At 39.4% G+C, this 72,089-nt stretch overlaps 1 pseudogene; it reads right to left on the minus strand.

Moving 5' to 3' along the window:
* Positions 1–24,587: 24,587 nt before the first annotated feature.
* LOC137758643 (UDP-N-acetylglucosamine--peptide N-acetylglucosaminyltransferase 110 kDa subunit pseudogene) lies at positions 24,588–27,726 on the minus strand (annotated as a pseudogene).
* Between the last annotated feature and the right edge of the window lie 44,363 nt (positions 27,727–72,089).

Raw genomic sequence — 72,089 nt, forward strand, 5'->3', positions numbered from 1 at the left:
GGGCGGGGGAAGAGACAGATAAATGAGTGATTTGACATATCCATGAAAAAGAAGTTAACTGTATTATTCATAATGTTTGAATATATATTGTTCGTACTTGTCCTGTCTCAAACACTACATAGAAAGGATTTTAAAAAATTCTGGTCAGAGGTGAAGAAGGAAAGAATGGAGAAAAAAGGCAGACAAAAATCCAGTTGACCCATCTCTTTTCTCGAGTGTGGTTTTGTTTTCTTCCCATGTTGAGATGAGTCTTTTTAGTACATCTGGAAGTGTTGTTCCGGTTTTTATTACAAATGCCCTAGCTGTTGTAGGTATTGTTAATGATTCAAGCTATATCCAAAAGTGTAGTCTGATATTTGTTCGCTCATTTCTTGGGCTCTTGGTTTGAACAATGTTCTTTCATCATTTAAGGGAAAAAATTAACTTAGATGCTAATAACAAACTCTGGAACTTTGTGACTTCAGTCCATTTGTAGCTCCTGGGCAGTGCCATTTTGATTGAAGTCCAGTTCAATCAGTAATATCAATAGACTGTTTTTGGCTAAGATTATAATGGCCAGTTCTATGCCTGTTCTGGAGGCATAAAATATGATGCTCTTCTAAAATATTTTATGACACTTTTCCCCTACACTTAGTCATGCCACTAGTAGTTTTATTTTTTCTGAAGTTGATCCCAGTCCTTGGCAGTGTTTCCTGGCAACCTTTTATGCACAATATTTGTAGAATTGTTGAGGTGGAAGGTGTCCTGTGTATGCAAACACGGAACTGGTTTTCACCATGTTCTGTTTTACTCCATGGCCTCTACAAAGGTATCATTTGTAGAAGACCTTTTCCTTCAGGATATTTCCTGCAGCTTTGGGCCATATCCAGCTTTAATGAAGCATCCAATTTTGGATACAGTACTGCTTCACAGCTACATATTTGATTCTTTGATGTCAGTATTTATGAAAGTAAATGCTAGAATAAACATCTGTGTTTCCTTATTTCTGAAGCCTTCATTCTGTTGAGCCTATTGATTTGGGGTTTATTCTACAGAAGCGTAGTTATATATTTCCCAGTCAACAACATATTCACCACTGCTGGATTTGGGGACACAATGTGGGGGGAAATACAGCTAGTCGGCTAGATTTAATTAACTAGATTCTTTTGCATGAAGCAAATCCGTGGTATCCAGATGTATTTTCAGTTCAGAGTTCTGTTTATCATTTGCCTACCATGAGTAAATTAGCTTGACTAGCAGTCATATCTTATTGAGGTTAAGCAGTTACTCTTTTCCTAAGCCTTTCTCCTTAATCTTTTCGACTTAACCATGGAGTTAACTGTTGACCCTATTATTATGCTATTATGAGCTAATCTGTAGGTTTTATTACCTACAGATTAGCTTTCTCCTTAATCTTTTCGACTTAACCATGGAGTTAACTGTTGACCCTATTATTATGCTATTATGAGCTAATCTGTAGGTTTTATTACCTAAACAAAATGTTTATAACTTAGACTTAAATGCTTGAATCTTATTTTCATCATAAATTGTATGTTGTTAAAATGTATTTGGATTTAGAATTCTACAAATTTTCAGTATAGATTTAAGAAGAGATATATACTTGTCTAGGAGACTGTTGTGCTTTCTCTGCCATATTAAGTCATTCTTTATTCAAATAAGAGATGAGAAAGCTGATCATTTTCAGATTCTTTTTCAGGATGAGAGGAACTATGGTCATCATACAGATTTCATCATAAAGATCTTGTATTACATGGTAGAATTTGGTTGTCCTTTTGTAATAGTGGTAAGACCCTGATTCCGTAATGTTAATAGTCAATCAGTTCTTTCTTGGTCTTGACAATTATTTTAGGACTTTTTGTTCTTTATTGACCCGTCCCATAGATACTGGGATGATGTGGACAGAGGCTGCTTACTTTTGTTCCTTCAAAAAGCAGATCCTTCTAGATTTAGCTCCTTGCAAGGTGAAGGTACTCTTCAAGGCTTCTTTCCATCTTGTTTTTTTCCAAATGACTCTCTGGAAGCCCCTCAGCCCGTTATTCTACCTTTTCCCGTGGTAAACTCCACCTTTCCCCGTAAGAGGAATTCCCGTTCCTTGATCCATTCCTGGTTCTTGCTGCAGGCTTCTGTAGGATTGACTTTCAAACTTTACTCTGTAATTGCCAGCTCTAGAGGAAGGGGATGGGCAAAAATTCTATTAATGGAGTGACTATGGATGCCCCATTTCAATTAGTTTCTTCACGAGGTTAGGCAGGAGCTAATTTCTCTACTAGGTTACCTAGGGAGAAAGTGTACCTCTCTAAGACTAAGATTAATTTTTCTCAGAGTAAACACTATAAAATATTGGAGGAATATTAAAATGTTTAAAAATATATGTATATATATATATCTGGTTCTATAAGAAATTTAATAACTACATTTGGTTATCAGATATTCTGGAAATTCTTAGTCTTACAGATGTGCTGAGAGAATAACTGTATGAATTTCCAATCCTTCTCTGGTCATTTCTTTCATGGAATGATGGAAGACTTACCTTAGAGATATTGAGCATTCTGCTACTCTCTTCCCCTTTGAAAGTTACTACCTGAATGGCTCACACATTCCAGGAGCCCTTATGTTCGTTCCTTTCCAAGCTGTTGGTTGTTTGAAGCTTATTCTCTGGTAGATTCTTCAGGACAGACTTATGGGAACAATATTCCTTGAGTTCTCATGTATTATGTAGCAAGAATATACAAGACTGTAAGAAGTTTTAATCTATGGGTTTTTATACTTGAAGGTCACTTTAGCTTCATTAAAATGTGTTCGATTTGGGCTGTATCATTTTCTCAGATACACGTATAGTCTTTCAATATGTAGTTTGAAGTTATCTTTTATTCCAGGAGAGTTTTATTATAGTTTTTAGTATTTTTTGCTTTGTTGCTTTGGTCTTTATCAGGGACTCCTACTAAACATATATTGGACAGTCTTGCTTATGTTACATATTAATTATTGTCTCTTAAAATCTTTTTACCTCTTCTTTTTTTTTAATTCTAAAATTTGTCTTATGTTCCATTTTCTACTTTTGTAAGGCATTAACCCACTGTGCTTCTTGTTAACTTAGTCTTCATTCCTGAAATAAGTTTTTCTTTTGTTTCTAAATCTTTCCTGAGTTTGATCACCTCTCTTTTCATATCTTCCTTGCTCTCAAGCACAACATTTTTCAGTATTTCCAGTTCTGAGGTTTGTCATTGCTTCTGTCATTTAAAGGATATTTTTAGCTTGTTTTGAACTATTAGATCACAGTTTTCCCTACTTTAAAAATCAAGGAGTTTGATCAGTAATATTGGTTGGCATACTGTGGTAAAGATATAGCCCATTCTGTAGCCTTTATTATAGTCTTTTTTGTTCGTTTTTTTTTTTTTTTTAATTGGAATATAATAGTGGATCTGTCTCATTTGGTTAAAAATTTCCTAAGCTCTACCACTGCTTTAACTGGAAGTTAAGTGCTTTGAAACAAAATTTTGTTAAACATTTTGTCTTCTGGTTAAGGAATATTTGCTTTCCTTTCACTTACTGTATTAATATCCATTTTTGGTCATCTTATTTTGGTTGTTGTATAGTTGCTAATACTTTGTGATTATTTCTTTAACATTTGAGACCATTAGTTAGGTAAGATTTTAGATGTTTGGAAGCTCTATTAATCGAATTCATTGGAAGTTGATAAAGTTTATAGAATGTTCTTGTACTAATTATGACTTTGCCAGGGTTCCTGAAAGAAATACCATTTTCCACCAGAAAAAAAATGAACTTAAAAATCTTTAGCATCTCAGCTGCCATATATGTTAATTTCTTTATAGATATATTCCAGATGTCAGAGCTCCATCTTAATTTGTTGTGTATTCCTCCAGTGCTTGTCACCAGCCTTCGTGGCCGTCTTGGTGAAGTTTTCTTTTACAACCCTGATGCAAGAAGATACTCTCTTGGGTTTTCTTTGAAAACAGGCTGAAGGCCTTCCTCAAATGTCGCATCTCAATTTATGTATCATTTGACACAAATTTGAGTGAGCTATAACCTAGAGAAGAATCATTCCTAAATGGCTGCTTGACTACATTTTTTTGTTTGTTTTTCTTGACAGACCTCAGGTTCCAGGCTGTGTCAGGCCTCATTTGGTGAGAAGCATGTTTGTTTCTCTTGTCAGCTTCTTGACTGGTTCCTTTGCAGATTTCTGCAGGGCAGCCATATGGTCATTTCGGCATGTTTTCTAGATTGCTTCTATGGCAGGATTCCAGGTCTTGATTCGTGTTTCAGAATCTGCTCACACTGAGAGGGCTTTAGTTTTTGCCCTTTAGTTTTATTTCAGATAGCATATTCAGATCTGGTGTCCTCCCTGTCTCATCTGAAGTTCATTTGATTTTGATGATTTTATTTTATGTGACCCATGAGTTTGGCTAACTTTTTATCTTCTTATATTTTAAGCAAGAAAGGCCCATAAAGGCCGTTGGTGAGGTGCCTAGACTGTGCTGACTTTGGAAAACTGAATGTAACAATAATTCTATTAGATGATCAGTATTAATGTGCATTCGATTGGCTAGAGATGTATACCAGTCTCCTCCTTTCTACTTTTTTTATTCTTAGTTACATAGTTCTTTAAATTTGTTTTTTTTCCTGGTTGGGCGTGGGGAGGGATTTATTTTGAAAATTTCTCTCTGTAACCGTGAGGCAAGGAGAAAATTACTCATAACGCTGGTAGTGATGTTTAAGAAAAAATTGTTCATGACACTTATAAAGATTAGTACAGCAGACTTTATTCAGGGAGACTATCACGATAGTTGTAGGGCCCACTGCAGTGTGGTTTTGCAGTGGGGGAGAGAGATTGGGCTCAAACTTGGAATACAACTAGGAGAACTGGGGATGTATAGCCAAGTAGAAGGGTGGGGTAAAAATTACTAAGAGGAAAGAAACATCAAAATAAGAGGGATTCTGGCTAAACAGACCTAAACAGGATTGTTGATGAAGGCAGGCCAGGTGGTCAGATATTACATGGGGGATGGTAGAGATGAGGAACCTAATCAGATATCCAGCGTGATCAATATTGAGGGTGGGGGATTCTGGTTAAACTGACATAGTAGGATTCTTGCTAAAATTGGACAATGCAGAGATGAACACAGAAGCCCAAAAGTTAGGGCCTAATTGGAAAGAGTTCAGAGGAGCCTGACTAAAGTTTGGTCAAGGAGAGACTCTTCAACAGTGATAATAAATGTAAAACTATAACTTTCAAGGAAGTGACTCTCAATACAGAAATACTGAAGCAAATCTCTATGAACAAAACAGACCTTTAGGAGCTTCCCTGGTGGCACAGTGGTTAAGAATCCGCCTGCCAATGCAGGGGACACGGGTTCGAGCCCTGGCCCGGGAAGATCCCACATGCTGCGGAGCAACTAAGCCCGCGCGCCACAACTACTGAGCCTGCGCTCTAGAGCCCGCGAGCCACAACTACTGAGCCCGCGTGCCACAACTACTGAAGCCCGTGCGCCTGGAGCCCGTGCTCCTCAACAAGAGAAGACACTGCAGTAGGAAGCCCGTGCACTGCAATGAAGAGTAGCCCCCACTCACCGCGACCAGAGAAAGCCCGCACACGGCAACAAAGACCCAACGCAGCCAAAATAAAAATAAAAAATCAATAGATGTATAAAAATACAAAACAAAACAGACCTTTAGTTAAGTTCATGCTTAACCTCAGTGAACCAATAGCAAGATATTCTCTACCCGTATTTACTTTTGGTTATTTTTGATCACTAAATTAGGAACTGTATCATTTCAGGTTTTTTTGAAGTTGAAGAAAAGCAACCTAACGTCTTCTATTCAGTCTCTGCTCCATGCATTTGTTATTTTGATTTCAGTGATAAGGATTGAAATTATAAGATGAAGGAGCAAATTCAGACATCATGAAACACTTATTTTTTCTTAAAAGATAAAGGTTTTAAATAAACAGTCTATAAAATACTGTAATATTTGGAGACTCAGGCTTAAATTCTTTAATCAAATTAATTATTAAAATCTAAATTTTACTCTGCTTATATATTTTATTTAATTTTTCTTTCACACTTTGATTTTATTAAAAGGAACCTACTTAACGTATTTTTTCAGAATTTCTTGTATTTTTTAGGCAGGAAATTTTATTGTAGTTAACTTGTGTGTGCAAAATGCCCTGTTTGGGTGGGAGGGAATCTTTCCAAAGAAGCTGTATTGAACTTTTTGTCTGTTATCTCATCTTTCTAAGAAAGCATTCTGCCTAGAGTGCTTTGTATTTAGGTTTGAAGGTTCTTATTGTCATGGCTGGCACTCAGTTTAGAAAGTGACCTTTTTGAAGGAGATGACTAGAAGTTTAAACTTACTAGATTCTAGAAGGTTAGCTGCTAAGTGCAGATTTCGAAGAATTGTTTGACTTTTTTGCAGCAGGATATTTTCTTGGATTTATATTCAAACTTTCAGTGCCTCTGAATGGAGTAGATTATAATCAACAAAATGATTTTATTTTCGAGCACCTGCAACTCTAAAGGATCTAGTCCCAATCCTGTAGACGTACGTTCTGAAGCTTTTAGTACCATTAGATTCACTTGAGATACGTATTTAAAATTCACATTGTTTGGTCCCACTAGCAGAGAGTCTCACATTGTTGATGAGAAATTGGGCCCAGTATTGAGCGTATTTAACACGTCTAACACTTTGAGAAACATTGCTTTAGGACCTCAGTGGTTCCCAAGGCTGATGATGCATCTGAATCAATTTGGTCTGGTTTAAGAAATATGTTGAGGGCTTCCCTGGTGGCGCAGTGATTGGGAATCCACCTGCCAGTGCAGGGGACGCGGGTTCGAGCCCTGATCCAGGAGGATCCCACATGACGTGGAGCAACTAAGCCCGCACGCCACAACTGCTGAGCCTGTGCTCTAGAGCCCGCGAGCCACAACTCCTGAAGCCCGTGCGCCTAGAGCCCCGTGCTCCCGAACAAGAGAAGCTACCGCAATGAGAAGCCGGCGCACTGCAACAAAGAGTATCCCCCGCTCTCTGCAGCTAGAGAAAGCCCGCGTGCAACAACGAAGACCCAACGCAGCCAAACATAAATAAATTAATTTTTTTAAAAAAGAGAGAAAAGAAAAATTAAAAAAAATATGTTGATACCTGGTTCCACCCTATAGCTACTAAATTAGGATCTCTGGGAGTGTGGCCCAGTAACGTGCATTTTTAACAAGCTGCCTGGTGATGCTTATGCAGAGAGCCACATCTCAGGATCCCATCTTTGAGATCCATTGCTTAGTTCTACCTATGCCTGAGGGCCTTGAGCCTTTTTGTTCTAGGATCTCCCAAGATCTAATTTCTGGGTGATACACTGTATTCGAAAGCTTTTGCTGTTACTTCTCAGACATGCCCAGATGTTGACACTGTGCTGACTAAAAAGTATTGCCTTTTTTTTTTTTTTAACCATTCTTTAACATTTTTCTAATCAATACTAGGTGGTTTAAGGCATACACACACACGTACACATTATGGGATTTAATGGCTGCTTCTTTTTGAACATAATTGTTAAAACATCAAAAGATTTTACACACTTTAGGAACTTAAAATCAGGACAAAATATCATTATCCATGTGTGTTTTGATACTACTGACTAACATTGTTAATGTGATATTTTTATGTAAAACTAGTTATTTAATGCGAGTTCTATGTAGAAAGGTCTGGAAAAATTGGTATTTGTTACTTAGTTGTCTTAAGCATTTTGCTGAATTGTATGGCTTGAGGATTCTTTAGAGTTGTAATACATGTATGGCTTGAGGATTCTTCAGAGTGGTAATCAACTTTGAATAAAGTAAGAAGCAGTTTCTTCTTGGTGGTGGTGTTACAATGGCTAAGTTTCATGCAGTTATAGTCTTTACACAGTAGTTGAAGGAATAATAGCTCTTTTTCAAAAGGTTTAAATGCTTTCTTAGGTTTAGATGTGCTTTGCTTGTATAATCAGTGTTTAATGGAAAGCTTTGGCGAATAATCTTTCTTGAGAGCTAAACACAGAGAATCAACAATTTTTATTTTTTAGTTACTTATGCACACTGAACCTATGAAAAAGGTTGGAGTGTGTTAAAGTCCAAGAAAAGAATGTGAGCGCTTTTTATTACGTGTGTTAGTTTACATTCTGTATGGCTACATTATGTCACTCAAAGATATTGCATCCTCTTTACCACCTGGTAAGGTTGGTTTAGAAGGCATAGTGGCTTGTTTCATATTTCTCTGTAGCTAAAGTTCTTAAAGTTTCTAATAATAACTTTTTTTTAATTTGCAGAAATTCCACTTAACTTTGTTAATTTTCTCCTTCAAGTGAGCTTCTTAATCCATCGGATTTCCAAACTCACTAACCAGTCAATCTTCAGTCACTGCTACTAAAGTAAAAATTGTTGGGAACAATTAGTTTAACATCATATTTCAGTGCTCTGGCAGGTAGATATTAAGCAGTTTTGCCTATTTAGAGTAATGCCTTGTATGCTATTCAGATGCAGAGTTATCTAATACAGCTCCTTGTTTTTAAACCTATTATACTATTATCACTTTAAAGTTAAATTTCCAATTGGCTGTTAGAAAGCAATAATTATATTGTATAGTCCTCAGTAGGAACCCCAGAGGAACCCCAGGCCTACCACTGCTCCCTCATCAGGGAGGGGAATTGGAGGGGGAAAGTACAACCTGTAGATGGATATAATGAGCAAGGCTTTTTACAGAATGCTACATGAGGAGTCAGTTTCTGGTCCTAACAATGATGATAGTACTGGAAATAGATGTGATTTTTTTCTAACCATCATATTTTATTGCTGAATTTAGTTATTCTCTATTTTATCCTCAAATATTTAAGTAGGCGATGTTAGCAACAGGATTATAAGTGGCATGGTAAGAGTCTTATTACTTGAAAGTTTCCCTTGATGTAGTTGGAGTACATCATTCTAGCTATCTGCTGCCTCATTTATTTTTTGCATTGTTTGCTTCCTGTCCTTCATTGGTGTGCATGTGCCATAATATACCACTTTATATTATAGTTTAATTATACGTATTGTATCTCCCTCAACCAGAATGTAAATTCCTTGAGGACAGTCTGAAACTGATTTTGTAATTCCTCTTGGTACACGGAACAGTGCTTTTCATATATAGTAGTAGACATTCAGCAAGTTTTATTTAGTGGTAGTGGTTACCTGGTTTCACTACATGTGAAATTACTATTTTCCTGATGCCTGTTTAGCTTAAGTAATGATGATAAGTATTTATTTAATTGATTTTCTTTCATACTTTAGAATATTTATTTTAGCAATTTTATTGCTGCTATTAACTTTTTATTAAATTTTATTATTTAAGCTCTTGTAAATTCAAGGATTGTTTGAGTATACTAATGTATGTTTCTAATTGATAAGGTATCCTCTTGTTTGATCTACTTGAATTGAGGTAATTTTGTAATAATTAGTAGAGAAATACTGTGATCAGTTAAAAACTAAATACATATTCTAATCACAACTGTAATCATGAAATAAGAAACAATTTATTGTGTTGAATATATAAATAGTATAGACCTCCCTTATCCACAGGGGATATGCTTCAAGACCTCCGGTTGAATGCCTAAACCTGCAGATAGTATTTTACCCTGTGTATCCTATGTTTTTCTTATACATACATACTTATGATAAAGTTTATTTTATAAATTAGGCACATTAAGAGATTAACAACAATTGATAACAAAATAAAAGTTATAAGTATATGCTGTAATCAAAGTTATGTGAACATGGTCTCTTTCAAAATATCTTATGCAAATATAATGCCTTTTCCATTTTAACTTAGTACCTATAACACACCGTGGCCCTAACTTTTGCAGTTTGAGGTGCAACAGCAAAGCAAGCCAAATTTCTTTTTCCTTCTTCACAGTTTCACAGATAAAAGATTTGTTCTTACCATAGATCTTAGCAACCAGAGCATTTAATTTTTTCTCTTCCTTTATTAAGTTGAGAACTTTGACATTTTCACTTCAAGGGAACGCTTTACAGCTTCACGTTAGCATATCCAGATTGCCAGCATCACTATTCTGGTGCTTTGGGCCATTATTAAGTAAAATAGTTGTTATTTACACACAAACACTATGATACCAAGACAGTCAATTCAATAACTGAGACAGCTAGTTAAGTGACTTAACAGGTGGGATATGCTGGAGAAAGGGATGATTCACGTCCCGGGCTGGATGAAGCAGGATGGTTCTCATCACACTACTCAGAATGGTGCACAATTTTAAACTTATTATTTTTTAACATCTTTATTGGAGTATAAATGCTTTACAATGTGTGTTAGTTTATGCTGTACCACAAACTGAATCAGCTATATGTATACATATATCCCCATATCTCCTCCCTCTTGAGCCACCCTCCCTATCCCATCCCTCTAGGTGATCACAAAGCACTGAGCTGATCTCCCTGTGCTATGTAGCTGCTTCCCGGTAGCCATCCATTTTACATTTGGTAGGGTATATACGTCAATGCTGCTCTGTCACTTCATCCCAGCTTCCCCTTCCCCCCCATGCCCTCACGTCTGTTCTCTACGTCTGCGTCTTTATTCCTGCCCTGCCACTAGGTTCATCAGTACTGCTTTGATAAATTCCATACATATACGTTAGCATGCGGTATTTGTTTTTCTCTTTCTGACTTACTTCACTCTGTATGACAGATTCTGGGTCCATCCACCTCACTACAAATAACTCAATTTCGTTCCTTTTTATGGCTAATATTCCGTTGTATATATGTGCCATATCTTCTTTATCCAGTCATCTGTTGATGGACATTTAGGTTGCTTCCATGTCCGGGCTATTGTAAATAGTGCTGCAGTGAACGTTGTGGTACGTGTATCTTTTTGAATTATGGTTTTCTCAGGGCATGTGCCCAATAGTGGGATTGCTGGGTCATATGGTATTTCTATTTTTAGTTTTTTAGGGAACCTCCATACTGTTCTCCTTAGTGGCTGTATCAATTTACATTCCCACCAACAGTGCAGGAGGGTTCCCTTTTCTCCACACCCTCTCCAGCATTTATTGTTTGTAGATTTTTAGGTGATACCTCACTGTGGTTTTGATTTGCATTTCTCTAATGACTAGTGATGTTGAGCATCTTTTCATGCATTTGTTGGCCATCTGTATGTCTTCTTCGGAAAAATGTCTGTTTAGGTCTTCTGCCCATTTTTGGACTGGCTTGTTTGTTTTTATGATACCGAGCTGCATGAGCTGCTTGTATGTTTTGGAGATTAATTCTTTGTCAGTTGCTTCATTTGCAAATATTTTCTCCCATTCTGAGGCTTGTCTTTTCGTCTTGTTTATGGTTTCCTTTGCTGTGCAAAAGCTTTTCAGTTTCATTAGGTCCCATTTGTTTATTTTTGTTTTTGTTTCCCTTACTCTAGGAGGTGGGTCAAACAGGATCTTGCTATGATTTATATCACAGAGTGTTCTGCCTATGTTTTTCTCTAAGAGTTTTATACTGTCTGGCTTTACATTTAGGTCTTTAATCCATTTTGAGTTTACTTTTGTGTATGGTGTTAGGGTGTGTTCTAATTTCATTCTAATACGTGTAGCTGTCCATTTTTCCCAGCACCACTTATTGAAGAGGCTGTCTTTTCTCCATGTTATATTCTTGCCTCCTTTGTCAAAGATAAGGTGACTATAGGTGCGTGGGTTTATCTCTGGGCTTTTTATCTTGTTCCACTGATCTATATTTCTGTTTTTGTGCCAGTACCATACTGTCTTGATTACTGTAGCTTTGTAGTATAGTCTGAAGTCAGGAAGCCTGATTGCTCCAGCTTCATTTTTCTTTCTCAAGATTGCTTTGGCTATTTGGGGTCTTTTGCATTTCCATACAAATTGTAAAATTTCTTGATCTAGTTCTGTGAAAAATGCCATTGGTAATTTGATAGGGATTACACTGAACCTGTAGATTGCTTTGGGTAGTATAGTCATTTTCACAATATTGATTCTTCCAATTCTGTAGAATGGTATATCTCTCCATCTGTTTATGTTATCTTTGATTTCTTTCATCAGTGTTTTATAGTTTTCTGAGTATAGGTCTTTTGCCTCCTTGGGTAGGTTTATTCCTAGGTATTTTATTCTTTTTGTTGCACAGGTCAGTGGGATTGTTTCCTTAATTTCTCTTTCTGATTTTTCGTTGTTAGTGTATAGGAATGCAAGAGATTTCTGTGCATTGATTTTGTATCCTGCAGCCTTACCAAATTCATTGATTAGTTCTAGTAGTTTCCTGGTGGCATCTTTAGGGTTTTCTATGTATAGTATCATGTCATCTGCAAACAGTGACAGTGTTACTTCTTCTTTTCCCATTTGTATTCCTTTTATTTCTTTTTCTTCTCTGATTGCCGTGGCTAGGACTTCCAAAACTATGTTGAGTAAGAGTGGCGAGAGTGAACATCCTTGTCTTTTTCCTGATCTTAGAGGAAATGCTTTCAGTTTATCACCACTGAGAATGATATTTGCTGTGGGTTTGTCATATATGGCCTTTATGATGTTGACGTAGGTTCCCTTTATGCCCACTTTCTGGAGAGTTTTTATCATAAATGGGTGTTGAATTTTGTCAAAAGATTCTTCTGCATCTATTGAGATGATCATATGGTTTTTATTCTTCCATTTGTTAATATGGTGTATCACATTGATTTGCGTTTATTGAAGAATCCTTGCATCCCTGGGATAAATCCCACTTTATCATAGTGTATGATCCTTTTAATGTGTTGTTGGGTTCTGTTGGCTAGATTGTTGGTGACCTTGATAAGAGCAATTTCAGTGGGCGGTGAGCACAGAGGTCAGACTGTCTAGCACTGGAGGTGAATGAGAGGTGGGGAGGTAGAGATGGTGTGTACAAGACAACTTCTTGCAGTGATGTGGGACTTGGATTTTTTTTTTTTTTTAAAGGGAAGAGGCTTAAGCAAGTTTAATTGCTAATAGGAGCAGCAGTAAGGTATTTTAATAGATTCCAGGGGTCAGCAAACTCTGGCTACTGCCTGTTTTTATAAATAAAATTGTATTGGAACCCAGCCACTCCCATTCATTTATGTATTATCTATGACTGTGTTTATGCTGTAACAGCTTACTTACTTTAGTAGTTGTGAAAGACACCCTGTGACACAAAACCAAAAATATCTACTCTCTGACCCCCTTACAGAAAAAGTTTGTTAGCCCCTGGGTTAAACTAAAGTATTACATGCCCTTTTAATTTCCACAGAAATGCAAATAAATACATACCATATCTAAATGCATACATAATGACATACACCAACAATTTCCAAAGTCAAAAGTGCTACGGAAATTCTCCTTCATTAGTTTACCAATTTATCCATTAAAACAACAAGACAAAAAGACGTAGCTACTGCTCTTCTGCGCATACTACATACCTGTTGTTGACAATATAAAGTAAACACATTTTATTCACTACAGCCCACCTAGTACCTGGCGCTGAGCCTGACATGTGATAGGTGCACAATAAACACTGGATGAAGCAAAGAAGAGAAGGAACCAGGTGCTGTACTAGGGAATTGCCTGGGTCAAGAGGTAGGGGAGCTTTTGAGATTTGGGTAAGTAGCAGAGGGTTCCCTGTGTAAATGAACTTAGAACCATCCCAGTGAGGTTTGTGGGGGCTGGAATAGATCTCATTCCTCTAGAATTAATCTGGAAAGTGAGGGGGAAATGGCTTGGGGGGATCTGGCTAAAGCTGAAGAGTATCCTTGATGTGAAAACAAAATCACAGAGTGGCAGTTTGTAGTTTGGCAGCAGGAAAGGGCAGTCTGCACAGTTCTTTATTTGTTGTGATGAAACAGAAAGTAGAGATGAGCTGAATTTATGTACAGTTCAAGCCAAATTATTGCTCAGGAGCATGTGTTGCTGTGTTAAAAAGTAGGTTAGGGGCTTCCCTGGTGGCGCAGTGGTTGAGAGTCTGCCTGCCAATGCAGGGGACGCGGGTTCGAGCCCTGGTCTGGGAAGATCCCACATGCCGCAGAGCGGCTGGGCCCGTGAGCCACAATTACTGAGCCTGCGCGTCTGGAGCCTGTGCTCCGCAACAAGAGAGGCCGCGACAGTGAGAGGCCCGCGCACCGCGATGAAGAGTGGACCCCGCTTGCCACAACTAGAGAAAGCCCTCGCACAGAAACGAAGACCCAACACAGCCATAAATAAATAAATAAATAAATAAAAATTAAAAAAAAAAAAAATAAAAAAAAAAATAAAAGAACATCCATATCATTAACTGAGATGTAAAGTATGGGTGTCTTTAAAGGAGAATGAAAACTTATAGATAAAGGGGAAGCGATCTGAGTGCAGAATTCTTCTAGAGTTTTTCCCACAATCTTTTGCAGCTATATCGCTCACACTTTAGGAAGCTTTTGACTTGTTCACTAGAAACAACTCTATTGTCTTCATATTTCATCAATTTATGTAATATTTAATGATATCACATCATTAAAATAACAAAATGCAAGTGTCCTAAACAGACGTAGGAAACAACTGCTTCACAGGGAGGATACAATTCATATCAGAAGGTAACCTACTAACCTTGTTCTGTGGTGGGAACGCTGGGGTACAAAGGGAATAGGCGGTGATTCTGGTGACTCCAGGAAAGGGAGGCAAGTGAAGAGTGTTTCTCAGGACTTCCCTGGTGGCGCAGTTGTTAAGAATCCGCCTACCAATGCAGGGGACACGGGTTTGAGCCCTAGTCTGGGAAGATCCCACACGCCGCAGAGCAACTGAGCCCATGTGCCACAACTACTGAGCCCACGTGCCACAACTACTGAAGCCCGCATGGCTAACGCCTGGGCTCCACAACAAGAGAAGCCACCACAATGAGAAGCCCACACACCACAACAAAGAGTAGCCCCCGCTCTCCACAGCTAGAGAAAGCTCACGCGTAGCAACGAAGACCCCACGCAGCCAAAAATAAATAATAAATAAATAAATTTATTTCAAAAAAAAAAAAACTGTTTCTCTGTGAGCGTGGTACAAGCATGTTACAGGGCCCCAGCTGGTGCTCCTTGAGTCACTGACAAGCTGCCAGCATGGCTGGGTCCCCTGAATATTGACTTGGGGCAGCTGTCCCAAGTCATCACACTCTAGGGACTGTGCAGTATTGTGCCCTGGAAAGCATGCATTAAACACTTGCTTTAGCTTCTTCTGGAATGTAGTATGTGGAATAATAGATGACTCCTCTTAACAATGCAACTACCAGAGAATTACAACTGATGAGAGACCAGCCTTATATATCCCATAGCAGATTTAGCTTTGCAAGGCACATTTAACGTTCTCAAACTGCTGAATCTAGAGAGAGACAGTAAAATCTCTGTAAGCATATTCTGGCAGCAAGTCACCGGGTAACTAGCAAAGAACACCCAAAATAGCAGGCAAAGATGACTGAACAATATAAAAGTCGAGAATCTAAGCAGTGGTTACTATATTACCATGAACTGAGACTGGGGAGCCCACGTCTTGCAGCAAAGGCCCAGCCAGCTTTCTAATTTATTTTATGCTAAAATTGGGTTGATAAAAAATGACCCTATTCTCTGCTGTCAATACTTTGGAAAAATTTTCCCATAGTTTGGAAAGGAGGGAAATAAGATTTCCCTGTGAGAGTTAACTGTAAAACCAAGAATGTCATTGATTACATATAGATATGCAGTCTCTCAAGAGATCGAGTATTTCCAATATGAAACCTTTTCATATTGTTCTCTATCAAGGCCTTAATTAATGGTAGAACTTGAAGGGGCCTAAAAGGTTCAAATGTTAGGACTCAGAAAGGTTACATGATATGTTCAAGGTCCTAAGGTCAATTATGAGTTAATCCGGCCTATGACCTAGGTCTCCCAGGTCCTAGTCTCATGTTTTTCTCATTATAACACCCACCTTCTAGTTGGAATTGTCTGATTAGCTGGGGTCACTGTATCCTTAGAGATAGGGTTACTATAGCTGAGGACCAAATTACCCTACAAATCAATGAGGTAAAACAACTGTTTATAATGCTTATTGGGTCTGTGGGTCACAATTCAGACAGGGGCTGTGGAGATGACTTGGGGCTAAGATCCCCTGAAGACTCACTCACTCGCTCACTCACATGTCTGCTGACTGATGGTGGCTCTCGCTGGGACCTCAGCACCTACAAGCAGCCTCTCTATGTAGCCTGAGCTTCCTCACAACATGGTGACTGGCTTCCAAGAGGGCATCACAAGACAGTCAGGCAGAGGCTCTATTGCCATTTATGGCCCAGCTGGGAAGGCATGCAACATGACATCCACCCCATCCTCTTTTTGTTGGGGCAGTCATAAAGTTCTACCCCAGTTCAAGGGGAAGGGAATAGACTTCACCTCTTGACGGGAAGTGGCAAGGTCCTGGAACAGCGTGTGGGGTCAGAAATATTGCTGTGGCCACTTATGGAAATTACAATCTGCTACAACTAGAATTAAATGCCTTCTTTACAAGACAAAATTAGAGGGAGAAAAGAGGCAGCAGAAGAACAACTAACAAATCACACCTGAAGTCTGAGTATGCCTGCTCCCATTTCTCTCCCTCTGGGGAACTTTGCAATCTGTGCTTACTGCAAATTGAATGGGAATAAAGCATGTTAACTCAACATGATTGGAGATTTTATTTCATTTAAATGTCTAGTTTGGTGTGTTGGAAAGTATGTTTCCAGCTTTTAGGCTAGGGATAAGATGTATCCTTCACAATGAGGAAAAGGGGAAAAACTATTTTAATTGAAGAACTTATTTTTTAATATAGATCATCTACTAGACTATAAAGAAAACATCAACAAATCTCCTAAAGCACAAAGTGCACAGACATTCTCTGACCACAGAGCAATAAAACTATAAATTAGAAACATTTAAACAAAACTTTCCCACCCACATGGAAATTCAAAAATACCCTTCTCTATATCTCTTGGGCACAAAAGGGGAAATATGATTGCAATCACAGAATATTTAGAAAATAAAAATAATGAAAACACTACAAATCAAAACTCCTGGGATACGGCTAAAGCTATATTTTAAGAGGCACATAAATAAGTAAGGAATGAATAATGACAATGCCAGCAGCAGCAGCAATGGCTAACACTTTCTATTCTAGGAGCTTTATATGTATGGACTCATTTAATCCTCACAGCAACCTACAGGTAGATGCTATTATTTTCATTCTCATTTTACAGAGGAACAAATTGCGACACCGAAGGGATGAGTGATTTGAGCGAGATCATGCAACTAGCCCCTGTCATTCCAGGCACTGGGGTTACACAGTGACCTAGAAGGCAAAGTGTACGCTCTCTTACAGCTGTGAGCTCCTCATTACTGCTGGGCAGGTGTGGGAGTGCCAGCTTCTCACGAGGCCTTCACGGATGCCTTCCTGGATGGGAGGGGCAGAAGTGCCTCGTTACCGCCGGGTGGTGGCAAAAGCCCTGAAGCTCCCCTAGGCCTTCTCTGGCAGTACCCCATCTGGGATGGGGAGAGAGGCCTTGTTACTGCCATTGGGGGTGGAAGTCCAGGCTCCCCGTGTGGTCTCCACTGGTACTGTGGAGAGGGGAGGGAGGAGAGTGTGTATCATTCATGCCTGTTGGGGATGAAAATCCCAGCTCCCTATGTATCCTTCTCTGCCGCCACCTTGGCAGGTGTGTTGGGGTGCCTTGGTACAGCCTAGCGGAAGGCTGAAGTCTAGTCTCCCCTCTAGGACTTGGCTGGCATGGGTGGGAGTGGGGCCACAGTTTTTGTTTGTTTTTTTTTTTTTCTGTGGTTTTTGGCTGGAGTAGAGCTGCTTAGATAATTCTAAAAGTTTTCTATTTCACTAGGCTGACCTATTCCTGGTTCTCTGGCTAAGCAGACCAGGCTTTGGTTGAAGGTTGTTTTTTGTTTTTTTTTTTTTTGTCTGTGCCTGTTGGCGTTTGCAGGTTGCTAGCTTCTTCAGCTCCAAGTCTGGGATATATGAGGTAAACAAACAAACAAGGTAGGAACTAACCATGTGTCATTCCTCAGGTCTCAAAGTCCCTAGCTGATCTGCCTTCCTCTCTCTACCTTTCAGCCTTCTTATGTTTCTTTTATATGTAATGTCCAAGGGTTTTAGTTTCACTTAGCTGGAGGAATATGGGAAAGTACATCAACTTCATCTTCCCAGAAGAAGTTGTCTCTTATGTTAAGAAAAAAAAAATCTGACAGGATGTGTTCATTCTCAGAGCAGGAGGAGAGTCAGAATGGCAGAGAACCACTGATAGTGAGGGGTGGAGGGGAGAGAAAGGGGGTGGGATCCTGTGCACAAGTGGAAAGGATGGCCCTAGATGTGAACATGGAGAGTTCATCTGAAGTCACAAGAGGAAAAGATGAGCATCTATTAAACATGCATGGAGTTTGGTGGTGAGTGGATGAGGATGTCTCCATGGACTAAGGGAAGCCATCAACTGAGAAAGGGGGCTGGGGTCAGGGAAGGCTGGGGATTTGCAGAGAGAAGCTGCTTTGAAAGGTGGTGGAGAGAACTGACTAGAGAAATACAGAAGGATTTCTCTACAGCCTGAAGCCACATACATTTAGAAGGAAACCAGTTAGCCTAGTTGCTTCTTTTCCTCCAGAACTAGGTACAGAGTAGGCAGATAAATGCGGGTTTACTCAGTCAATAATTGTGCCAGATCAGATGAGAGAAGGACGAAGAAAAAAAAAAAAGAAAAAAAAGACATGGAGGGTGTGTATAAAGGAGTGATTATGATGATGAAACACAAAGTCAGTACCATAGCATGGCACAACTACAGAAGGCACTATTTTTATTGTATTTTGCAACACAGAGACCCAGCGTAGACTCTAATGTGGATGAGGAAGAACCTGAGTAAATGGCCAGTGAATATTTGGGGGTGATTGAATTGGGAGTCCTAATAGGGCTGGAGAATTGTTAAGGTGGGACTGGTAAATTAGAGGCACGCAAAGATAGGAGATGATGGCCATAGAGAGAAGATATTTGAAATTGAGATTTAGGAGGTGAAATAGATATTGGAAATGAAAGATCTAGGATATGAGAAGGTGTAGCTGAAGTGAGGTGGGGGGTGCTTAGCAAACTACATGCCCTTCACAAACTTCCCATTGAGAATAACTAAAAACAATGAATAAAATATAGAAATATATATATTTTTAAATGCATCAGTGACCTGCTAATAAAGTAAGGCCAAAAGGAATTCTAAGCAAGGCCCAAGTGAGATGACCCAGGCACTGCTAATGGCCTTTGCACTGAGGACTTTTGACAAATCAGGGGATCTTGAGATCCAGTGTTCACAGCCTTGTGAAATATGGATGATAGTTGACAAAGCCTAGGTCCAGCCCAAAGAGGGCAGCATAAAAGACAATCCTACATAAAGCTCGAAAGGGTATACTAGAAATAAAATTGCCCCCATTGCAGACAACAAGGACATTTGCTTATGTTAAAATTTGGCGCTGGTAAAGGAGAAGAAAAATCTTTCCTGAAAGTTTCTAAGTACAAGCTAGCCCTCACGTGTGAGTTTTGTTGCCAGAGTAGCACTACCTGGGTGGTCTGGAAAACCTTCAAGCTGAGAATTTAGTTTAAAGTGGCCCTCCTTCAGTAGTACCCATGAGCATCTGGCAGAAACACATGCAGATCCTTTTTAAATGAACTCCCTTCTATCTAGGCTTCAAAGAATTCCCATAGAAATATGAATTCACAATTAGAAAAGAAAAGCATCATGAGCGAGACCCAACAAAATAACAAGCAACTCACATCACCCACAAAAAGTCAATCAGGTGTTGGAAATATCAGATAGTATAAAATTTATATACAATTTATAATGATTAGAGGGCAGAAACTAGGGAGTCATCTGCAGGAGATAAGATTTTTACATACACATAAAAATACATATTAAAGATAGGGACGTTGCTGGTGTAGTCTTTTTATAGGTTTTATAAACCACTTGAGCCTATATCCGTCATTTTAGTGTCTGACATGTTTGGAACTATCAGTGCTTTGTTGGTTTATGGCTTAAATTCCTTTTCTTGTCCGTTTCCTTCTTCCCTTCCCCCCGCTTTAAAAATTTTCCTATACAGAAAAATAGAATTAAGATTTTTTTTTAGTAAAATTGATACTTATAAGGTCAATATTTTAAAAATGCATTTCTATATACCAGCAACAAAAAATTAGAACGTGTAATAAAAAGACAGATGCCATTTACAGTAGTATCAAAAATATGAATTACCTAGGAAGAGATTTAACAAAATATGAGTAAGACCTGTATACAGAAAATCATAAAATGACTGAGAGAAATCAAAGGAAATTTAAATAAATGGAAAGTGATACTATGTTTATGGGTAGGAAGATTCAATATTATAAAGTTGTCATTGCTTTTCCAATTGATCCGTAGATTTCTTTTATTACATTTAAAATCCCAACAAAGTATTTATTTTGACTGGTGGGCATTGAGGAATGGATAGTGGAACTTGGCACGTTGATTCTCAAGTGTATCAGAACGGACACTGAAAATCAGTTGAGAAAGTATGAGCTTTAAATAACTGATGCTGAGACAACTGGTTATTCGTATAGAAAAAAGGGGATCTGAACCCCTACCTCACACCACATGCCAAAAATCAATTCTAGGTGTCTAAAAGACTCAAAATTAGGTAGAGTTTTTAAACTTTTTGAAAGTAATAAAAGAAAATGCCCTTTTCAATTAACGGATGAGAAGAATCTCTGAAGCGAGACAGAAAAGCATAGAGAGTAAAGTAAATTACTATTAAAGTGAACTACATTAAAATGAAGAACTTCCGTTCATCAAGATATACCATAACAGAAGTGAAAAGGTGAGTCACACACTGGGAGAGGGTATTTGCTATACCCATATGACAAAGGGTTAGTATCCAGACCAAAAACTGTAAGCCATTCAGAAAACTACAACCTAATTTATTCTAAAGGGGAAAAAGATTTGACTGGGCATATCACTGAAGAGAGAACACAAATGGTAAAATAACATATGAAAATATGTTCAACTTCATTTGTAATCAGGGAAGTGCAAATTAAAACCACAGTGGCATATTATTTCAATCTCATCAGCTTGACAGAAATTTTTCAATGTGGAATACCAAGAATTAGAGATGTGGAACCACTGAATTCTTATACAGTGTTTGTGGGAGAGTCAATTTATTTCAACCATTTTGGAAGATAATTTGCATTATCTATTAGGTTGAAGGTATGCATGCCTTTTGACTCAGCAATTCTACTCTCTGATGTTTGGCCTAGAGAAACTCTTGTACACATGTAGTGGGCGGTAGGTACAAGATGTTCATAGTAGCATATCTGTAAGAGCAAAAACTAGAAACAACCAAGATATTCACCAACAGTAGAATGGAGTAAAATTCTGATATATTCATATAATTGAATACTATACAGAAATAAACATGAATAAACTGTAGTTATTTGCAACAACATGGATGCATCTCAGGAACATGTTATTAAGTGGAAAAAGTATGTCCCAGAAAGACCCATATGGTAAATTCCAATCATATGAAGTTCAAAAGCATGCAAAAATCATATATACATACATATATATGTATATACACACACACACACACACACACACACACACATATATATATATATATAGAATGATTAGGAAGGATGGGATTGGAGAGGGACACATAGGGGCTTAAATGTTCTATGTCTTAAATGGGACAGTAGGTGCACAAGTGATCATGTCATTGTTACTTTTTTTATCCTTAAACATTTATTTTATAAATATTATTTTGTATATATCCGATACTTAATAAAATGTCAAGGCTCTTTGGAATTGAGGAGGTAAAAAGAGCTTTATCACAGAATGATTTCATGCTGGAAAGTTAGAAACAACAACAAAGGTCCCCAGTAAAGGTCTGGTTAAATAAATTAAGGTACATCTGTATAACAGAATAGCATCCAGCAAGGAAGTGCATACACTGACATGAGATGTTCCTTGTATAGCAGATGAAAGAAGTTACAGAACAGTATGATACCTCATTTACATAAGAAATATAAAAATACACATACATAAGAATAGAAAAAGCGTTGAGTGAGTACACCAAAAAGTTAACTGTACTGGAATCTGGGTGTTGACTATTAGAATTATACTTAGGGTTTTTTTTCTTGATTTCTTCTCATTTTTTTCTACCAGAAACATATATTACTATTATACCAAAAAAAGTCAGAGAAAGAGTAGCAAAGAATATCTAAGAAACATCAGAAAGAAGAATGTAAATATAAAATGTTTGGAAACGACCTTCACAAAATATATTAACATATTATTTGAAGAAAATGGTTACACTTTTATTAGAGTTAAAAATGAGATTTGAAGATAAATGGATTTATCTATCTATCTATCAAGTTTCTGGCTAAAAGGCAATATAATAAAGATTTAACTTCTTCCCAATTTAATTTACAGGATTAAAATAATCCCAAACAAAATCACAAAGAAGTTTTTTGTTTTTTGTTTTTCAGGGCAAATCATTCATTTATTGTTTAAAGATTGCAAGACAACATCTGAATTTCTGTAGCACAATGTAAATGTTTTACTTTTTTGATAAAGCAGAGTATAATAGAAAAAACAATTAGTTTCCAGTAATATCTATATCTCTATTCAGAATTAAGCCTTCCACAGACATGTTACCTGGAAACAAAAGCCTGTTACAATAAGCAAAGCTTCAACCAGAGCGGCTACTTTTCGGGCAGGGAAAGGTTCATCCCTCTAGGGGGATGCTGTGCTATGTAAAATGGCTGCAAGGTCACAGCCTTGAGGGCGCTGGAAGTCTATTCTCCTATTCCACATGAAGTAGTTTGGTGAACTTCAAACGTCCGTTCATCTGCAACCAAGCTGGCAACCTTTAACTGATTCTTTCAAGCAGGTAAAAAATAAATTAAAAGAAATCCCTACACTGATGTTCCTTGATTTACACTGTTAAGTCGTTCATTAACATGTAATTCTGGCTAAGAATTACATTTGAGACTCCTTGCTCAGATTTTGGTTAACAGTACAAATCTTTCCGAAATTCAAGTGCTTCTTAATCAATCATTTGTCAGCTAGGATACATTCAGGCATCAGCTGCAACTACAGAATAGATGCACTGCCTCAGCACTTTGGAAAGACAGAATCTAGAACACTACTAGCAGACAAAATATCTGTTACTAGACAGCATATGTGCAGTACAGCAAGACAAAAACATATATTCATATGTTGGCTTGTTTAAGCCTCAAGCCCTCAGTCCTTTGTTGAAATACAATAATTTCATTCCTATGGTTTTCAATACCAAAAACTCAACCCCCAGGAGGGCTAAAGTCTAATTTATACTCCAAACCAAGTAGCAGTGCAGTTCGCTACTACTGAGGCTGAATCCATAGACTTCAAGACCACGTCCAGAAGACAAGTTATTATGTGTAACACCCTAGAAGGTCTGAAGCATAATAATCATATACATAGCTGGTCCTCCAGAGCTTTTTACCTATAACATGTTTTTTGATGAAAGTTATTTAATGCACTGGAGATAACTGGGACTTACTGATCAAATATTTGAATACTTGTACTTACCTGGGATTTCATTGCTGCTGAAAGAAAAAGGAAGAACAGGACTCACTTTAAAAAAAAGAACAAACTTTAGAAGTGAAAGTAAAAATCTGATCACACACTATCACTTTTGGAAGCAGCACAGAGGGGCAGTCAACGGTAAAACACTGGTGCAATAGGTCAAAACTCTAGGCCAAAAATCCATTATTATTATCATCAGTGACAGTACCACAACTGTGCCCTTCATAATTAATAATCACTCCTAAGAATCTTCATTTGGCACCAGATGATGTGTTTAAGAGAAACACTCTGGGAGGTTTTGAATCAGACTTGGTTTTTTGTTAGCCAAGTTACAGGAAAATGTTTAAAGTGGGGGGAAGGGAAGAAGGAAACGGACCAGAAAAAGAATTTAAGCCATAAACCAACAAAGCACTGATAGTTCCAAACATGTCAGACACTAAAATGACTGATATAGGCTCAAGTGGTTTATAAAACCTATAAAAAGACTACACCAGCAAAGTCCCCATTTGTCTGTAGAGTTCAGAAACTAAAACAAGGAATATTTTAGCTTAAAACCTTATCTCAAAAGAATCATATACACGTCACATGAATAAAACCTGAAACCAAACATTTTTAATAGCTCCAATACCCCAAATATAAAGAAAAACTTAATTCAGAAGACTGGGCAATCTCTATCTCCCCTCCACACTAACCACCCATCCCATGGAAGACCAAGGGAGATCAGACCTTCCAGACTTAGGCAACACCTGGCTGCCGCAAAATTCTACGGAGACTCCTTGTGGAACAGCAGTCTCCCATCTCTTGTGTCTCTCCCTGTCATGATCATGCAGGAAGCAAGTCTGGCTGTGCTATCTGTTATCACTGTCTGTCACCCATCTGCAACATGATATTGCTACAAAGGTAAGTACAAAGTAACGTATCTAGTTCCCTTTCCCCCAGAAGGTTGAGGCTCAGGTACAGGGGTAATTCTCCTGCGCACACAGTCATTATTTAGGCCGACTCAGTGACGTCAACAGGCTTCATCATGTGATCAGGTTTGTTGCCAGCTGCATAATGCTCCCACATCTGTAGATAGAGGCGCTCTAGTTCCAGTGTGTATTGTTTGGTGTTGAACAGAGGGCTAGATATTCTCTGCTTCCAGACTTTGCCACGAATTCTCTTCAGGTATTCTAGATCAGTTCCCAGTTTCACAGCTATGTCTTCATACTCTTGTCTATTTTTAGCAATAAGCTCAAGACAGCCTAAACAGGTGAGCTGGGAAGCTGCAACTCGGGAAGCAAGAGTCTCTCCTGGCATAGTCACCATGGGTGTCCCCGACCAAAGGACATCCATCCCTGTGGTGTGTCCATTACAGAGTGGAGTGTCCAAGCAGACATCAGCCAGCTGGCCTCTCCGAACATGTTCCTCTTTAGGAGCAACAGGTGAAAAAATGATACGGTTCTGGGGAAGGCCCATATTTTGCGCGTACTGTTGAATATTAGGTTCTCCTGCTGGGAAACGCAACAGCCACAGTACGCTATTGGGAACACGCTTCAGAATATTTGCCCACATCTGCAAAGTAGATGGGTCAATTTTATATAGCTGATTAAAGTTACAGTACACAATGGCATCTTCCGGTAACCCGTACTGAGAACGTGTGGTTACAATAATGGTACGGGGAACCTCCTCTCCAGTGGCAGCCTTATTGTTGATCTGGGTAGTTGCCAGTCCATTGCTAATACTGAATCCATTAATTGTTATCTGAATTTGTCCTCTGTTAATCATTTCAATAACTGCTTCTGCAGTCGTATTCATAGGAATGACAGGCATATTAAGATCTATATTGCTGCTGTCTGCTTTGTCTCCTCCATCAGGACATTTCATCTTGACAATTTTCACGTCTGGTAGACTATCAAGAAATGCTTTGAGGTCGATGCCATTCAGCACAATTCGATTGTCATAAATGTGCCCATTGGACTTAAAATCGATGACTGCTTTTTTCTTCAGGTGAGGGAACATATTAGCATGATCACCAATAAAGAAAGTATGGGGCATATAAGCCAGTTTCTCAGAATACTGCTCAGCAACTTCAGCAGGTGAAGTTTCCCGATCAGTGATGATATAATCCATGAAAAGCGCGCCACTAGTCCCAGGGTACCCCAGCCACATTGCCTGAATAGGAGCTGGCCTGAGAGCAAAGAGTTCATTTCGAGCACCCCTGGTATAACCATTCATATTTACGAGGATGTGTATACCATCTTGATGGATGCGATCAGCTGCTTTTCCATCGCATGGAATCTGAGAAAGATCAACGAAATGATCGGCTTCTGCCATCACCTTCGCTCGGAAGTTTGTGCCATCATCTGGGCTCAGGGCATAACAGAATACCTCAAATTTATCACGATTGTGCATGCCTGGAATAGACTGCATAAGATGAGAAGTAGGATGGTTCCCAAAGTCAGAACTCACGTATCCTACACGCAGTCGACCATCACTGAGCTTCAAGTCCTTTGGATGTTCATACGGTGGTTTGTGAAGGACATTGATGTTATCCAGGCAGAGGTGCCCATGCCTCTCGGCAATAGCCTTCCTGACGCCGTGAGGAAGAGGATATAACATGCTGTGATGAGGCTGCACAGAAGGCAACCTGTTCTTCTCTAACTGGTCAGCCACAACGCTGACCAACCTCTTCATGCGCTCATCATAGTCTGTCCAGTCACAGACAATCTGCAGGCAATGAGCCAGATTACAATAAGCGTCAGGAAAGTCAGGTTGAAGCTTCAGAGCAGTGCGATAAGAAGCAATTGCTTCTGGAATATTCCCTGAATCCTTGTGAATGGAAGCCAGATTGCTGTGGGCATCCGCAAATGCAGGGTTAATCTGAATGGCACGTGTATAACACTGCAAGGCTCCCTGAACATCCTGCATCCCCGTTAAGAGTGTTTCCCATATTACAGTAGGCCTCAGCAAAGGTAGGACTGATTCGAATAGCCTCCTTATAATGCATCAGAGCTTCCTGCACTCTTCCCTGCTGCTGCAATACACTTGCTAAATTTGAATGGGCAGCAGCAAACTCGGGGAAGACTTCTAATGCTTTACAATACAAGCGAACTGCCTCTTCAATGTTTCCCTGTTCTCGCTTGATATTGGCTAGGTTATTCAGAGAGTCTGCATGGGTGGGACACAGCCACAGAGCTGTATTATAACAATCTTCTGCTTCGGCAACACTGCCCTTCTCTTTGAGAGCGTTGGCTAGGTTGCAGTAAGCGTCCGGGAAGTGTGGTTGCAATTCAATAGCTCGCCTGTAGGTGTCTATTGCCAGATCTATCAGGCCTTGCTCATAGTATACACAAGCCAGGCTGCCATGTACCACTGCATGATTTGGACTCAAGCTTAGGGCACGAAGGTAAGCTGCCACAGCTCGTTCAAAAATCCGTGCCTCTTTGAAGACATTTCCTAAATTGATATAAGCATCCAGAAAATTGGGGTCATGGGTGACAGCCTTTTCAAAGTGATGAATTGCAAGCCAAATCTCCCCTTGTGCATTGAAAACACAGCCAAGGTTACTCCAAGCTACTGCAAAGTTCGGTTGCGTCTCAATTGCTTTCAAATAACATGCCTTGGCTTCTTCCAAGCGACCCAGGGCTTTGAGCAGGTTCCCCAGGTCACTGCAAACACAGTACAGATCAGGATTGTACTGAAGAGCGGAGGCGTAAGCTTGTACTGCCCCTTCCATGTCGCCTGCTGCTACCAAAGCGGCTGCCAGGTTAATATAACCATCGATGAAATCTGGTTTGAGACGCAACGCATGCCGGTAATGCTCGATTGCTTCCTGCAACTGCCCGCTTTCCTTGTACACATTCCCCAAATTCGAATAGGCTTCTGCCAGAAGAGGGTTCTTTTTAATTGCCAGAGTACTAAAGTGGGCAGATCCGTCCAGCCTTCGACACCGGAAGTGTATAGATGAAAGTAATAAAAGTACACCAGTATTGTCTGGCTCTTGTCTCCAGAGCTGCATGCAGTGTCTCTCAGCTGCCTCAAAATCTCCCGCCTGATAGGCTCGATGTGTCAACTCTGCTAACCCTTGGAAGGAAAGCATACGTTTCGTTGGGTCTGTGCTGTCGGCCACGTTGCCCACGGAAGACGCCATCTGGAGCTTCTGGAGGGAGTGCGAAAAGAGGGTAATTGAGTCCCGCTGCTGCCACTACTGGCAAGAATGTTTCTAGAGGTAGCAAATACAAGGGCAGTAGCCGTACCACTGCTTTGGCAGGCTTAAGCGGCGGCAGCAGTTACATACACTGAACCTTAGGAACTCTGGTTGGCCATCTATCTCTCACGGTCTTGAAAAAATCACAATGAAGTTTAAGTTTTTTTTAATTGATAAGATGGTTCTAAAGTTTATCTGGAGATGCAAGAGGGAAGAGATGTGGGGACATATGTATATGTATAACTGATTCACTTTGTTATAAAGCAGAAACTAACACACCATAGTAAAGCAATTATACTCTAATAAAGATGTTAAAAAAAATATAGAGTTTATCTGGAAGAATAAATGGGGCTATTGATAATAGAATTCTGAAAATTAAAATTAAGAGGTTAGACTTGTTCTAATGGATCAATTTTAAAATGAATGCTAAAGCGACAACCATTGAACCACTATGATACAGTCAAATAGAAAGCTCTTAAACATCTAGTAGAAAGTGCTCAAACATCTCTTTATATTTTTAGAAACAGTGAATGTTGGAGGAAATAATGGTAATAGAGAAAGTAGAACATAAATAATGTTGGAATAATGGTTAAGGAAGGGTAGTTAATTTTTACCTTAAAATACGTTCTAAAACAAATTTGACTGTATTTACCTAAGATAAATTATAGATAAGTTAATGTAAAAAAATTTAAATCATTATTCAGAGGGAGCACAGAAAATATGTAACAGATTCACGAGGGTATAAGTCACTAAATCCAATGACTTTGCAGGACCAACTGATAATCTTGACTACCAACGCTCTTTTTCTTCCCTTTGCCTCCTTTGACTTCTATGACACACACTGCCCTGATTTTTCACCTCACTTTGGTTGCTACTTCTCCAATTCCTTTGCAAGATTATCCTCCTCTGAAAGCCATTACATGTTTGAGTTCCTCAGGGCCCATTCCTTCTCTACACTGTCTCCCAAGATATTCACATTTATAGCCACGGCTCCAATGACCACCTCTACTCAGGTGACTCAAATTTAACTCTCCCCCAGGCATTTCTTACCTATCAGTATAAGTCAGAATCCCTGAAAGAGAAAGGTGGCACACTCAAATGTACCGTAATTAAGGAGACTGTAGTCAAGAGATCATTTGCAAAGGGTTTGGGGAAAACAACAGAGGACAGTAGTCCAGCATCTCAGGGAGCTTTTACTGCCTAGGCTTAAAGGAGGAGGTTAGGGACTTCCCTGGTGGCTCAGTGGTTAAGAATCCACCTGCCAGTGCAGGGGTTCAAGCCCTGGTCCGGAAAGATCCCACATGCCACGGAGCAACTGAGCCTGTGCGCCACAACTACTCAGCCTGCACTCTAGAGCCCACGAGCCACAACTACTGAGCCCGCGGGCCGCAACTACTGAAGACCGGGCACCTAGAGCCCGTGCTCTGCAACAAGAGAAGCCACCGAAATGAGAAGCCCACTCACTGCAACGAAGAGTAGCCCCCACTTGCCGCGACTAGAGAAAGCCCGGGCGCAGCAAAGATCCAATGCAGCCAAAAATTAATTAATTAGTTTTTTGAAAAAGGAGGAGGTGGAAATGATTACTGGATTCGAGAGAGAAAAAAAGAGGAAGAGGTGGGAGGAAGAAGAGCAGGAGGCGCAGGAGGCAGAGGAGGAGGGTTTGAAGGAGGCAGGGTGGAAAGAGGAGGAGGTGGGGAAGAGGAAGAGATGATGCAGGATGTATGTCGTATCGAGTAAATACTCAGCCTTCACGCTTCTTCCCTCATGTACCTCCTATGGGCTGAACGCAACTAGAAGGCAGCGCACACGGGAGCAGGTGCTGGGGATACATGGAATCTTGACATCCCACACACGTTAATGTCTCCGGGCAGGGATCAGCGTAGAGATGGGTGGAGAGTGGCTCTAGATGGGGAGGCAGAAGATATCTACCTAACAGACACCTCCTGCTTGGCTTCTTCTCTAGGACATCCCAGGGATATTTAAAACTCAGCAGGCCCAAGATTAAACTCATGAACTGCCCACTCCACAACCTCTCAAGAACAAGACTAATGAAAAACAAACTGGTCCTCTTTCAGTGTTTTCTGTGTCATCAAATGGTATCAAGGTCAGGCGTGTCTCCCCATAACTGTGCAGGAAGGGATTGGAGTGGGGCAACAGTAGGTGCAAATAGATCATTGAGGATGCTATTCCCCTAGTCCAGACAGAAATGATGATAGAATGGGCTGAGGAAGTGTTGGTAATGACGAACAGAAGTGGATGGATTGAAGTGGATAGACTGAAGAGATATTTCGAAAGCAAAATTGTTAGGACTTGTTATGAGATTGGATGTTTGGAGGTAAAAGTAATGTGGTTGTCAAAGATGACACCTTCAGTGATTTCCCATAGATCTTAGGAAGGAGACACAACTCCTTACCATGGACTTACTGGCCCTGCGTGGTCAGCATCCCCCACTTCCCACCCTTCAACCTTCCGCCTTCACTTACACCAGGCCCCTCTGAGGATGTGGACCATGTCCTACATTCTTTCAGTCCTTCCTGTTGCCTATGCTTGCCCATGAGCAGGACCTTTGCACCGGCTCTTTCCACTGCCTGTAATGCTCTTAGCCCACTACCTAAGTCCTCTTTATCATTCTTAGCTCAGTCACCACTTCCCCAGGAAAGCTTCCCCTGACTTCCCTAACTAGACCTAACCCTTCTATGAAAGCGCTCCTAGACTGGGTCCTTCCCTCTGTAGCCTCTATCCTTTAGTAGCTTACACACACTTGTGTGGCTTTTCAGTAAACGTCTAACATATTCTCAATCCCCCACCAGGATAGGAACTCCACGAGGACAGGGGCTGTGTCTTTCTTGTCTCAAAATAAATAGTCTTATTGCCTCTCGTAGTGCTTGGCACCTTGTAGTACACACACACACATACACACACGCACACACACACTCTCTTTAATGAATGAATGAATAAAAGTAAAAGCAATGGAATATATCATGTAGAAACACACTGATGGATTTAATAGACTTAAATTATAACCTTCTCTATATTAAACAAGAGTAAGGAGTAAATGATAAGTGATAAACTTAGAGATATATTCATAATATAAAGACAAGAAGACTATATCTCAGTAGAGTTCTTGCCACATCAACAATACAAATAATACCCAGCAGGAATTGACAAAAACAAAACAAACAAAAAAACCCCCCTAGAGCAGAAAGTGTTATGACAACTTTTCACTATAAAAATTGAAACTCCAAATAAAACTGGCCTAAACAAGAAGGAAACCCACTGTATCACGTAACCAGAAGGATAGGATGGCTTCCCTCAGGATCATGAGACGGTACCCAGCGATCACCGGGGACAGCATGCTTTCTTGTGCACATTCATCAGAGGAGAAATGCAGTCTCTTTGCTAGCAATACAATACAAATCCTGGGCTTCCCTAGTGGTGCAGTGGTTAAGAATCTGCCCGCCATTGCAGGGGACACGGGTTCAAGCCCTGCTCTGGGAAGATCCCACATGCTGCGGAGCAACTAGGCCTGTGCACCACAACTACTGAGCCTGTGTTCTAGAGCCCGCGAGCCACAACTCCTGAAGCCCATGCGCCTAGAGCCCTGTGCTCCGCAACAAGAGAAGCCACCCCAATGAGAAGCCCGTGCACCACAACGAAGAGTGGCCCCCGCTCACCACAGCTAGAGAAAGCCCGTGTGCAGCAACGAAGACCCAACGCAGCCAAAAATAAAATAAATAAAAATAAATAAATTTATCAAAAGAAAAAAAATACAAGTTCTTCTCTTTAGCTTCACTGAGTCACTTTAGGACCAAGCTGGATCAATTCTGCTGTCAGAGGATGCCATGTTCTCATTTTGAACCACTCACTAGCAAGAGAGATTGGATCACCATGTTTGGTTTGTGTTAATCAAGACCCGTTCCTGGCACTAGGCTCAATTCCAGAAACCACACTGTTGTTGAGGAATCAAATACAAGGTCCACTAATATTGGCCACAATCATGGGGGGAAATGGTCAGCCTTAGGAGTGAGGCAGATGCAAGAAAACAAACATGGCAGTGAGGTATCATTGTTCAACTTGCAATTTTAAAGTTTGTTTGCATTTTAAAAAATTATTCATGGAAAATGGATTATAAATTGATTTAATCTTTCTGGCGGGCAATTTGGCAAAATACGAAAAAACCTTGGAAACATTTATGACAAATTTTGGAAAGTATACATGTGTGTAGAAATAAGGAGGAAACACAAAAATGTTCTTGTGGCTGTTACTGGCTGGCAATTTTACGGGTGACTTTTTCTTTTAAATGTTTCCCAAATATTCTTTAGCCTAATTTTGTTTATTTAAACACAAAGGACACGAAGGAACCTCTTATTTCAGAACGTGGACCACTTTCAGTCAGGAATATCCTCTGGAAGCTTAAGCAGTGGGCAAAGGAGTTGCAGGGTTTCATTGCTCCCTTAAGGTAATGAAGAGAAAATAGCAAACGATGTGAATCAAAGATTCTGAGTTATGGAATTCTCTGCTTCTAAAGTTCTAGTTTGGCCCAATTGGTCTGTAATCCAGGGGGAAAAAAGAAAGAAGGCATAAAACACTGCAGAAAGATATGTAGTTACAACAGAGCATTTAGCATAAAGCTTGTTCTTCTAAAATTCAACCTCTAACTCAACTCCATAGGCTCTTGGCTATAGGCCTTAGTGAGGAAACAGTTGAAGCTACACGACCAGACTTAGCTTGATCTACTGTCACTTTTGTTGAGGAGAATAGGTTGGACAGTTTTAAAAACTTGAGCATAGGAAAATATCTGAGCTCACGTTTAAGTTAAGAGTCTGAACGTCTGGGATAAAGGAACGTGTGTTAGCGAACTGGGGTTTCCAACAGATCTTTAACCGTGAGGATCAGTGACGCTGTTCTTTCTCCAGGTTTAATTTGATAATTTCCCCCATTCTTCTCAGACGCCTCTTTTGGTTCTCTTTCTGCCTTTATAGTCAGTCACCCTTCTGAGTAACCTTGGGCAAGTCATTTAACCTCTGCTGTAGCCTTTCTGAAAGAGCCTTCCATCGTGGATTTCCCTCTGTCTAAACATCTCTAAAGCTTCCTTGGAGTGACAGATCAGGAAAATCTATGAATTTAGGATAGCCCTTAGGCTAATGAGGGAGTACTGCATTTTTACACAGTCCTCCTTTTAAGGGCTTAAAACCAGATCTTTCACCTAGCTAAGAAGGGAATGTGCCAGCATCAGATTCTACCCCATCAGTCTCCCAGCAGTTACAGCAAGCCAACAGCTCAGCCTGTGCCTAAATTGGCCATGAACAGACAAGTGAGGACAGTAGAGAGGCAGGAAATGGGGTTAGGTTGATTTTTATCTATTAGCAGCAGCTTAAACTGGTACGCTGGGCAGCTCTGTCTCCCATTGGCTACAGCTGCTGAGAGCAGCAGGGTGAGGGCTGACCTCTATCTGTCGGGTGTAAGTCAAACCCTGAATACGTTTGTAGCAAACTTCAGTGCTCCAGAACGCCAAGTTTAACTTACGCCCAACCACATACAATATTTTTATCAGGAACCGTGATATTCTCCACCTGCGAGGAACTTACATCTGTGGCTTTCCCCCCTCCTAGATTTTTTTTGCTTTCTTTCTCACTGCCTCTCCCTCCTGTCACCCTGTGACCAATTTTGTCCCCCTGCATCTGTGCTATCTTCTGGCTGGGAGGGGCTGTGATGGTCACAGCTGTGCTCCTTCCAGCAATCATGGTCACACCGGCCCTTCTCTGCCTGCCCCAGTTTCCATCTGACCACGTTGTGCCCACCCCTGGCACTTGCAGTTGTTACCCAGGTTGGCACCGCCTCATGATCACGTGTGCCCTTCTGGGCCAGCGCGAGTTTCAGAATGTGTCTGTTGCTAATACAACTGCAGCTGTAGACAGACAGGAATATGTTCAAAACGTGAGTTCTAAACTTCCTACACAGTAACTGTTTCTTAATAGTTTTTGAAGACCAGATAGTCTTTTTTTTTTTTTTTTAAGATAGTGTTTAAGTATTTGGACGTTTATTTTCCTAGATGAGAGAATAAACTACTTGAACTTTCACGTAGGCAGCTAACCATCCAAATGTGGCAAAGCTCCTTTCCTTTGTCTTGGGTCTCAATCAGTACATGGATGTTGTTTTGTCTCAATCAGTATGTGTATGTATTTATTTACACTGACATCACAATGTGAAACTTAACCTACTCAGTTCTGCCGTCACACTAAAGCATCGGCACACTTAGGCCTCTGTTTACAATGCAGAAACTGCTGTCCATGACCTATTATCATCTCTTCACTGGGGCCCTGTAGTAGCAGAAAAGAAGCCCAGATGATGCAAAATTATTCTAGCAACTCAGATCCCCATGCACACAAGCCACATTGCAGTAATGTGAGATGGAAAAGACCTATTAAGGCATCCCACTGATTCTCTGAGGGCATGTGGTGGTTTTTTCCCTCTCCAATACGCTGATCTACGTTTCAGTGCCTTTCCCAATTGCAAATGGCACAAGTGACGGGGCCTCCATCCCTCCTGGGGGACAGGGCAGCACAGTCTATAATAGATCTCTCCATTAGGGCATGAGTCTTGCTCAGCTGCCTGAATTATCTTTGTTTTGACTCTCATTTCCGTCACTCCTCCTGCCGTCCCCTTGGACCACACAAAATAATTTCTCCCCGTCCCCGCTATTTACACCCTTCAAGTCCTTGCGGCTGATGAGCCAGTCCCTGCTAGCTAGAGCCAGTGGTCATGCTGGGAGACCTGTCTCTTTCCTCTTCCCTCTGAAGGCAGTCCCTTCAGGCTGATAAATCATATTTGTTGCTCTTCGATGAACGCTCATCAGTTTCTCACTCATTTGCCTCATTTCTTTGTCACTCAGGCTGCTCAGGAAAATCCCCTGTGTTTGTCTCCGTTGTTGCAAAAGAAGATGATGGTGGTAGAACCTCTGCTTACAGCAAACAGAGCACATCTCCTCAGCCACCAGGCACCCTCCTGCCCCCAGGACACTGGCGTCACCTAGTCCGTTGTCTTTAACTCTCTTCCTTGGGGTGTGGAGCTACTGTGTTAACAGGCCCTGAGGTGTGTTTGTAGAGACAGGAAGAGTTGATCTGTATTTCACCTGACCAGCTTTCCTTGTTGTATATTTAGTTAATGCCCATTAGCTGCTTAAATCGTAGTTTGCTGCCCATCTCAATTCCCCGTTGGAAAAGCTTCCTTGAACTCCCTCAAGAGAATGCTAACCTCCTTTCCATTAATACTCCCACGTTTCCTGATATTAAAGTGGACGACATCAGTCACCATAGCAGACATCTTTGCCAAACGGGGAATTCTGTTGCTGTGGGAGGGGCAGGCTGGCCCCTTTACCTTGAATGAGCTGAATGTCACCGCAAACCAGGAAATTTGGGGAGTGGCTTTTGCAGCGCCAGCATCAACGGTGTTCAACCTGTCCCTTCTCTAACTCCCCAGGTAATGGCTCCCCTGAGTGCTAAAGCACCCCATTTCATAAGGTCTTTCCTAATGTGCTCATATTTATGCAATAACAATCACCAACATAGTGCTTTACAAACTCTTTTCATCTAATTACATCATCCTACTTAACAGTCACAGCCATCCTGTGAGAAAGGAACTCTCTTCTTTATTTTACCAGGGAGGAAACTGAGGCTTAGGGATGTTCCACTGCCCAATGGCACAAATATTCAGTTAATTATCCTTTCCATTCCCTTTTGGTTCTCCTCCTGAAATCATTGGAAACAATGCTCCACGAACACTATGTGAAGAGGCGCTCACTGTATACAGGTTCCTAAAGTCACTGGGATGCTGGCCATTGCATAATATTCTTCTGTACTCTTAGTTGGCAAAAATAGAGTGAATAGACATCATCCACAGTTCCGTATGAGTCCTATGGTTTATCAGTAGGATAACTCAGTTGTTATTCGATGACAGAAAGAGTATATTGAAATTTATAAGACATAGCCTGCTCTCTCTTTCTAAACAGTAATGTAATGTTATTAGGCATGAGCTAAAAGTGAGCTTATCTCCTCCAATACCAGATCAGACCCTGAGGGTATCTGTTTTTCCTGCAAAGCTGATAAAATTATATACACCTAAGATAAAAGAAGAAAGAACTATATATGTCAATACATGTTAATAACATGATTTGAAGAAACAAAGGACCTGAATAATCCTGACTTTTTTGAGTAATTTAAAAAGCAGAAATATAATTTGCTACCAAATACATGGTCACGGAAGCACAACGTCCTAATACTGTGCTAACAGCTAAGCAAAAGATGATGTTTATTGCATCACTTATTTTCAAGGAGTGCTTAGCAATATTTTTAATTTGGCACAGATGTGATTACAGTAGGAGAAAGACCTGTACTGAACGGTTTTTATGCTTTAAGGGATTGAGGCAACATCCAAATAAAAGTCTCATCAGAGCCAGCATTTTGAACAAAATCCAGATCAAGAAATGTATGCTGTTAAGTGAACTGCTCCTTGCTGTGTCCTGGCCAGAGAAAGCAAATTGCGCGTGTACACATAAACTATCAACGCACAGAAACACGCAGAAGTCTCCGTCTCTATCAAGACGGAAGGCAGAATTCTTTTTTCTCCATCTCTATTAAGACAGAAGGCAGAACTATTCCTTCTGCATCAGCTTGTGAGCCCTCACTGTCTCATGTGTAACTAACTTGAAACTGTACTTAGTGGCTGGACTGGATGGTGCCTGTAACTTTCTGGCAAGAAATTATTAAGCAAACGCAACCTTGAAGATGCACCCTTGAAGATTCCAGCTGTATTTCATCGTACCCAGGGTTTAACTGTAAAAAAGAAAACTCTTATTGCTTATTTTTAATTACTGCAAATTCAAACACATGTTTACCATGGTGAAGTTTAAAAATACAATGAGAAAAAAGAAACCAGTAGTTTTTATTTATTTAGAACACCTAGTGCAAAGGTGCACGTAGCCTGTCACAAGCAGTAAGGAGTTTTACTGTAAGCATCTGCCAGGGACAAAAATTCAGGCAAGGCTCTTTTTGTTGCTGCTATAAAGAATCCACCTACAAGAGAGTTTAATCAGCTGAAGATGAACATCAGTGCAGATCTGTTTAGTGTTGTCTCTCAGCCGTGACCTCATTTCTGATACTGACAGCCTGGACTGCCTCTTAGATTTGGTTGGGGCTTGGATGCATCCCCTGGCAAACCTGGATGAAACTAGAAGAGGGAGGTTTTGGTAGCTCTGTAGGCCCGTTAGCTATCTCATTCTCTCTTCACATGGGGCTACATATTCATCAGAGGTAGCCAATGATTCCAAGTTTTAATGGAACCTAAAGTATAGTCCATTACCATATATGAACCAAGAAGTAAGTGTCATAGTTCTACTTCAGATTAGCTAACGGTGGAATCTTGTTCCACAAACAGCCAAGACACGGGTTACTGAGAACAAAGGTATTTCCCATGCCACCAAATTGCGCTTTCAGTGTTGTCTTCTTCTAGGTAGGTCAACATAGTAAAGAGGTCATTACCAACATTAACATATATAGAATTTCCAGGGATTTTGTTACACTTACATTCAACAAATAGAGCTAATCTGCACGGGACCTAACCATCCCATAGCTAGCACAGTCGGGTAACAATGCTCTTCTCGCCCAGCAATCCACACTTCCTTCTAAGGGGGGGGGGGTCCCAATTTACTGAGGGGTATGTTTTCCTAAAGCTTCTTTTCATACCCTTGGAGCCCACTCCCAAACTCACTAAGAATAAAATACTGTTAAGAACTCAACAAATGGACATTGGAAAGCCGATACTGGCTTTAGTTGATTTTAGCCCACCTTTGATTTGTTCGGAGACTGAATTCCTTACACATAAAGAACAGTATTTATTTCATGAGAACAAAGGTTTAAGAGGCAACCAAGATATATTTAGTAAAGAGAAGGTGATTGAACCTCCAAATAGGTCATGGTGACTTATCAGCAACTGAAAATAGTATTTTAAGATCATACTAGTTCTCTGTGTGCGTCATTTAGATTTGTTTTGGTTGTCTGATTTAAGTTGGCGTTGGCAGTTTGGAACAAACACAGAAAGACTTTAACACATGGCTAGGTAGGTTGTTTTAGATCCAAATCATTAGGACTGTGGCTTGGTATAAATTTAGAATGACTGTAATCTAAAGTGTTGGGGTCGTTACATACTTATATTTAGGAGTGGCCAGAGATAACATTTCTATTATGAAACCATGCTGTAATCGAATCGACAACTTGGAAATTTACCAGCATTTTTAAACACTTCACATATTTTAATCCGTCAATTTTTGTTCTTGATACTCTGAAAAAGTCATCAGAAAGAAGCCATTTATCATTCATTTTCCCCATGAAGGAAGGCAATTTCCTAATGAATGAGGAAATCTTTCATTTTAGGTGGAAAAAATAATACAATAGGTCAATTATACTAAATTTAAAAGATAAAGTTTTTACTACATTTACATTTAATATATGTTATTCTGGAAAGCAAATACATGTGAACACAATGGGGATAATAGTAGTATCTACCTTGTGGATTATAGGAGGATTGAAGGAATTAACACATAAAACATTCTTACAACAGTGGCTGACACATGAAATGCTCAGTAAATGTTAGCTGTTATTCTACTATGTGATAAAGTGAGGAACTGTCACTAGTATTCATGGGTGCAATTCTTGCATTTTACAGAAAAAGTGGTTTCATCCATTTTTTACAGAACCTAGTATGCTTTCTGTTCTGAGGGCACAATGAAGCTGAGAGGGATGGCTCCTCTAAGTGAAACTGACCCCTGCATTTAGTGCCTGAAATCAGAGGAAGCTTGTCAGTGTGGGCAGACACCAAGAGTAGACCAATCTGATCTCCCACTTCTTTTTTCTCTCATGGAAACGAATGGAGGGTATCTGATGTGGACCCTTCAATCAATTGTTCCTGCTTAATGTTTCAAACCTTGGTTTACTGTGGGGTAAACTTCGGTTCCTGACAGTCATCCAAAATCTTAGTTTCTCTTCAGTTCCACTGCAGAATAAAAACTAAATTTACCCCAGTGGATTGTTACATCAAGTCTGGTATTATTTCTCCCAAGAGGCCATCTGCTTCTGGGAAAAGACAACAGGGCGTGCCCTCCATTACACCTCCATTTAACTGACGGTGCAATGATGGACAATTCCTTGTTGACCCCTGCAATTCAGAGTTATTGTCTTGGAACATAAGATTTGATGATCTCTTTTCACTCCATAGGATAACTGTAAAAGTATCCGCCCAGTGTTCAATCCAACCCCCAGACATTGCTTCTGATGGCCTTAAATTCTTTTGATTAGTCTACACACCACAGAAACTCAGATTACTAAAATTAGTGGGGAAGGGATGGATTCTTCTCAAACATCCTACCACCAGAATAGGTGTACTTGCAAAGTCAAGTTTGCCTGACGTATCCTCTGTCTCAAGTGGTACAAACGGCCCTGCAGGGTGGAGCCCCCACAACCTGCTTCCCTGGGCGTGCGCGTCTGTGGGTGTCGGGGTACGCGCAGGACACACACGGACCCACTCTTCCAGGGCAGCCCAATCACGGCCCCCCTCTCACCTCAAAGCCTGTCAACTCTCACGCCCCTCCTTGAACGCACAGCCCCTTTCTCCTCCTTCGCTCCTTCGTATCCCGCCTCCAAAGTAGGACGCCCACGTTCGTTGGCAGGTGCTCCTCTCACTCCTACCCGGAAACCAATCATTCGCGTGCTGGTGGAGAATGACGGAGACAATGGGAATTCTTGTTGCGTCAGCTGCCCGCCCCGAGCGCCGGGAGGCGGTGCAGGGGGCGGGGTACGGGTTGGGGGGTTAGGTTCCTTATGGAGTGAGGAGCGGGCAGAGGAGCCGGCGGCGCGGCTCCGCGTTCAGCCAGGCACCTCGAGGCCCTTTCCCCCTACCAGGTCCCCAGAAGCAGGGATCCCGGCCCTCCCTGCAGCTGCCGGGCTCTCGTGCGCGTGCAGCCCCGCGCGTCTGCGTGATGCCGGCGGCTGCCCCTTTCCCCTGTCAGCGCGAGGCCCGGGGCGGCGGCGGCGGCGGCGGCGGCTCCGGGCTCCTCGCGGCCCCGGCCGTAACCGCCACACCCAGCCCGGTCGGATGGTTGGGGCCGTTGGACGTTTGTTTTCGCAGCCTTCCCCTCCCCCCCTCGCTGAGGCGGCGGGGGTGCGCGTTGCGAAGGGGGAGCCGAGAGACTCCTCCCCCTCCACGATCCCCCCGCCCCTCCACCTTACACACTCGCACGCACTAGCGCGCCGGCTCCCACACGCTCGCGCGCATCCCGCTCCGCGCCTCGGTGTTGGCCGGCATCGTCCAGGGCCCGCGGAGCCACCATGTGCACTGCCTCCTCCTCATCCCCCGCCGCAGAGGATGCGGCGCAGCGCCGCGGGTTCCCCGCCCGCCACCCCCGCCGCCGGGAGCGGGAACGGTGCGGGCGGCGGCGGAGGCGTGAGCTGCGCCCCGGTTGCGGGAGCCGGCCGGCTGCTGCAGCCCATCCGCGCCACGGTGCCCTACCAGCTCCTGCGGGGCAGCCGACACAGTCCCACGCGCCCGCCCGCCGCCGCCGCCTCGCTGGGCAGCCTCCCGGGGCCCGGCGCGGCTCGCGGCCCCGGCCAGCCCGGCCCGACGCCGCCGCCGACCGCGGCCCCGACCGAGCAGGCGCCGCGGGCCAAGGGCCGCCCGAGACGGTCCCCAGACAGCCACCGGAGGAGCCACTCACCTGAGCGCCGGAGCCCCGGCTCGCCCGTGGGCAGAGGTAGCGAGCCCAACCCTTGCGTCCTCCCGGGCTGCCGTCTCCCCGACGGCGCCCTCCGTGGAAACTTCAGCCTCTCCGGGCTTCTCTTTGCTAGTGCATTCTGGAAGGTGTGAAAGTGGCTTTGGGAACCTCAGCCCCCTGCGGTCGCTGCGGGGCTTGGATGAGCGAACTGCGGAGCAACTTTTATTTGACCCTCCTGGCGCCCCTCAGCTTTTATCTTCCATCACTCGCCTGGATCGAAAGGTTTTTCAGTTTAAGAGCTGATTAGCTCACTCATGTGTTTGCTGTTTGTAGTGGGGGAAGGAGGAGCTGGGCGAAACACTTAAAAACAATACGCACACAAACTCTCCGGCAGCAGGTAAGGTGGTGGTTGTAATCTGTACAGCCTCTTTGTGCTTTCCTACAAAGTTCCTATAACGTGTCTGTGCCTACCGGGATAATTTTTGTTTTCTTTTTTGGGGGTGGGGAGGTGGAGGCAGCAGTTATGATGTAAGGATATCCTGTTGGGTGTGTAGAGGGGACAGTTTTGGATGTGCAATTGAAGTGTATAGTGTTTGGTTGGGCTTTTTTTTTGGAGGGGGGGGCTCCCTCTTTTCTCTACTTTATATAGTCATATGCCTCAGGGCGGTACTGCACTGGAAACAGTTTATGCCCAACTCAAGACTTTCATGGTAAATTTCTAAGGACCTATTTGTGGAGTGTGCTCCCTTTTTCCCTTCTATTTTTAAGTACACTTAACAGTTCAGTTGAGCTGTTAAAGGATCTCAAGTTTCGTTTTTCTTAGCTGTCAAAGGTAATGGTGAGCTGGTGGATGCTGTCGGCTTCCCTTGATGTTTTGCGTTTTGGTGTGGTTTGGTTTATGTTTAGGGACACGGTGAATGATCTAGTTTAGTCCTGGGGGAGAGAAGGAAGTTTAGCCAAAACAGGGATGTAAAGCTCCTAAGGGAGGGAGGAGTAGCTCATGTTATTAGATAGCACGCTAGGGCTACAGATGCTGCTGCCGCGTTGTGGAGAGAACGGATCATACCGAGGGGGAAACTCTCTGCTTGGAAGGGAATCACTGTGGAGCCTGTGCAATGTTTATGTGGTATGTGTAATTTTATTACTGGAGTTTTCTTGATGAAGGTCTTAGACTTGGAGAACGTGACTGTGTTAAGATAGATTGCAGTTTTGGTGTTTTGTTTTAATATTTCTGACCTGTAATTAGCATGTTGCTAAGGCCCTTGTTTTCAGACCACTTGATGGTGAGGCAGGGTAGGATGTAGTGCAGTGGTATGTGTCCAGGAGCACCGAGAAATGCATCCTGTAATCATAATGCACCGGAAGGAATTTGCTCCCCCACTCCTCCCCCAGTTCAAGCCCGCTGCAGAAACTGACATCCTCCAGCAAATCCTGAATGAATGAATGAAAACAACGTGATCGCCCTAATAATGACCACAACTGAACACACATACACATTGGCTGTATTTTATAGAAAAGGCCACCATTTTCTAACAGATTAATGCCATGTGCAACTCCTTTGCACGTTTTCTAGAACTGTATGAAATGAGAGGTAACAGAATGAAAAGAAGGCAGCAGTTACATAAATTTTTGAGTGATTTAGTTTCAACAGTACATAGATTGAGTTTTGGGATTTTCTTTTAGGGACTAATGTAAGAGCCATAATATAAGCACTGCAGAAAGACTGTGTTCAGAGGGTTTGCGGGCATAGTGAGTAGTTTCAGCAACTGCTGCAACAATATATTGGTCATCTAGTACCTCCTCCCCTTTTGTTGATAAACACATCTGACAACAGATTGTAGTACAACTTGTTTTTCTGCATCCTTCAGAAGTCTTAATTGCTTAAGAATTACAAGGTCCATCATCAAGTAGTTTTAATGAAATTTGTGACCAGGCTTAAACTGTCCTCCTTGTTGTAGTATGTCACATCTGAGTTGAATGCAATTTTAACGCGATCATGATGAAAACACTTCTCTGAATCTGGTTGTTCAGGAGACAGATTTGCATCAGAGAACTTGTATTGGGAACAGAAGAGGCCTTTCTGCTGTTTTTAACACCAGGTGGTTTTGTCAGTTTCTTACATTGAAATGATTTTGAATGTAGGCTCTTCTGCCCCCGGTTCCCTGATGATATTACCTTTCTGTTACTTCTCCACATCCCACCTTGCTCCTCTCTACCTAAGTTAAAACGATACAACTAATCTATTCTTTTTACTTATCTATTTAAAATTCATGCTATGAACAGTTGAACAATTTTTCAAACAATTATCTACTCAGTTTCTTTTGAATTCTGCAAGGTTCTGACTTCAGTGGATTGTAGCCTCCACAGGTCAAGGCTCCTGCCGCTGCTGCTGCTGCAGACACTGACATCACTATACTGCATGAATGAAAAACAACAACGTGCTCCATTTCTGGCTCTCCACCTCCTTGCTTTTCTGCACACTCCGTGTGTGTGTGTGTGTGTGTGTGTGTGTGTGTTTAAGATGGTATTACGCTGCATTTGAAACTACACTTAAAACTGTTAAATTAGGTAGGTGGTGGCTCAGGGATATGTGTTTAGTCTAGAAGCATATTGCTTACAAAAAGCTTCAAGTGCTATGAGCATTTGGACTAGAGGTGACATAACAGCATTCAGTATTTTTTTTATCTGGACTGGTGGTTATGGAAGAAAATACAGAAGATGTAAACAATTTTCTTTGTAATTGCTTTACCAAGAAGAAGTTATGAGACAGTGTAATTTCTGAACATGTTAGATCATTATTACCTCCCTCTGAAACATTCTTAATGTGCACATTTATAGGGTTAAGTCTAGAATAATAAAGAAATGATACTCAGATTGTTTCACAAGGCTGAGGAAAAGCTGAATTATGTAAATAGGCACAATTTTAATATGATATTTATAAAATCTAGCAAGAAGATGGTAATTTTCTTTATTTTTGTAGCACAGTTTTAGATAATTTCAATGGGTATCATAATAGAAGATACATAAATCTCCAAACACCTTGCTCTGTATAGAGAACATGGAGTTTTAAAAATTGAAATTATCTTGTTTATGCATATGATCATATTTTTGTTTGCATTTTTAAAATTTTCTTTTCTATTTTTAAAACTTCAGAGTTTGTTATTTATATTCATTTCTTCTGCCTTTGGCAAAATGTCCCCCTCCCCCTTGTTCAGCTCTGAAGGGTCTTGAAGTGGTGAATGACAAGCTACTGAATGCATCCTCAGGCTCCCTGTGATGTGTTTTTAATAGATGTAAAATCATGAAGTATTATGCAAATAGTTATTGTTTTGTAATGGTAATACATAAGTGTACCTTTGAGATAAATAGAACAACCCAAATGAGAATATAGCAGGATGTTGTGTTAAAATGAATGATCTTTAAGCTAAAATCATGAGTAACAATGAAAATATAATAAAGTTGCTTCTTTCTGAAAACTTCATAAAGCAAAACCTATGAATTCAAAAACAGAACAAATACAGTTTTATTGGGCAAGACAGTAAATAGCAATTGCAGGTCCTTTTGTGGTTTTTTGTAAGGATTGAGGGTGGAGATGAATTATAAATTCTGAAAGATATAAAAACCGTTGTGTTAGAGCACTCGATGTAGAATACCGCTTATTTTTAAGTGTACCAAACCTAATAACAAAAACATGGAAGAGCTTGTAATTTATATAGTTCCTGCTATGGAAAATAGCATGTGTTGATTCCTGATTTAACATGCCTAATATCATTAACTCTAGAGTGAAATTTGATAAGAATTTTTCATGAGTACCTTGAGAGCCTTATTGTTTTATACATTAAGAAGTCATGATTACATTTTAAAAGAAAATACAAAGCCAGCTAGCATATAATGCTGAATGACTGCCTGCAGTGTGTGTGCATGTGTGTGTGTGTGTGTGTGTGTGTGTGTGTGTCTGTGTTTTGATCAAATAATTTGCTTTCAGTTTTTTATTTTTCATTAAATTTTCCCTCGAGTCCTTTTTACTGCTATGCTCAGTTTGTGGACTTCCAACATTTTAAAGTACTTTTTTTCTCTCTCTTTTTAAAGATACTCAGACATTCTCTTATAAAGTTACTTCTCAGGCCGATATTGTTGAAAATTAAGGTCCTCGTCTTGTCCCCCCCCTTTTAAAAATAGTTTTCCTTGAGTGCTTAGAGTTAACTTGTTTCAAAGCTTTCTTATACTAGACTGAAAACAGTTAAAGCTTTGACTGTTTTTCCTAAAGAGACAGGTTTCAGATACTGATTTTTGGGAAAGGTTTTCAGCCTTTGAGAACTACACTAAGTATCAGCAGCTTTCATTAACTAAAATTTCCCATTAATTATGGTACGTAAAATTTCTCCATCAGTGGGTCAATAGCAAAATAGGTAAGTGAATATATAGAAGTTTTTTATTCTTCAACTGTTTTATGTTCAAAGATTATATTCCTTTCAAATAACTATTATTCTAAGCATATTGAATGTTGTATACCTAGGGTGTAGAAAAGCACCTTGGTCAGTTTAACTGTATGTAAAGTCGTGTATATATATTGAGCTGAAAATTCTTTCATTATTTACAGTACTTTTTACAGAAGGACATTTCATTCACTGCAATGTACGTTGCTTCAAGGATTTAATGCAAATTAGGATTTATACATTGGGGAAGTGTTGAAGGGTAATGGTATCCTTGTGATTTTTATTTGTGATACTGTGGACTAAATGTGAATAAGAAAACAAAGGAGTAATTGGGCTCCATGGCAATGAATAGCAATGGAAATAAACGGCAGTGTTCAACAAATGGCGAGTAGGAGAGGATTTTTCTTAAATCTGAAATTTAAAACATTGCTAAAAGCCTGTTTTATCAAAGCTTCCACATACAGCTAAGAATCTGCCAAGAAGTATATACTAATGACTTTGTTATTCTTAATTTTAGTCTTTTCTCCAGAGTTTCAATCCCCAGACACCACCACAATAGGCTTTTTCACAGCACCTGTCCTGGGTGTGTGCCTGGCACTGTTGTCTTTTGTCTTCAATATATAATTTTGTTCTCTCATTAAATGTCAAAGAAACCAAATCACTGATGCTGTTTCTGTCCTATATTCTATTTATTTTAACAAGAGGTTGAGCTTCTCTGATGCTGGTCTCTAACTGGGTTTGTCCAAAGTCAGTGGAGGAAAGAGAGAACACTGCTCACCTATTGATGTGAAAAACCTGAGTGAGAAGCTGATGGAAGAGCCAGGAGCCAATCTCCTTCCCTTTCTACCTCTCATCTGAACCCTAGACCTGACCGTGACTCCATGGGTCATCCAGTTGATTCTAGAAGGATAATACTTGTGCTTGTTCTGCAAAACAAATTATAATGGAGTTATAGTAATTCTAAAGAAAACAGGATTATACTTACTTATGAACAAATTGTGGAAAAATACTTTGCTAGTATTTCATTTTTGTAGGAACAAACATGGCAGATCCCTTTGAGCAGTGTGGTTTACCTCAGGTGAATGTTATTGTGGCAGCTTGCAGGACGAGGCAAGTTCATGAGTACCTGAATAACCTCCCCAATATTATGTTGTATCTCTAATTGTTGTAGGTACAAAGGAAGAAAACATGTGAGTGCTTTACTCTATATAAGGCAATATATACTTTCGTTCATCAAGAAAGTGGATTTCAAATCCTATCTTCCGATTCCAGATACAGCGTTCATTCCACAGGATTATCCTATTTCTCCTAATTAAAAAGAGACTGATATTGGTCATCAGCTGTGATTTCTGAGCTATAAGAATTACTGAAGAATAGGTTTTCTATTGGTTCCACAGCACTATTACACTGTGCTGGGGTATGCTTTGACATTTTCCGAATGTCTAAAAATGTGTCAGAGAGAGAGAGGGAGAGAGACAGAGAGGAGGGTATGAGCAACAGTGTGTGTGAGAGAAATCCTGGTTCCTGAGGGGTCAAGGATATGGACTTGGTTGTATCTGGCCCTGTGTACTTCTAGAATCTGTGCTGTTCTTGAATCGTATTGTAGTGAGAAGTATGTTTCTCCATGATTATTCAAAGTTAGTTATACGCGGTGGTAAACTGGTAAATGCTTCAGGAATGACTAAGCAGAGATTCTGGTCTCAAGTGATTGTCCTGGCAACTGGTACTAGGTTAATTTAGCCCCACCAAGAGCTAATAGTATCACTGCAATTTGTGGGTTTGAACTCTGTATATTTGTAACTTAATGCAATGCAACTATGGTGCACCTTAATAATGGCTCACCAAAAATAAGGATGAGTTAAAGAAACTAGTGAGATCCATTATTGTGTGGGAAGGTTGATGTCCAAAATTGTCTTCCAAGCTATTAGAATTCAGAAATCCATTAAACTTTTGGATGTTTCATAACAAGAAGGCAAAAACTGCTAAGACTTGCTGCCTAGTGTCTAAAGATAAAATACCTATCAGCTACTGACAGTAATATCCCCTTACTTAGCCAGTATGGCCACAGGGTGAATTTCCGTTAGTAGTCCCTATAGCTAATTTTAACTTTTATATTACTAAAAGATCAATTATTTAGTGAAACATTTTCTAAAATTATTATACAGTTTTTTTCTTGAGCAGAACAAACAAGACAAGAATGAACTCTTTGTGGCTTAATTAGCTTTGTTAATACCTATGATATACCTAATAAAGTGATTGCTGTTGATACTCTTGAATATAGGATTGAATGAGCACTGACTGACAACTAGAGTTGCCCTATAACTGATTCTATACATTCGCTTTGGGGATTGTCTTATTTCTGGTAAAGGTGGAATGAAGCAGTGAGTGGCTACATTTATTCCTTAATGGAATAACCTGGCTTTTTTCTCTAGAATTAATTATCAAGTTAAAGACCGAAGAAATGATTTTCCAAATGGTTCCATAAAAGAGGCTTAGAAACAGAAAGGTATACTGAAAAATATTAGATTTGGCGTCAAGAGACTTGGGTTATAGTTCCACTTCTAACATTTGACTTATAGTAAGTTCTTAACTCTTTGCATCTTATTTTCTCTATCTTTAAAATGATATAGGTGGGCTTTTATTAAGAGTTTGGTTGGGTAGGGGAAAGATTCCGCTGTGGAAAGGAAAAGTAAGTTTATTAAAGGAAAAGTAAGTTTACTATTTACTGAGGTATAACTGACAAATAAAAGTTCTATATATTTTAAGGTATACAGTGTGATGATTCGGTACACATTTACAATGTGAGATGATTACCACAATCAAGATAATTAACATCTCCATCACCTCACATAGATGCCTTTTTTTTTTTTTTTTTTTGATGTGTGATGAGAACACTTAAGATCTATTCTTAGCAAATTCCAAGTATACAATACAGTATTATCGACTGTAGTCACCATCTGTACATTAGATTCCCAGAACTTACTCATAACTGAAAGTTTGTACCCTTTGACCTCCCCACTTTTCCCACTTGCCAGTCCCTGGCAACCGTCATTCTACTCTCTGCTTCTATGAATTAGACATTTTTAGATTATGCACATAAGTGAGATCATATTTGTTTTTGTTTTTCCCTGTGTATTTGTTTTTCTGTCTGGCTTATTTCACTCAGTAAAATGTTCTCCAGGTTCATCTATGTTGTTATGAATGGCAGGATTTCCTTCTGTAAGAGACTGTATAATATTCCATTTTATATGTATATCACATTTTCTTTATCCATTCCTCCGTGAGTGGACACATAGGTTCTCCACATCTTAGCTATCGTGGATAATGCTGCAAAGAACATGGGAGGGCAGATACCTTTTCAAGATACTGATTTTACTTCCTGTGGGTATATACTCAGAAGTGAGATTGCTGGATCATATGATAGGTCTATTTTTAAGTGTTTGAGGAACCTCCATACTGTTTTCCATTCCCACCAATGTTATACAAGGGTTTTCTCTTTTCTCCACATCCTCACCAACACTTCTTATTTTCTTGTCTTTTTGACAATAGCCATTCTAACAAGTGTGAGGTGGTATCTCATTGTGGTTTTAACTTGCATTTCCCTGGTGATTAGTGATGTTGAGCACTTTTTCGTGTACCCTCATAGGACATTTACATGTCATCTTTGGAAAATGTCTATTCAGATCCTTTGCCTATTTCTTAATAAGGTTATTTGTGTTTTTTGCTATTGAGTTATATGAATTCGATATATATTTTGGACATAGCAAATGTACATATCCAAAAAACCATACGCTTATCAGATGTATGGTTTGCAGATATTTTCTCCCATTCCACAACTTGCCTTTTTATTTTGTTGATTGTTTCCTTTACTGTGCAGAAGCTTTTTAGTTGCTTGTTTATTTTTGCTTTTGTTGCTTATGCTTTTGGTATCATATCCAAAATATCATTGCCAAGACTGATGTCAAGGAGCTTTTTCCCCTATGTTTTCTTCTAGGTGTTTTATAGTTCCAGGTCTTAAATTTAAGTCTTTAATCCATTTCAAGTTAACTTTGTGCATGATGTAAGGTAAGGGTCCAGGTTCATTCTTTTGCATGTGGATATCCACTTTTCCCAGCACCATGTATAGAAGAGACTGTCCTTTTCCCATTGTATATTCTTGGCACCCTTGCCAAAGATTCGTTGACCATATATGCGTGGATTTATTTCTGGGTCCCCTGTTCCGTTGGTCTATGTGTCTGTTTCTATTGCCAGTACCATATTGTTTCTATAGCATTGTGTAGACTAGATGATTCTTAGTAAAATTAGTTATTTACTGAGCTTTTATGTCAGCAACTAGTCTTCACCGGAACTCAATATAGAACACTTTTATAATTTCTCTTGCTCTCTTGAGAACTTAAGTAATCTGCCCAAGATCAGGCGGCATGCACAGAAGGCCCAAAGGGCCGTGTAACTCTCTACATCCCGACCTCAGGTCAGGTGAGAGTTGCTTTTGGAACCCAATTAATTATGGGGCAGGAAAGCATGCACAATGGCTTGTCCCATTGCTTATACAGGTAAGTCACAGAAAGGCCAAAATTAGCTTTGGTGGGGTGTGAAGAGAAAGCTAAATGGAACTCAACTCTAGGGTCCATAGAACTTAAAATAGCTGCAAGTATTCCCAGTGATTCAGGCCTCAGATATGTATATAAATATGTCATAGCACTTCAAAACCTTATTATGTCATTAGTAAGCCTTCCCCTTGGTCCTGAAAGTACTTACCACTTTGTCAAGACAGAATTTAGATTTAATTTTTAAAATTGCCTTTCACATGAAATCTTAAAATCTGGGTAGAATGAGTCTTTTGCATTTTCCTATTTGATAACGTAAGCTTTACATTTACAATAAAGCATCGTAAGGCTCCATTCAACCATAACATTGTGATTCATAACTTTTACCATTCTTTGATAATTTAGCAGCATTCAAAATAGTATCTTTTTATATTTCACTCTCATGGCAAAGCAGCAAGGTGCAGTATCTTCTCAATTTATGCCTCCTTGGGCTCTTTTCCATTTTCTAGGTTTGCTGATGTGATGTATAATAGAAAAGATATTTCAATCTCCATTTTGACAATTCCTTTCAGGATGTAGTGGCGTTTTTCAGTGTCACTTGTGCTTACTCTAAGCCCTCTTTGATAGTCAGTGTGGACCATGAATCCTTTCATAAGTAACATTAGAAATGGTATTTTTATTGTGATTGTTATGATACTGAAAGTGTTTTATAGAGTCTATGTGATGAAGTTTCTCATGACTTTTCTTGTGTAATTACTTTACTAGTGAAATACATCAGTTTATAAGTTGGATTAATGAAGTAATATTTGTATCTTAGAAGATAACAAAAACTAGTAGAGCTCAGTTGCTCAGTTACCTTAAAGAACTTTGCTATACTTATGTAAACCTGTGAAATGATCTTCCCACGAATGGGGAAAAGGATCATAGTAAAATACAGGTTTGTTTATATATTAGCTGGTAGTCTATCAACAAATTATGATATTTTTGAGTGTTCTGTGACAGTGTCCTTTTCTTTCTTCCAAAGTGTTTTGGAGGTACTCTGGTGCATCTCCCTGAAAAGAATCAACTGTCCTTTTCCTGCTTAAAGTCAGGTTATTTCATTTAAGTGTCTAATACTTAACTAAACAGGGATTAGCAAACATTGCTAAATACAGTTTCATTAGCATTGTAAATTAGGGAGTTAGACTGCGCTCAGAAATCAGGTTTTGGAAAAAAGCTACAATATTCTGCAATATTTTGATCAGATAGCTTTAAAAAACTTATTTTAAAATTCTGTTCTTTCTTTGCATATTGAAGTGACCTGTTATTGAAAAACACCTGGTCAGTTGATTGCGTTTGCCCACTCTTCGTCTTTTTGGTTAACACATGGCCAAAGGTGAGTGTAGCTTTAATGTAACTTCAGTGATAACTGTTCGTTCAAGAAATTTTTGTTTTCAGGTATTGTAGTTGTTGGCAGTATGTTGATGAGTAAAACGAATGCATTTTCTCCCTGTTTTACACAATAAATATTTATTGAGTCCCCGCTATGTCTGAGGAGCTCTGTTTAACCCTCCCAGAATACGTATTCTAGGTGCAATTGGGGTGCTCACATTCATTTTTCTCAACCAGGTCAAGTCATTTAAAATCTGCCAAGAATTTGACCCACTATTTTCTCTGAGGTTTGGACTTCATATGGGAATTATTATGTTCTATGCTTATCTTTCAAGATTAGGTTGCACTTCTTGGTATTCTTTTTTGAATACCAAATACTTGTTTATATGTGTTTTTCCCTTATTAGATGAAGCTTAGGAGAGCATTACCTTGTGGCTTCTATATTACATCTAGGTCTAAGCTATATTGCTGCCTGGACATATTATAATATTCTGCTAAAGTTTGGCCTAGCATGGTGGGATTAACATGGAATCAGCTTCTGAAGCGGTTATATTTGGAGAAATTCAAAAAACCATCATGCCACAAATTTGGTGGGCATTTTCAATTAAAAATCTCAATGTTTTTAGATCTGTCAGAAAGATCATGATTATACTAAGCAAGCAATGAGAATATAAATTACATATTAATTTGTTCTATATTGCAATGTAAAAATTTTAAAGTGTAGAACAGATTTTGGGGTGGTTGTTTGCTTTAGAGAATAGCTAATTTACCTGCAAGTAAAATTATTCGATTTAGCAGAGTGTTATTTACACAAACTTTTTAGGAAGTCAGTTACACAAGATTGAGGTTCATCTGAGGTTGTAAAAATATATTACAGAATAGTGTAATTTCTCAACTGCTACATAAAATGTTCTACTGACATTTAGCAGGGTTAACTAATATCCTAAGAAGTTGTTATAAATGAACATGGATAGATCTTTTCCATTTCCTTTCTAGTCTGAGTTTTAAAATTCTAAGAAATTTTGTATTCAGTGAACCCCTAAAAGGGAAAGAATTCATATGGACTAATGATTTTATTTCTCACATTTCTCTGTGGAAAGGTATGCTTTTAAATTAGATAAATATTCCAAGTTTTTTTCTGGATTATGTTGTCCTTATAAAAAAAAAGTTATTACTTGAGTTATAATTTCCTACCACACTGTTCCTAACCAGCTTAATGGAGGAAATATTTCTTCCTTCATGAAAAACTTTCACCAAACCTTCTACTGTTATCAGTGTCAGGAGGACAAGGCAATAAGGAAGCATAATCAGACTAGAAATATGATTAGTACTGTGGATTATGACTTTATTTATAACTGTATAATCCTACAGTCTGATTTTAACTTAAAGTTTCTGTATATACTTAAGGACGAAGAAATTAATTGGTCACCCATATACACACTACTGTATATAAAATAGATGACTAATAAAGACCTACTGTATAGCACAGGGAACTCTACTCAATACTCTGTAATGGCCTATATGGGAAAAGAATCTAAAAAAGAGTAGATATATGTATATGCATAACAGATTCACTTTGCTGTACACCTGAAAGTAACACAACATTGTAAATAAACTCTACCCCAATAAAAATTTAAAAGTCAATAAATAAGTATACATTCACAGGAAGTTGCAAAGACAATACAGAGCGCTCCCACGTATCCTTCACCCATTTTTCCTTGAACGGTTATATTTTACAAAATTATAGTATGACATCAAACCAGGATTTTTATATTGGTGTGTATGACTGTGTGTGTGTGTGTGTGTGTGTGTCATTTCATCACATGTGTAGATCTGTGTAGCCACCAGTATAATCAAGATACAGACCATGTCAGATGCCACTCAGATCTCCCTCGTGCTGCCCGTTGCAGTCACACCACTCCCTCCCCCTACCACCCTGACCATCACTGATCTGTTCTCCATCTCTATAATTTTGTCATTTTGAGAATGTTAGATAACAGGAATCATACACTATGTGACCTTTTGAGCTTGGCTCTTTTTCACTCAACATAATGCCCTTGAGATCTATCACAGTTGTTCAGAGTATCAATAGTCTGTTACCCTTTATTGCTGAGCAAAATTCCACAGTATGGATGTACCACAGTTTCCTTACCCATCACTTATTGGAGGACATTTTGATTAAGGTTGGGTCTGTTACAAATAAAAATGTTAAAAAAATTTCTGTACGGATCAAAAAAAAATTAATTGGTCACCTAATTTGATTATACCTAAGGGCTACACAATATCTGTGTGTGTGTGTGTGTGTGTGTGTGTGTGTGGTGTGTATGTATGTGTATAAAAGAGAGAATGCTGTAAAGTTTGCATTCCTTTCTCAGCAATCACTGGATAATCACTGGCTCCTGATACTTTCTCCATATAGAGTAGAAATTCATGGTCATCTTTTCATAATGCTATAAGTAATTTTAATATACTAAGTGGTAGTGGCTTAGGGACTTTACTTATCTCATGTAAGATAAAACCAATGGACAACTAACTAGATGAGAATTCTGAACATCTTCCTTGTGGTTATGGGGAAATTTGCTATTTATAATACAATTATATTTCCTTCGGGAGGCATGTCTTAAATGCTGAACTCTTTGAAGTATTTACTTAAGGATGATTTGGTAAAAAGTTGTTGGATGGGTTTGGAGAAACAAATTCATCAGTTTACATATAAATTCCCTTTTCTGAATCATCTAACATAATTTAGAATGACAGTCCAGTTATCTACAGTTTAATTTTCTTAGTAAGTGTATGATCATTTTCTCTGCTGGAGTTGGCTTTGTGATTTTTGAGCAGAATATTATGTTGGTATTTAAATTCAAAGTTGAAAGAAGTGTTGAAAGCTGTCGTTATTGCATTTCTGCTGACTGCAGTGGGTATTCTTATAGGTGGTAAGTGTATATAGCAAATTAAAACAGACATGATGATTACATCCTGCAAGTCTACATATCCAAATATTTTAAAATATCATTATAATTGTCTTTGGATGTTTTGCTCATGCTGTTTATATTCTTGCTGATCTTGTTACCATCTGTATAAAAAGTTTTAATTTAAAGTATATTCCACCGATGTTTCACATAGAATATATCATACTCCCTTAGGTAACATGCTTTGAAAAAGTGACCTAGTGTATTTTTCTATGCTGCTAACAGAAAATCAATAATTTATTAATAAGACTTTCAGACCCAGAGCATCATTGGGTTGGGTTCTCAACTTCCTTGCAGCATAATTATTAACTTTTCCTCCTCCCTCATTTCTCTCATCCTACTGATCACCATATCTTATCCCATCTCCTTAGAATTACGTCCTGAATCTGGTAGCTTCTTTCCATCCCCTCACGGCTCCGTTATTACTTATTGCTTGATTTGTTAGAACTGCTGCCTCTTAAGTGGTTCCCCCGCCATTAGTCTCCCCTCTCTAATTGACCCATTGCACAGTCTTTCTTTATAAACATAGTCTTTCTTTAAAAAAAAAAAAAAATTCTGAAGTTCACAATCCTTTGCTTGACATAAAAGACTCATCTCAGCATCCTCGATTGTGTACCTCAAGTTCTTTGTAAACTGAACTCACTTTGTATTGAAAATGCTATTATCTTTCAATAGCTCCATGCTTGTTCCTTGTCAGGCAAGGATTCCGTGTCAGTGTAAGGTAATCTACTGATTACTGTAAATTAGATTAAGTTAGATCTTTCTATTTATGGTGAGAATTGTAATAATTTAGCAAGACTTACTCTCAAATTTGGCTCAAACCATCTCCAAGGTAATTCAGGCAAAGGGAGTTAAGCCCTTCTATAGTAGAGACTTCTAAAGTATTCACCAAACCCTGTTTTGTCTCCCTCTTGGCCTACATCAAGACTCTTTTTCCTACCCCTCCTTACAATTAGGTAAGGCTTTGTGATATACAACATTTTCATCTGTGTTCAATAAAAAAGGACTAGTTTGATCCTTGTCATTCATTCTCTTCCCTCATCTGCCAGCTGGAAGCAGAGAATCTAGCAGAGGACTCCAACCAAGGCCCTGGGGGAATGGTGGAGCCATAAGATGAAGGAAGTCTGAATCCCTGCATGATCATATAGAAGGCCATCTGTCAGCCAGGAAGATACACATTGGGTTTTTATTGTGATAAGCTACGAATTTCAAAAACTTGTAGCTGTTAGCATTAGCGACTTTACTGCACCTCACAGTTGAAAGAAAGGTGGTCTACCAGCTGCTACTACTGGAGCCACTTTGAAAATTCACCTTGGGAGTCTCACTCTTACCTCGTGTGATCCATCACATAGGCAAGTGTGGTTCAGTGTTTTCAGTGCTTCTGTCAGTATGCAAGAGATACTTCATCAAGTTCGATTGTGTGATCTTGCTGGAATGTACTTAGTTTTATATAATTTGCTATTTCATTAGCTGAAGATGCTATAACTACTCTTTGATTAATGATTTAAGAGACTATTTTCAAAAAACTTTGGAGACGTTATAAGAATTGATAGCCGTGTGGAAATAAATCCATTGTCTCCCAGAGTGCGTGGCAGGACACGAAGTTTCGTGGTCTCATTAAGCGGTCTTGTTATTTTATATAAATATGTTATTTTTCTTGGCTATGCACTATATGAAGAGTTATTTATTATGTGAACCTATCTTAATGAGCTGCTTGTGAAATACCTAAGCATGGAAATCATAGCCTTTTATGTAAATGTGGAAAATGGGATGATAGAGATCTGAATTCAAGTTATTTTTGTCACTGTCTTGCACTTTATTCACAATGATTTTAGATGAGCCTCACATACAGAATATTAAAAAGAAACGTGGAGCCATTCCATTTGAGGCTCTTCCAGAAAGCCTCCTTTGCTAATGAGTTCCATAATATATGCCAGGTGATTTCTAGTTTTTGAGTATTAATTTATTTAAAAGTAAGGAAAGGATGGATAACTGATATCCACAGGTTCAACAAAACTTGAGTAGTTGTGCTAGGTGTTAGAGAAACAAACAGAAAAAGACGAGAGCTTTACTTTTAGGAAGGAGCCTACCCTCTGGTAGATAAGTTTTACATTTATCATTTAAGTATAAACAAAATAGTGAATCATAGTAGGTTTCACTTTCTTATTTCATTCTTAAATGAAAGTAAAATAGCTAAAATATGGGGCGGGGGAAGAGACAGATAAATGAGTGATTTGACATATCCATGAAAAAGAAGTTAACTGTATTATTCATAATGTTTGAATATATATTGTTCGTACTTGTCCTGTCTCAAACACTACATAGAAAGGATTTAAAAAAATTCTGGTCAGAGGTGAAGAAGGAAAGAATGGAGAAAAAAGGCAGACAAAAATCCAGTTGACCCATCTCTTTTCTCGAGTGTGGTTTTGTTTTCTTCCCATGTTGAGATGAGTCTTTTTAGTACATCTGGAAGTGTTGTTCCGGTTTTTATTACAAATGCCCGAGCTGTTGTAGGTATTGTTAATGATTCAAGCTATATCCAAAAGTGTAGTCTGATATTTGTTCGCTCATTTCTTGGGCTCTTGGTTTGAACAATGTTCTTTCATCATTTAAGGGAAAAAATTAACTTAGATGCTAATAACAAACTCTGGAACTTTGTGACTTCAGTCCATTTGTAGCTCCTGGGCAGTGCCATTTTGATTGAAGTCCAGTTCAATCAGTAATATCAATAGACTGTTTTTGGCTAAGATTATAATGGCCAGTTCTATGCCTGTTCTGGAGGCATAAAATATGATGCTCTTCTAAAATATTTTATGACACTTTTCCCCTACACTTAGTCATGCCACTAGTAGTTTTATTTTTTCTGAAGTTGATCCCAGTCCTTGGCAGTGTTTCCTGGCAACCTTTTATGCACAATATTTGTAGAATTGTTGAGGTGGAAGGTGTCCTGTGTATGCAAACACGGAACTGGTTTTTACCATGTTCTGTTTTACTCCATGGCCTCTACAAAGGTATCATTTGTAGAAGACCTTTTCCTTCAGGATGTTTCCTGCAGCTTTGGGCCATATCCAGCTTTAATGAAGCATCCAATTTTGGATACAGTACTGCTTCACAGCTACATATTTGATTCTTTGATGTCAGTATTTATGAAAGTAAATGCTAGAATAAACATCTGTGTTTCCTTATTTCTGAAGCCTTCATTCTGTTGAGCCTATTGATTTGGGGTTTATTCTACAGAAGCGTAGTTATATATTTCCCAGTCAACAACATATTCACCACTGCTGGATTTGGGGACACAATGTGGGGGGAAATACAGCTAGTCGGCTAGATTTAATTAACTAGATTCTTTTGCATGAAGCAAATCCGTGGTATCCAGATGTATTTTCAGTTCAGAGTTCTGTTTATCATTTGCCTACCATGAGTAAATTAGCTTGACTAGCAGTCATATCTTATTGAGGTTAAGCAGTTACTCTTTTCCTAAGCCTTTCTCCTTAATCTTTTCGACTTAACCATGGAGTTAACTGTTGACCCTATTATTATGCTATTATGAGCTAATCTGTAGGTTTTATTACCTACAGATTAGCTTTCTCCTTAATCTTTTCGACTTAACCATGGAGTTAACTGTTGACCCTATTATTATGCTATTATGAGCTAATCTGTAGGTTTTATTACCTAAACAAAATGTTTATAACTTAGACTTAAATGCTTGAATCTTATTTTCATCATAAATTGTATGTTGTTAAAATGTATTTGGATTTAGAATTCTACAAATTTTCAGTATAGATTTAAGAAGAGATATTTACTTGTCTAGGAGACTGTTGTGCTTTCTCTGCCATGTTAAGTCATTCTTTATTCAAATAAGAGATGAGAAAGCTGATCATTTTCAGATTCTTTTTCAGGATGAGAGGAACTATGGTCATCATACAGATTTCATCATAAAGATCTTGTATTACATGGTAGAATTTGGTTGTCCTTTTGTAATAGTGGTAAGACCCTGATTCCGTAATGTTAATAGTCAATCAGTTCTTTCTTGGTCTTGACAATTATTTTAGGACTTTTTGTTCTTTATTGACCCGTCCCATAGATACCGGGATGATGTGGACAGAGGCTGCTTACTTTTGTTCCTTCAAAAAGCAGATCCTTCTAGATTTAGCTCCTTGCAAGGTGAAGGTACTCTTCAAGGCTTCTTTCCATCTTGTTTTTTTCCAAATGACTCTCTGGAAGCCCCTCAGCCCGTTATTCTACCTTTTCCCGTGGTAAACTCCACCTTTCCCCGTAAGAGGAATTCCCGTTCCTTGATCCATTCCTGGTTCTTGCTGCAGGCTTCTGTAGGATTGACTTTCAAACTTTACTCTGTAATTGCCAGCTCTAGAGGAAGGGGATGGGCAAAAATTCTATTAATGGAGTGACTATGGATGCCCCATTTCAATTAGTTTCTTCACGAGGTTAGGCAGGAGCTAATTTCTCTACTAGGTTACCTAGGGAGAAAGTATACCTCTCTAAGACTAAGATTAATTTTTCTCAGAGTAAACACTATAAAATATTGGAGGAATATTAAAATGTTTAAAAATATATGTATATATATATCTGGTTCTATAAGAAATTTAATAACTACATTTGGTTATCAGATATTCTGGAAATTCTTAGTCTTACAGATGTGCTGAGAGAATAACTGTATGAATTTCCAATCCTTCTCTGGTCATTTCTTTCATGGAATGATGGAAGACTTACCTTAGAGATATTGAGCATTCTGCTACTCTCTTCCCCTTTGAAAGTTACTACCTGAATGGCTCACACATTCCAGGAGCCCTTATGTTCGTTCTTTTCCAAGCTGTTGGTTGTTTGAAGCTTATTTATTCTCTGGTAGATTCTTCAGGACAGACTTATGGGAACAATATTCCTTGAGTTCTCATGTATTATGTAGCAAGAATATACAAGACTGTAAGAAGTTTTAATCTATGGGTTTTTATACTTGAAGGTCACTTTAGCTTCATTAAAATGTGTTCGATTTGGGCTGTATCATTTTCTCAGATACACGTATAGTCTTTCAATATGTAGTTTGAAGTTATCTTTTATTCCAGGAGAGTTTTATTACAGTTTTTAGTATTTTTTGCTTTGTTGCTTTGGTCTTTATCAGGGACTCCTACTAAACATATATTGGACAGTCTTGCTTATGTTACATATTAATTATTGTCTCTTAAAATCTTTTTACCTCTTCTTTTTTTTTAATTCTAAAATTTGTCTTATGTTCCATTTTCTACTTTTGTAAGGCATTAACCCACTGTGCTTCTTGTTAACTTAGTCTTCATTCCTGAAATAAGTTTTTCTTTTCTTTCTAAATCTTTCCTGAGTTTGATCACCTCTCTTTTCATATCTTCCTTGCTCTCAAACACAACATTTTTCAGTATTTCCAGTTCTGAGGTTTGTCATTGCTTCTGTCATTTAAAGGATATTTTTAGCTTGTTTTGAACTATTAGATCACAGTTTTCCCTACTTTAAAAATCAAGGAGTTTGATCAGTAATATTGGTTGGCATACTGTGGTAAAGATATAGCCCATTCTGTAGCCTTTATTATAGTCTTTTTTGTTCGTTTTTTTTTTTTTTTTAATTGGAATATAATAGTGGATCTGTCTCATTTGGTTAAAAATTTCCTAAGCTCTACCACTGCTTTAACTGGAAGTTAAGTGCTTTGAAACAAAATTTTGTTAAACATTTTGTCTCCTGGTTAAGGAATATTTGCTTTCCTTTCACTTACTGTATTAATATCCATTTTTGGTCATCTTATTTTGGTTGTTTTATAGTTGCTAATACTTTGTGATTATTTCTTTAACATTTGAGACCATTAGTTAGGTAAGATTTTAGATGTTTGGAAGCTCTATTAATCGAATTCATTGGAAGTTGATAAAGTTTATAGAATGTTCTTGTACTAATTATGACTTTGCCAGGGTTCCTTAAAGAAATACCATTTTCCACCAGAAAAAAAATGAACTTAAAAATCTTTAGCATCTCAGCTGCCATATATGTTAAGTGATGTTTAAGAAAAAATTGTTCATGACACTTATAAAGATTAGTACAGCAGACTTTATTCAGGGAGACTATCACGATAGTTGTAGGGCCCACTGCAGTGTGGTTTTGCAGTGGGGGAGAGAGATTGGGCTCAAACTTGGAATACAACTAGGAGAACTGGGGATGTATAGCCAAGTAGAAGGGTGGGGTAAAAATTACTAAGAGGAAAGAAACATCAAAATAAGAGGGATTCTGGCTAAACAGACCTAAACAGGATTGTTGATGAAGGCAGGCCAGGTGGTCAGATATTACATGGGGGATGGTAGAGATGAGGAACCTAATCAGATATCCAGCGTGATCAATATTGAGGGTGGGGGATTCTGGTTAAACTGACATAGTAGGATTCTTGCTAAAATTGGACAATGCAGAGATGAACACAGAAGCCCAAAAGTTAGGGCCTAATTGGAAAGAGTTCAGAGGAGCCTGACTAAAGTTTGGTCAAGGAGAGACTCTTCAACAGTGATAATAAATGTAAAACTATAACTTTCAAGGAAGTGACTCTCAATACAGAAATACTGAAGCAAATCTCTATGAACAAAACAGACCTTTAGGAGCTTCCCTGGTGGCACAGTGGTTAAGAATCCGCCTGCCAATGCAGGGGACACGGGTTCGAGCCCTGGCCCGGGGAGATCCCACATGCTGCGGAGCAACTAAGCCCGTGCGCCACAACTACTGAGCCTGCGCTCTAGAGCCCGCGAGCCACAACTACTGAGCCCGCGTGCCACAACTACTGAAGCCCGTGCGCCTGGAGCCCGTGCTCCTCAACAAGAGAAGACACTGCAGTAGGAAGCCCGTGCACTGCAATGAAGAGTAGCCCCCACTCACCGCGACCAGAGAAAGCCCGCACACGGCAACAAAGACCCAACGCGGCCAAAATAAAAATAAAAAATAAATAGATGTATAAAAATACAAAACAAAACAGACCTTTAGTTAAGTTCATGCTTAACCTCAGTGAACCAATAGCAAGATATTCTCTACCCGTATTTACTTTTGGTTATTTTTGATCACTAAATTAGGAACTGTATCATTTCAGGTTTTTTTGAAGTTGAAGAAAGGCAACCTAACGTCTTCTATTCAGTCTCTGCTCCATGCATTTGTTATTTTGATTTCAGTGATAAGGATTGAAATTATAAGATGAAGGAGCAAATTCAGACATCATGAAACACTTATTTTTTCTTAAAAGATAAAGGTTTTAAATAAACAGTCTATAAAATACTGTAATATTTGGAGACTCAGGCTTAAATTCTTTAATCAAATTAATTATTAAAATCTAAATTTTACTCTGCTTATATATTTTATTTAATTTTTCTTTCACACTTTGATTTTATTAAAAGGAACCTACTTAACGTATTTTTTCAGAATTTCTTGTATTTTTTAGGCAGGAAATTTTATTGTAGTTAACTTGTGTGTGCAAAATGCCCTGTTTGGGTGGGAGGGAATCTTTCCAAAGAAGCTGTATTGAACTTTTTGTCTGTTATCTCATCTTTCTAAGAAAGCATTCCTAAGCATTCTGCCTAGAGTGCTTTGTATTTAGGTTTGAAGGTTCTTATTGTCATGGCTGGCACTCAGTTTAGAAAGTGACCTTTTTGAAGGAGATGACTAGAAGTTTAAACTTACTAGATTCTAGAAGGTTAGCTGCTAAGTGCAGATTTCGAAGAATTGTTTGACTTTTTTGCAGCAGGATATTTTCTTGGATTTATATTCAAACTTTCAGTGCCTCTGAATGGAGTAGATTATAATCAACAAAATGATTTTATTTTCGAGCACCTGCAACTCTAAAGGATCTAGTCCCAATCCTGTAGACGTACGTTCTGAAGCTTTTAGTACCATTAGATTCACTTGAGATACGTATTTAAAATTCACATTGTTTGGTCCCACTAGCAGAGAGTCTCACATTGTTGATGAGAAATTGGGCCCAGTATTGAGCGTATTTAACACGTCTAACACTTTGAGAAACATTGCTTTAGGACCTCAGTGGTTCCCAAGGCTGATGATGCATCTGAATCAATTTGGTCTGGTTTAAGAAATATGTTGAGGGCTTCCCTGGTGGCGCAGTGATTGGGAATCCACCTGCCAGTGCAGGGGACGCGGGTTCGAGCCCTGATCCAGGAGGATCCCACATGACGTGGAGCAACTAAGCCCGCACGCCACAACTGCTGAGCCTGTGCTCTAGAGCCCGCGAGCCACAACTCCTGAAGCCCGTGCGCCTAGAGCCCCGTGCTCCCGAACAAGAGAAGCTACCGCAATGAGAAGCCGGCGCACTGCAACAAAGAGTATCCCCCGCTCTCTGCAGCTAGAGAAAGCCCGCGTGCAACAACGAAGACCCAACGCAGCCAAACATAAATAAATTAATTTTTTTAAAAAAGAGAGAAAAGAAAAATTAAAAAAAATATGTTGATACCTGGTTCCACCCTATAGCTACTAAATTAGGATCTCTGGGAGTGTGGCCCAGTAACGTGCATTTTTAACAAGCTGCCTGGTGATGCTTATGCAGAGAGCCACATCTCAGGATCCCATCTTTGAGATCCATTGCTTAGTTCTACCTATGCCTGAGGGCCTTGAGCCTTTTTGTTCTAGGATCTCCCAAGATCTAATTTCTGGGTGATACACTGTATTCGAAAGCTTTTGCTGTTACTTCTCAGACATGCCCAGATGTTGACACTGTGCTGACTAAAAAGTATTGCCTTTTTTTTTTTTTAACCATTCTTTAACATTTTTCTAATCAATACTAGGTGGTTTAAGGCATACACACACACGTACACATTATGGGATTTAATGGCTGCTTCTTTTTGAACATAATTGTTAAAACATCAAAAGATTTTACACACTTTAGGAACTTAAAATCAGGACAAAATATCATTATCCATGTGTGTTTTGATACTACTGACTAACAATGTGATATTTTTATGTAAAACTAGTTATTTAATGCGAGTTCTATGTAGAAAGGTCTGGAAAAATTGGTATTTGTTACTTAGTTGTCTTAAGCATTTTGCTGAATTGTATGGCTTGAGGATTCTTTAGAGTTGTAATACATGTATGGCTTGAGGATTCTTCAGAGTGGTAATCAACTTTGAATAAAGTAAGAAGCAGTTTCTTCTTGGTGGTGGTGTTACAATGGCTAAGTTTCATGCAGTTATAGTCTTTACACAGTAGTTGAAGGAATAATAGCTCTTTTTCAAAAGGTTTAAATGCTTTCTTAGGTTTAGATGTGCTTTGCTTGTATAATCAGTGTTTAATGGAAAGCTTTGGCGAATAATCTTTCTTGAGAGCTAAACACAGAGAATCAACAATTTTTATTTTTTAGTTACTTATGCACACTGAACCTATGAAAAAGGTTGGAGTGTGTTAAAGTCCAAGAAAAGAATGTGAGCGCTTTTTATTACGTGTGTTAGTTTACATTCTGTATGGCTACATTATGTCACTCAAAGATATTGCATCCTCTTTACCGACTGGTAAGGTTGGTTTAGAAGGCATAGTGGCTTGTTTCATATTTCTCTGTAGCTAAAGTTCTTAAAGTTTCTAATAATAACTTTTTTTTAATTTGCAGAAATTCCACTTAACTTTGTTAATTTTCTCCTTCAAGTGAGCTTCTTAATCCATCGGATTTCCAAACTCACTAACCAGTCAATCTTCAGTCACTGCTACTAAAGTAAAAATTGTTGGGAACAATTAGTTTAACATCATATTACAGTGCTCTGGCAGGTAGATATTAAGCAGTTTTGCCTATTTAGAGTAATGCCTTGTATGCTATTCAGATGCAGAGTTATCTAATACAGCTCCTTGTTTTTAAACCTATTATACTATTATCACTTTAAAGTTAAATTTCCAATTGGCTGTTAGAAAGCAATAATTATATTGTATAGTCCTCAGTAGGAACCCCAGAGGAACCCCAGGCCTACCACTGCTCCCTCATCAGGGAGGGGAATTGGAGGGGGAAAGTACAACCTGTAGATGGATATAATGAGCAAGGCTTTTTACAGAATGCTACATGAGGAGTCAGTTTCTGGTCCTAACAATGATGATAGTACTGGAAATAGATGTGATTTTTTTCTAACCATCATATTTTATTGCTGAATTTAGTTATTCTCTATTTTATCCTCAAATATTTAAGTAGGCGATGTTAGCAACAGGATTATAAGTGGCATGGTAAGAGTCTTATTACTTGAAAGTTTCCCTTGATGTAGTTGGAGTACATCATTCTAGCTATCTGCTGCCTCATTTATTTTTTGCATTGTTTGCTTCCTGTCCTTCATTGGTGTGCATGTGCCATAATATACCACTTTATATTATAGTTTAATTATACGTATTGTATCTCCCTCAACCAGAATGTAAATTCCTTGAGGACAGTCTGAAACTGATTTTGTAATTCCTCTTGGTACACGGAACAGTGCTTTTCATATATAGTAGTAGACATTCAGCAAGTTTTATTTAGTGGTAGTGGTTACCTGGTTTCACTACATATGAAATTACTATTTTCCTGATGCCTGTTTAGCTTAAGTAATGATGATAAGTATTTATTTAATTGATTTTCTTTCATACTTTAGAATATTTATGTTAGCAATTTTATTGCTACTATTAATTTTTTATTAAATTTTATTATTTAAGCTCTTGTAAATTCAAGGATTGTTTGAGTATACTAATGTATGTTTCTAATTGATAAGGTATCCTCTTGTTTGATCTACTTGAATTGAGGTAATTTTGTAATAATTAGTAGAGAAATACTGTGATCAGTTAAAAACTAAATACATATTCTAATCACAACTGTAATCATGAAATAAGAAACAATTTATTGTGTTGAATATATAAATAGTATAGACCTCCCTTATCCACAGGGGATATGCTTCAAGACCTCCGGTTGAATGCCTAAACCTGCAGATAGTATTTTACCCTGTGTATCCTATGTTTTTCTTATACATACATACTTATGATAAAGTTTATTTTATAAATTAGGCACATTAAGAGATTAACAACAATTAATAACAAAATAAAAGTTATAAGTATATGCTGTAATCAAAGTTATGTGAACATGGTCTCTTTCAAAATATCTTATGCAAATATAATGCCTTTTCCATTTTAACTTAGTACCTATAACACACCGTGGCCCTAACTTTTGCAGTTTGAGGTGCAACAGCAAAGCAAGCCAAATTTCTTTTTCCTTCTTCACAGTTTCACAGATAAAAGATTTGTTCTTACCATAGATCTTAGCAACCAGAGCATTTAATTTTTTCTCTTCCTTTATTAAGTTGAGAACTTGGACATTTTCACTTCAAGGGAACGCTTTACAGCTTCACGTTAGCATATCCAGATTGCCAGCATCACTATTCTGGTGCTTTGGGCCATTATTAAGTAAAATAGTTGTTATTTACACACAAACACTATGATACCAAGACAGTCAATTCAATAACTGAGACAGCTAGTTAAGTGACTTAACAGGTGGGATATGCTGGAGAAAGGGATGATTCACGTCCCGGGCTGGATGAAGCAGGATGGTTCTCATCACACTACTCAGAATGGTGCACAATTTTAAACTTATTATTTTTTAACATCTTTATTGGAGTATAAATGCTTTACAATGTGTGTTAGTTTATGCTGTACCACAAACTGAATCAGCTATATGTATACATATATCCCCATATCTCCTCCCTCTTGAGCCACCCTCCCTATCCCATCCCTCTAGGTGATCACAAAGCACTGAGCTGATCTCCCTGTGCTATGTAGCTGCTTCCCGGTAGCCATCCATTTTACATTTGGTAGGGTATATACGTCAATGCTGCTCTGTCACTTCATCCCAGCTTCCCCTTCCCCCCCATGCCCTCACGTCTGTTCTCTACGTCTGCGTCTTTATTCCTGCCCTGCCACTAGGTTCATCAGTACTGCTTTGATAAATTCCATACATATACGTTAGCATGCGGTATTTGTTTTTCTCTTTCTGACTTACTTCACTCTGTATGACAGATTCTGGGTCCATCCACCTCACTACAAATAACTCAATTTCGTTCCTTTTTATGGCTAATATTCCGTTGTATATATGTGCCATATCTTCTTTATCCAGTCATCTGTTGATGGACATTTAGGTTGCTTCCATGTCCGGGCTATTGTAAATAGTGCTGCAGTGAACGTTGTGGTACGTGTATCTTTTTGAATTATGGTTTTCTCAGGGCATGTGCCCAATAGTGGGATTGCTGGGTCATATGGTATTTCTATTTTTAGTTTTTTAGGGAACCTCCATACTCTTCTCCATAGTGGCTGTATCAATTTACATTCCCACCAACAGTGCAGGAGGGTTCCCTTTTCTCCACACCCTCTCCAGCATTTATTGTTTGTAGATTTTTAGGTGATACCTCACTGTGGTTTTGATTTGCATTTCTCTAATGACTAGTGATGTTGAGCATCTTTTCATGCATTTGTTGGCCATCTGTATGTCTTCTTCGGAAAAATGTCTGTTTAGGTCTTCTGCCCATTTTTGGACTGGCTTGTTTGTTTTTATGATACCGAGCTGCATGAGCTGCTTGTATGTTTTGGAGATTAATTCTTTGTCAGTTGCTTCATTTGCAAATATTTTCTCCCATTCTGAGGCTTGTCTTTTCGTCTTGTTTATGGTTTCCTTTGCTGTGCAAAAGCTTTTCAGTTTCATTAGGTCCCATTTGTTTATTTTTGTTTTTGTTTCCCTTACTCTAGGAGGTGGGTCAAAAAGGATCTTGCTATGATTTATATCACAGAGTGTTCTGCCTATGTTTTTCTCTAAGAGTTTTATACTGTCTGGCTTTACATTTAGGTCTTTAATCCATTTTGAGTTTACTTTTGTGTATGGTGTTAGGGTGTGTTCTAATTTCATTCTAATACGTGTAGCTGTCCATTTTTCCCAGCACCACTTATTGAAGAGGCTGTCTTTTCTCCATGTTATATTCTTGCCTCCTTTGTCAAAGATAAGGTGACTATAGGTGCGTGGGTTTATCTCTGGGCTTTTTATCTTGTTCCACTGATCTATATTTCTGTTTTTGTGCCAGTACCATACTGTCTTGATTACTGTAGCTTTGTAGTATAGTCTGAAGTCAGGAAGCCTGATTGCTCCAGCTTCATTTTTCTTTCTCAAGATTGCTTTGGCTATTTGGGGTCTTTTGCATTTCCATACAAATTGTAAAATTTCTTGATCTAGTTCTGTGAAAAATGCCATTGGTAATTTGATAGGGATTACACTGAACCTGTAGATTGCTTTGGGTAGTATAGTCATTTTCACAATATTGATTCTTCCAATTCAGTAGAATGGTATATCTCTCCATCTGTTTATGTTATCTTTGATTTCTTTCATCAGTGTTTTATAGTTTTCTGAGTATAGGTCTTTTGCTCCTTAGGTAGGTTTATTCCTAGGTATTTTACTCTTTTTGTTGCACAGGTCAGTGGGATTGTTTCCTTAATTTCTCTTTCTGATTTTTCGTTGTTAGTGTATAGGAATGCAAGAGATTTCTGTGCATTGATTTTGTATCCTGCAGCCTTACCAAATTCATTGATTAGTTCTAGTAGTTTCCTGGTGGCATCTTTAGGGTTTTCTATGTATAGTATCATGTCATCTGCAAACAGTGACAGTGTTACTTCTTCTTTTCCCATTTGTATTCCTTTTATTTCTTTTTCTTCTCTGATTGCCGTGGCTAGGACTTCCAAAACTATGTTGAGTAAGAGTGGCGAGAGTGAACATCCTTGTCTTGTTCCTGATCTTAGAGGAAATGCTTTCAGCTTATCACCACTGAGAATGATGTTTGCTGTGGGTTTGTCATATATGGCCTTTATGATGTTGAGGTAGGTTCCCTTTATGCCCACTTTCTGGAGAGTTTTTATCATAAATGGGTGTTGAATTTTGTCAAAAGATTCTTCTGCATCTATTGAGATGATCATATGGTTTTTATTCTTCCATTTGTTAATATGGTGTATCACATTGATTTGCGTTTATTGAAGAATCCTTGCATCCCTGGGATAAATCCCACTTTATCATAGTGTATGATCCTTTTAATGTGTTGTTGGGTTCTGTTGCCTAGATTGTTGGTGACCTTGATAAGGGCAATTTCAGTGGGCGGTGAGCACAGAGGTCAGACTGTCTAGCACTGGAGGTGAATGAGAGGTGGGGAGGTAGAGATGGTGTGTACAAGACAACTTCTTGCAGTGATGTGGGACTTGGATTTTTTTTTTTTTTTTTAAAGGGAAGAGGCTTAAGCAAGTTTAATTGCTAATAGGAGCAGCAGTAAGGTATTTTAATAGATTCCAGGGGTCAGCAAACTCTGGCTACTGCCTGTTTTTATAAATAAAATTGTATTGGAACCCAGCCACTCCCATTCATTTATGTATTATCTATGACTGTGTTTATGCTGTAACAGCTTACTTACTTTAGTAGTTGTGAAAGACACCCTGTGACACAAAACCAAAAATATCTACTCTCTGACCCCCTTACAGAAAAAGTTTGTTAGCCCCTGGGTTAAACTAAAGTATTACATGCCCTTTTAATTTCCACAGAAATGCAAATAAATACATACCATATCTAAATGCATACATAATGACATACACTAACAATTTCCAAAGTCAAAAGTGCTACGGAAATTCTCCTTCATTAGTTTACCAATTTATCCATTAAAACAACAAGACAAAAAGACGTAGCTACTGCTCTTCTGCGCATACTACATACCTGTTGTTGACAATATAAAGTAAACACATTTTATTCACTACAGCCCACCTAGTACCTGGCGCTGAGCCTGACATGTGATAGGTGCCCAATAAACACTGGTTGAAGCAAAGAAGAGAAGGAACCAGGTGCTGTACTAGGGAATTGCCTGGGGCAAGGGGTAGGGGAGCTTTTGAGATTTGGGTAAGTAGCAGAGGATTCCCTGTGTAAATGAACTTAGAACCATCCCAGTGAGGTTTGTGGGGGCTGGAATAGATCTCATTCCTCTAGAATTAATCTGGAAAGTGAGGGGGAAATGGCTTGGGGGGATCTGGCTAAAGCTGAAGAGTATCCTTGATGTGAAAACAAAATCACAAAGTGGCAGTTTGTAGTTTGGCAGCAGGAAAGGGCAGTCTGCACAGTTCTTTATTTGTTGTGATGAAACAGAAAGTAGAGATGAGCTGAATTTATGTACAGTTCAAGCCAAATTATTGCTCAGGAGCATGTGTTGCTGTGTTAAAAAGTAGGTTAGGGGCTTCCCTGGTGGCGCAGTGGTTGAGAATCTGTCTGCCAATGCAGGGGACACGGGTTCAAGCCCTGGTCTGGGAAGATCCCACATGCCGCGGAGCAACTAGGCCCGTGAGCCAGAACTACTGAGCCTGCGCGTCTGGAGCCTGTGCTCCGCAACAAGAGAGGCCGCGATAATGAGAGGCCCGGGCACTGCGATGAAGAGTGGCCCCCACTTGCCTCAACTAGAGAAAGCCCTCGCACAGAAACGAAGACCCAACACAGCCATAAATAAATTAATAAATTAAGAAAAAAAAAAGGTTAAAGTAACAAGTCAAAAAATGAAAATTTCCAAAAACGTTTTGTTTAACTGAAAACAAGCATATAGACGTTGCCCAATCTTTTGACATAGGAGCAAGGCTTTTGAGCACAGGGCATCACTCTTGAATAAAGAACATCCATATGGGCTTCCCTGGTGGCGCAGTGGTTGAGAGTCTGCCTGCCAATGCAGGGGACGCGGGTTCGAGCCCTGGTCTGGGAAGATCCCACATGCCGCAGAGCGGCTGGGCCCGTGAGCCACAATTACTGAGCCTGCGCGTCTGGAGCCTGTGCTCCGCAACAAGAGAGGCCGCGACAGTGAGAGGCCCGCGCACCGCGATGAAGAGTGGACCCCGCTTGCCACAACTAGAGAAAGCCCTCGCACAGAAACGAAGACCCAACACAGCCATAAATAAATAAATAAATAAATAAATAAAAATTAAAAAAAAAAATTAGTATAAAAAAAAAAAAGAACATCCATATCATTAACTGAGATGTAAAGTATGGGTGTCTTTAAAGGAGAATGAAAACTTATAGATAAAGGGGAAGCGATCTGAGTGCAGAATTCTTCTAGAGTTTTTCCCACAATCTTTTGCAGCTATATCGCTCACACTTTAGGAAGCTTTTGACTTGTTCACTAGAAACAACTCTATTGTCTTCATATTTCATCAATTTATGTAATATTTAATGATATCACATCATTAAAATAACAAAATGCAAGTGTCCTAAACAGACGTAGGAAACAACTGCTTCACAGGGAGGATACAATTCATATCAGAAGGTAACCTACTAACCTTGTTCTGTGGTGGGAACGCTGGGGTACAAAGGGAATAGGCGGTGATTCTGGTGACTCCAGGAAAGGGAGGCAAGTGAAGAGTGTTTCTCAGGACTTCCCTGGTGGCGCAGTTGTTAAGAATCCGCCTACCAATGCAGGGGACACGGGTTTGAGCCCTAGTCTGGGAAGATCCCACACGCCGCAGAGCAACTGAGCCCATGTGCCACAACTACTGAGCCCACGTGCCACAACTACTGAAGCCCGCATGGCTAACGCCTGGGCTCCACAACAAGAGAAGCCACCACAATGAGAAGCCCACACACCACAACAAAGAGTAGCCCCCGCTCTCCACAGCTAGAGAAAGCTCACGCGTAGCAACGAAGACCCCACGCAGCCAAAAATAAATAATAAATAAATAAATTTATTTCAAAAAAAAAAAAAACTGTTTCTCTGTGAGCGTGGTACAAGCATGTTACAGGGCCCCAGCTGGTGCTCCTTGAGTCACTGACAAGCTGCCAGCATGGCTGGGTCCCCTGAATATTGACTTGGGGCAGCTGTCCCAAGTCATCACACTCTAGGGACTGTGCAGTATTGTGCCCTGGAAAGCATGCATTAAACACTTGCTTTAGCTTCTTCTGGAATGTAGTATGTGGAATAATAGATGACTCCTCTTAACAATGCAACTACCAGAGAATTACAACTGATGAGAGACCAGCCTTATATATCCCATAGCAGATTTAGCTTTGCAAGGCACATTTAACGTTCTCAAACTGCTGAATCTAGAGAGAGACAGTAAAATCTCTGTAAGCATATTCTGGCAGCAAGTCACCGGGTAACTAGCAAAGAACACCCAAAATAGCAGGCAAAGATGACTGAACAATATAAAAGTCGAGAATCTAAGCAGTGGTTACTATATTACCATGAACTGAGACTGGGGAGCCCACGTCTTGCAGCAAAGGCCCAGCCAGCTTTCTAATTTATTTTATGCTAAAATTGGGTTGATAAAAAATGACCCTATTCTCTGCTGTCAATACTTTGGAAAAATTTTCCCATAGTTTGGAAAGGAGGGAAATAAGATTTCCCTGTGAGAGTTAACTGTAAAACCAAGAATGTCATTGATTACATATAGATATGCAGTCTCTCAAGAGATCGAGTATTTCCAATATGAAACCTTTTCATATTGTTCTCTATCAAGGCCTTAATTAATGGTAGAACTTGAAGGGGCCTAAAAGGTTCAAATGTTAGGACTCAGAAAGGTTACATGATATGTTCAAGGTCCTAAGGTCAATTATGAGTTAATCCGGCCTATGACCTAGGTCTCCCAGGTCCTAGTCTCATGTTTTTCTCATTATAACACCCACCTTCTAGTTGGAATTGTCTGATTAGCTGGGGTCACTGTATCCTTAGAGATACGGTTACTATAGCTGAGGACCAAATTACCCTACAAATCAATGAGGTAAAACAACTGTTTATAATGCTTATTGGGTCTGTGGGTCACAATTCAGACAGGGGCTGTGGAGATGACTTGGGGCTAAGATCCCCTGAAGACTCACTCACTCGCTCACTCACATGTCTGCTGACTGATGGTGGCTCTCGCTGGGACCTCAGCACCTACAAGCAGCCTCTCTATGTAGCCTGAGCTTCCTCACAACATGGTGACTGGCTTCCAAGAGGGCATCACAAGACAGTCAGGCAGAGGCTCTATTGCCATTTATGGCCCAGCTGGGAAGGCATGCAACATGACATCCACCCCATCCTCTTTTTGTTGGGGCAGTCATAAAGTTCTACCCCAGTTCAAGGGGAAGGGAATAGACTTCACCTCTTGACGGGAAGTGGCAAGGTCCTGGAACAGCGTGTGGGGTCAGAAATATTGCTGTGGCCACTTATGGAAATTACAATCTGCTACAACT

The sequence above is a fragment of the Eschrichtius robustus genome, chromosome 2 (assembly GCF_028021215.1).
Source record: "Eschrichtius robustus isolate mEscRob2 chromosome 2, mEscRob2.pri, whole genome shotgun sequence".
In the NCBI taxonomy this organism is placed as follows: Eukaryota; Metazoa; Chordata; class Mammalia; order Artiodactyla; family Eschrichtiidae; genus Eschrichtius; species Eschrichtius robustus.